The 72,089-nt window shown below is 42.5% G+C and overlaps 2 long non-coding RNA genes across 2 annotated transcripts; both read left to right on the top strand.

Moving 5' to 3' along the window:
• Positions 1-55,153: 55,153 nt before the first annotated feature.
• LOC140068720 (uncharacterized) lies at positions 55,154-55,720 on the top strand. The gene is made up of 3 exons (XR_011848527.1): positions 55,154-55,271; positions 55,354-55,430; positions 55,610-55,720. It is a non-coding gene; the product is annotated as an uncharacterized lncRNA (long non-coding RNA).
• A 3,110-nt stretch (positions 55,721-58,830) lies between these two features.
• LOC140068719 (uncharacterized) lies at positions 58,831-60,804 on the top strand. The gene is made up of 4 exons (XR_011848526.1): positions 58,831-58,951; positions 60,165-60,355; positions 60,438-60,514; positions 60,694-60,804. It is a non-coding gene; the product is annotated as an uncharacterized lncRNA (long non-coding RNA).
• The last annotated feature ends 11,285 nt before the right edge of the window (positions 60,805-72,089 follow it).

Genomic DNA, 72,089 nt, shown 5'->3' with positions numbered 1-72,089 from the left:
ATACATTTAAAAAAATTTAAAATTCATTTTGCCATGTTCTGGCACTAATAACTTTTTCTTACTTCAGTGTACATAGCTGTGGGTGGTGTCATTTTTTTGTGAATTTTGATGACATTTTTAATGCTTTCATTTTTAGGACTGTATGGGCTTTTAATCACTTTTTATAGAATTTTTTATATTTTTCAAAATTGCTAAAAAGTGGCATTTTCGACTTTTGGGACGTGATGATACCTAAGGTGTTTATGATTTTAACTGTTTATTTATATTTATATCAATTCTAGGGAAAGGGGGGTGATTTAAACTTTTACTTTTTTTACTATTTTTTACTATATTTTTTTTTTAATTTTTTTATTTTGCCATTATTTTAGATCATCCAGGGTAATTTAACCCTGCAGGGTCCGATTGCTAATACTATATACTGCAATACTACTGTATTGCAGTATATAGATATTTTACAATGATTTTTAATAGCCTGCCCTCTGGTGGCTATTAGAAATCATTGCACCTGGCAAGCCTACGAGTCTCAATGAGACTCTAGGCTGCCATAGCAACCGATCGCCGCCCTCTGATGACGTTCCAGGGGGCGGCGATCGGGCATCCAAGATGGTGGCGCCCATGTAAAGGTAAGTTAGGTGCCGCGGTCGAACCCTGTTAACCTGGCAGTGACAGGCGGGTGTTGGCTGTTTTATACAGCCATTACCCGCTGTGTATGGAGAGAGCTCAGCTGCATTTGCCACCCTAGGTTTATATTCGAGTCAATATTTATTCCAAGTTTTTTTGGGGTAAAATTAGGTACCATAGCTTATACTCGGGTTGGCTTATACTCGAGTATATATGGTAGGTGTTTTTGGATGGCATTTGCTTGCCTAATTTAAGTGATTTTATCTGTACCTTGAAAACCTGGTGACCCCTCTCTAACTAATACCTCTGTAGACACTTGTTAAATTTTAGAATTGTTTTTGTTGCTGATCTAGAATGAGTAAGGGCAGGATATTCATACCAACTCGCATTCAAATATTATCAAACCATATTCAAATATGGCAATATCTTTTTAAACATCTTTGGTTTTCCACAACAGTAGGATTTGCATTGTTCCACTTTCAAATTTCAGTTATACGTTGCATCTCCAGAATGTCTCATCTACTGCCAAGGAACTTGTCGCTAGATTGGACCTTCTACAGAACCTTTTTTGAGGACCAACATTGTAAATGTTTTGGACTTGAGCTTCCTGGCTGAACAGTTTGTACGGAAAGTATTCAGTGTCTTTCCCTTCTCAAATATCAACTATAAGTTGTATCTTCATAGTTTCTGAGCCAATCTCAGTCATTTCTGGAATTTGTTGCTGCATTGAACCTTCTCCATAACCTACTAAGATGAGCACTGAAATTGTGAAAGCTCTGGACTTCTACATCCTGGCTATTGATTTTGTGTCTTTGTTGATGACTTTTCCTGGATACATGTTCATTATAGTTGTTAATATTCTGGACTGGATGAAGAACAAGAGACTTGATATCAGTGATCAGCTCATCTGTGGACTTGGTCTATTAAGCCTTATACACAGAATCACACAAGTTAGCGTTGTATGCATTATACTGATATATGGACTCAATGAAATCACTTACTTTACATGGATTAGTATGCATCTTATGCATTATTCGATAAACCTCTGCACGTTGCTCTTCTCCACTTGGCTCTCCATTCACTTTTGCCTGAAAATTGTGAACATCAACCACAACCTCTACATCAATATTCAGAATTGGTTCCCCCAGATGTTCCCATGGATCCATTTCCTATCAGTCCTTACATCTTTACTTATAAGTGGTCCTGCTGCACAGGATGTGTCAGGAATAATCTCAAATTCTATTATTTTTTTGAATATAAGTTCATCACCTCTAAAAATATTTCTTTCTTCAAAATTGTATTATGTGTTTTCCGCCATTTTTTTTCTAATATTTGTCATTATGGTTCTGGTGACAATTGTATCTCTATACAGACACATCAAACTGATGCAGAATAATACCAATCATTTTAGAGCTGAGACTATAGAGGTTCCAGTTAATGCAGTGAAAACTCTCATATTTTTAATTTGTCTTAATCTTCTTCATTTTATATTACCCATTGTAACAATGTTTGTAAGAAATCATTTACAGTTGGTGGTTTTAATATTTGCAATTCTCCATAGTCTGGACTTACCGATTTTAATACGAGGAAGCACCAAGTTAAAGAAAAAGTTAAATGAATTGTGGCTTTATTTAATTTCTTTGGCTTCATAAGTTTATCAAAATATATGCTAATTACATGTTGCTTATGACTATACATAGATACACTATATGAGTGGAGGATACTGTTTGCTTCAAGTGTTTTTATTTATTTAATTTCATGCTGTGAAATTACTAATAAATATTATTATGCATTAGGATTTTTGGTTTATTTTCTGTATATTTTTATTATATTTTAACTATAATTAGAAATTTCCTGAATTCATTACCATCTTCCAAACTTTTTATATTGTCACGATTTATAGTTATGTCATGGTAATTGTTTGGGTAGTTTTTCCCAATGCTTCCAGTTTGTGTGCTGAAAAATATATCTTTATCTATAGTTTACTTAAAAACCTAATTGTCTCTTTTTATCTTTTTGATGTAGTCAGGAAATAATCTAAAATATCATGAGAATTCAGGCTGCAAAGAAGGGAATCAAATCAAGTTAAAGCTCATATCACATATCATGGCACAAAATCTTTGTTTTAGAAGCAGTGACTCCAAATACACCTACTACATGCTATATATATATTCAAAAAATTAAGCAGCACTCCAATTCCAAGCAGGTAAAAGTGAAGAAGAGTTTATTCCAGAACTGGCGATGTTTCGGTGTGTTACCACCTTGAGAGAGGCAGGTTATATACAGGAGAGGACACAAGCCATGTGAGGGGGTTGTATAAAGGAGAGGATACAAGCCATGTGAGGGGGTTATATACAGGAGAGGACACAAACCATGTGAGGGGTTATAAACAGGAGAGGATACAAGCCTTGTGAAGGGGTTATATACAGGAGAGGATACAAGCCATGTTAGGGGTTATATACAGGAGAGGACACAATCCATGTGTGGCGGGTATCTACAGGAGAGGATACAAGCCATGTGAGGGATTATATGCAGGAGAGGACCCAAGCCATGTGAGGGGCTTATATACAGGAGAAGACGCAAGCCATGTGAGGGGGTTATTTACAGGAGAGGACACAAGCCATGTGAGGGGGTTATTTACAGGAGAGGACACAAGCCATGTGAGGGGTTATATACAGGAGAGGATACAAGCCATGTAAGGGGTTTATATACCGGAGAGGATACAAGTCATGTGAGGGGGTTATATACAGGAGCGGACACGAGCCAAGTGAGGAGCTATATACAGGAGAGGATACAAGCCATGTGAGGGGTTATATACAGGAGAGGATGCAAGCAATGTGAGAAGCTATATACAGGTGATGATAAAAGCCATGTGATGTGTTATATACAGGAGAGGATACACGCCATGTGAGGGGTTATATACAGGAGATGATACAAGCCATGTGAGGGGTTATATACAGGAGAGGATACAAGCCAAGTGAGGGAGGTTATATACATGAGAGGACACAAGCCATGTGAGGAGCTATATACAGGAGAGGATACAAGCCATGTGAGGGGTTATATACATGAGAGGACACAAGCCATGTGAGAAGTTATATACTAAAGAGGACACAAGCCATGGGAGGAGCTATATACAGGAGAGGATACAAACCATGTAAGGGGTTATATACAGGAGAGGACACAAGCCATGTGAGGGGGTTATTTACAGGAGAGGACACAAGCCATGTGAGGGGTTATATACAGGAGAGGATACAAGCCATGTAAGGGGGTTATATACCGGAGAGGACACGAGCCAAGTGAGGAGCTATATACAGGAGAGGATGCAAGCAATGTGAGAAGCTATATACCGGAGATGATAAAAGCCATGTGATGTGTTATATACAGGAGAGGATACAAGCCATGTGAGGGGTTATATACAGGAGATGATACAAGCCATGTGAGGGGTTATATACAGGAGAGGATACAAGCCAAGTGAGGGAGGTTATATACAGGAGAGGACACAAGCCATGGGAGGAGCTATATACAGGAGAGGATACAAGCCGTGTGAGGGGTTATATACATGAGAGGACAAAAGCCATGTGAGAAGTTATATACAGGAGAGGATACAAGCCATGTGAGAGAGTTATATACAGGAGATGACACAAGCCATGTGAGAGGGTTATATGCAAGAGTGGACACAAGCCATGTGAGGGGGTTATATAGAGGACAGGACACAAGCCATGTGAGGGGGTTATATACAAGAGTGGACACAAGCCATGTGAGGGGGTTATATACAGGAGAGGGTACAAGCCATGTGAGGGGTTATATATAGGAGAGTACACAAGCCATTTGAGTGGTTATATACATGAGAGTACACAAGCCACGTGAGTGGTTATATACAGGAGAGGATACTAGCCGTGTGAGGGATTATATGCAGGAGAGGATACAAGCCATGTGAGGGGTTATATACAGGAGAGGATACAAGCCATGTGAGGGGTTATATACAGGAGAGGATACAAGCCATGTGAGGGGGTTATATACAGCAGAGGATACAAGCCATGTGAGGGGTTATATACAGGAGAGGATACAAGCCATGTGAGGGGTTATATACAGGAGGGGATACAAGCCATGTGAGGGGTTATATACAGGAGAGGATACAAGCCATGTGAGGGGGTTATATACAGGAGAGGTTACAAGCCATGTGGGGGGTTATATACAGAAGAGGATACAAGCCAAGTGAGGGGTTATATACAGGAGAGGACACAAGCCATGTGAGGGGGTTATATACAGCAGAGGACACAAGCCATGGGAGGGTTTATCTACAGGAGAGGACACAAGCCATGTGAGCGGTTATATACAGGAGGGGATACAAGCCATGTGATGAGTTATATACAGGAGAGGATACAAGCCATGTGAGGGGTTATATACAGGAGTGGACACTAGCTATGTGAGGGGGTTCTATACAGGAGAGGAAACAAGCCATGTGAGGGGGTTATATACAAGAGTGGACACAAGCCATGTGAGGGGGCTATATACAGGAGAGGACACAAGCCATGTGAGGGGGTTATATACAGGAGAGGACACAAGCCATGTGAGGGGGTTATATACAAGAGAGGACACAAGCCATGTGAGGGGGTTATATACAGGAGAGGATACAAGCCATGTGAGGGGTTATATATAGGAGAGTACACAAGCCACGTGAGTGTTTATATACATGAGAGGACACAAGCCACGTGAGGGGTTATATACAGGAGAGGACACTAGCCCTGTGAGGGATTATATGCAGGAGAGGATACAAGCCGTATGAGGGGGTTATATACAGGAGAGGATACAAGCCATGTGAGGGGTTATATACAGGAGAGGATACAAGCCATGTGAGGAGGTTATATACAGCAGAGGATACAAGCCATGTGAGGGGTTATATACAGGAGAGGATACAAGCCATGTGAGGGGTTATATACAGGAGAGGATACAAGCCCTGTGGGGGGTTATGTACAGAAGAGGATACAAGCCATGTGAGGGGTTATATACAGGCGAGGACACAAGCCATGTGAGGGGGTTATATACAGCAGAGGACACAAGCCATGTGAGGGGTTATATACAGGAGAGGATACAAGCCATGTGAGGGGTTATATACAGGAGTGGACACTAGCCATGTGAGGGGTTATATACAGGAGTGGACACTAGCCATGTGAGGGGGTTCTATACAGGAGAGGATGCAAGCCATGTGAGGTGGTTATATACAAGAGTGGACACAAGCCACGTGAGGGGATTATATACAGGAGAGGACACAAGCCATGTGTGGGGGTTATATACAGGAGAGGACACAAGCGATGTGAGGGGGTTATATACAAGAGTGGACACAAGCCATGTGAGGGGGTTATATACAGAACAGGTTACAAGCCATGTGAGGGGTTATATATAGGACAGTACACAAGCCATGTGAGGGGTTATATACATGAGAGGACACAAGCCATGTGAGGGGTTATATACAGAAGAGGATACAAGCCAAGTGAGGGGGTTTTATACAGGAGTGGACACTAGCCATGTGAGGGGTTATATGCAGGAGAGGATACAAGCCATGTGAGGGGTTATATACAGGAGGGGATACAAGCCATGTGAGGGGGTTCTATACAGGAGAGGATACAAGCCATGTGAGGGGTTATTTGCAGGAGAGGATAAAAGCCATGAAAGGGGATTCTATACAGGAGAGGATATAAGACATGTGAGGGGGTTATTTACAGGAGAGGACACAAGCCATGTGAGGGGTTATATACAGGAGAGGATACAAGCCATGTGAGGGGTTATATACTCAGTGGATACAAGCCATGTAAGGGTGTTGTATACAGGAGAGGACACTAGCCATGTGAGGGACTACATACTCAGAGGATACAAGCCATGTAAATGCAAAATGTATGAATTAAAAAAAAAACAGCCCAAACTTTCAATGCCCAGCAGGTTTATATGCAAAAACATGTTAAATAATTTCAATTTACTTGTTAAAACAGGGTCCAAGAAAAAAAATACTGCCCTGGACCAGGTGTAGATTTGCACTTAAAAAGTTGCAAAAATAAGCAAAAAAGTGTTACTTGGGTGATTAGTCGTATAGAACCTCTGGAAAATAAAGATACAAAAGCCACAAGGTGCAGAGCAAGGTGTACATGAAAAAAGTCCCAGTGAAAATTCACAAAAATGACAAAAGTCACAAAAATGAGACAATTAAACTAGCAGAAGTAAATATACATGTCCCCCATAGAGTTTCCAGATGGCCAGTAACTTGTGTTGGAGGATTAGGATGTGGGCAATGGACTAATGCAGGACATCTACCATAATGAGGATGAAGCCCAAGCTCCAACTGCTGCTGGTTTATACAATGTGGAGAATGATAAGAAGGGCGGCAGTAAAGGCTAGGTGGCAGGAGATCTGAGGAGTGATGTCAATGACCTAGACTTAACATAATTCAAAATCAATGGCCCAGTAGATATATAAAAACTGCTAAGACCCGTACCGGACGCCACCGGTGAAGGAACTGTTACTGGTCGGATGGTGCAGGGACACTACTCTCTCTTATGCTGAATATATAAAAACGGTGCAAACTTCCTCACTCCTGTGCAGTTTGCACGCTTTTGATAATACTACAACAGTTTTACATTTAGTTTTTTAATTGACTGTCCATTTATTGCCCCACTAAAGAACATTACAGGCATGAGACTTCTTTAATAGTGTAAATGGTAATTACCCTGTACAGCAGACAGGCCTGCCAGGAAGGGATGTGTTGGTGCCTGACGACTGCAGAGGGGCCGTGTAACTTCAAAGTTTGGCAGAACCCCTATTTGTTTAGGGAGTGTGAGCAGTGACACCTCTCCAATCCCACCTCCTGGGAGAAGAGTTCAAAGAAAGAAAAGACTTGTGTGTTTCTTTAATGCCAAAACAGACAAAGACATATTGGGGGTTGTTTATCATTGGTTTTCAGACTTTGGGGCATATTTATCTGGCCACACCAGTGGCGCAGAGGCCCTGAAATAATCGCAAATGCTAGCACTTGCAACTATTTTGCGATCTCCGCGAACTTCAGGCCAGTGAGGCATGAAGGGGGGGAGGGTGCAGCCAGCTGGGAGTGGGCCAGGTGGGGCATTACTGTCCCTACGCGGGCGCACTCCCTGCTGCTAGCGACTTTTAAGTTGCCAGACGCTATTATTTCTACGCCAGACCCTGCCTGGCTTAGAATAAATGCTGCGCAGCCTCCTGCCCCGATACATGAAGAGGCTTCAGCCTCTTGATGTATGCCGCTGTGAATGTGAGTGCCAGCGCATGATAAATGTCCCCCTGTGAGACTGTGAGATTTTTCCACTGCTAAAAAGTCTCACAGAACTATTTGCACCTCTTCATTAATCTGTTGGAAACATAGAAATGCTGCTAGTGAAAAGACAGATTCATGACTTGAAACCTTTGCAAAAAGTCATAAAAAGTCTCATAGTCTCTCCAGTCCCATGTTGGTCTATGTGCTGAAACTTTTTCTGCATTTTGAGACTTTTTTGGGACTTTTTGAAAAAAAAAAATCCCAGACAGAAAATAGACCATTATAATAACATTTATTAAACCACCCAAGTATGATTTGGGGCAAGAGGTAGTGAGGTACCCTGATGATTGGAAGCAATGGTACGGTTGTATCATCTTCCAATCAAAAGTTATGGGGTTTAAGAAAAAATCTGACACAGAAGGTACCTCTCTGAAGGGAGGAGGAACTGCAGAAATCCCTCTCTCAGTGACATTACAGTCAGGGGGTGGCAGTCAAATACCCACTGGGTTTAAATCAGTGAATCCAGAAGAAGGCCTTGGTTAGTCTTAAAATACTCTATCATCACTAGAAGGATGCCTGGAAATTCACCATGCTGTGTTCCCCAGCCAAAATATCTCTCTTCATCTCATAGTAAGGGCATTTTGCTTCTTTTATCCCATAACTGTTTGTATGTATATTGTTTTGTAACCTTTTTCTTTTCTTAATTGGACAGGTTTATGATTTTGAGTATATTGTACCTTTATGTATATTGAAGTGTTACATTGCATTGCATGTTCTGTGTGAATTACCAGTGTGCATTGCCGGTGTGGATGAGGTCTTCTTAGTATACATAATTTGTGCCTGGTGGCAGTGAGTTTGTCTGGGTGCTGAGTGCTTGGGAGTAAATTTAGAGTAAAGACACTATTTTGCATTAGTGGGCGGAGCTTAAGGGATAAACTCTGGGACTCCATAGAGTAAGGGAATTTTGTGATTGTACTTAAGAGTTTGGGTTCAACACAAAGCTTTTACGTTATCTGGCTCAATCAGCACTGCTCTGAAATATGTGGACACAGTTGCACTTTCAATAATAACCATGCACCAGAACTGTGGCAAAATTCTGTAATAAATATGGCAAAAATTTGGACTATTACAAATTTTCCCATTGCGTCCTCTACAGCACCGATAAGAAGTTCTGGGTTTTACCCATTACGTTTTTTACTGTAATAAGCATATCTTTGATTCTATGAATAGAGCTCAAGATAGAAAAATGAGCGAACATGTACACTGCCATTTAGTAAAAGACTGATGCCACGAACATGGTCTCTGCAATTTAGGAGTATACGTATTTAGAAAACAGTGGCACTGAAATTTAAAAAAACACGCATGCAGTGAATATGGACTTTGCAATTTAGGGATAAACTGTTACAGCAAGGGTGCTGATATTTCTCTAACTAATGAAGAATAGAGATGGTGGTCAAATTTTGGGTCCAACAGGTTTCTCCAAATTTAAAGGGCACCTACCACCCCAATTATACCTATAAAGGTAGAAGGGGTGGTAGGTGGATGGATGGGACAGGAGGATAGCCCTTTTTTGGGCTAATCCTCACGTCCTGGGCGTCTTTTACAAAACTTTATTACATCTATATGCAAATTTTTTTATGCGGCTACTGGGGCGTGGAGTAGCCGGACATTAGGCTACTAGTCGCGGCTACTCCACACCCCAGTAGCCGCGTTACTCCGCCTACCAGCTAATCTTCGGTGCGCAGCTCCTGGTAGCTGCGCGCCCTCGTCCAGGTCCCCTGCGTTCTGTGCAGGGGCCGGAACTATTGCGCATGCGCAGTAGCCGGGGTACTCGGACGAGGGCGCGCAGCTACCAGGAGCTACGCGCCGAAGATTTCCTGGTAGGCGGAGTAACGCGGCTACTGGGGCGTGGAGTAGCCGCGACTAGTAGCCTAATGTCCGGCTACTCCACGCCCCAGTAGCCGCATAAAAAAATTTGCATATAGATGTAATAAAGTTTTGTAAAAGACGCCCGGGATGTGAGGATTAGCCCAAAAAAGGGCTATCCTCACGTCCCATCCATCCACCTACCACCCCTTCTACCTTTATAGGTAGAATTGGGGTGGTAGGTTCCCTTTAATGACAAAATTTGGTTTAGACTGAATTTTGACCCATACATGGATCCCATTGAAGTCAAGGGAAACCCAGATTTTAACACCCAAAAATGGCTGTGAAATGTGAATGTGAAATTTCATAAATACGGAATTGAAATTTTTTTAAATTTGAAGTTTTAGGAATATGGAATTAAGAATATTAATTTTGATGTTCCATTAATGCAGAATCGATACATGTTTTTAATTTGAAGTTCCATCAATGCGGAATTGACATTTTTTTTAATATGAAGTTCCTGTAATGTGGAATTGAAACATTTGGGAACTTGAAGTTCCATTAATGCGGAATTCATTTTAGAAATGAGAAGTTCCTTTTATATGAAATGGAAATAGTTTTAAATTTCAAGTTCCAGAAATGCAGAATCGAAATATTTGAAGTTGATGTTCCAGGATGGGGAACTTTTAGAAACTGACAGAAGTTGTGTGGGCTACATTCTCTCATTAATGTTAGAATGTCCACATTGGCTGTAGAGAACGGGATCCTCCCATCAGTGAACATGCGCTCTGACAGCACAATTCCCTGAGGGCAGGACAACACCTGCAAGGCATAGAGCGCAGGCTATGGCCACAAGACCAATTTTCCCATCCAGAAAATGAACACGGAGAACTCATCCTTCAGTATCATAACACATATGTGTAGACAGATAATCCTTTACCATGTGAGTCACATTTTGCCTCCTTCTACTACAGGCCCCATCCGAAGAGAATGGTACATAAGGGTTGGTATTCTAGGCATGTTATCTTTTCAGAATTGATCCAGCATGGTGGCCACCCAGTATTCGGCACTGTTGTGTATCCGGACAACTCAGGTGTCAGTGGGCAGACACTGGAGCATTTGATGGCTCATGTGGCTCAGGCTGCCCTCCGCACTGCTCATAGGTGAACAGTAGCATGGTCTGAATGCTAAAAATGTAAACACATGCCATTCACCTCAAGCAGCAGGTCTGTATAGTACTCAAGGATCCTATGCACACAAAGTGGAACACATGCACATTAAATGTTACATGCTTCAACATGCCTCGGTCCAAAGTAATGGGCAAACTTTTTCTTTCTCTGCATAATTTGGGGAACTGAATGGATGACGTAGACAGACATGGTGACAATGTTGCTGCTGGCTGCTTCTATATACCTGGCAGGTGAAATAGCTTTTTTTTTGCTAGATTTGGTTCGTCCACGCAACTAGGACTGTCAGCTTTGTTACAGAGTTATGATACTCTGTCTGCGATTCTGCTATGGCTACAGGTATAGGCACTACTTCTGTCCCTCTATTATTGTATCCCTAAGTTGTGGCCAGTGATGGATAAGAGATGTCCCGACACGTGTTTCGCCGGGTCTCCCCGGCTTCTTCTAGGCCCTAGGACAGTGATGGCGAACCTTTTAGAGGTCGAGTGCCCAAACTGCAACCCAAAAGCTGCACATTTTTTGCAAAGTGCCAATACAGCAATTCAAGCATTAACTTATTACAATCTTCTTGCTCCGTGCTGTACCACAGCTTTCAATGGGCCAGAGGGCACCAATATCTTTGTCAGAACAAGAGGAAATTTGGATTGCCACTGGAGCTTCCGTGGACAGAACCCTAGAACAGAAAGATTCAGGGGTCGGACACAAGGAGCTCCAATGATAACATGACCCTGTCCACACCTCCTCTCTCTTCCTGCAGTCTTAAAATAATGCTAAGCATGGCAAGTCCTGGGACTGCAGGAGATTCCCTGTCTGACAAACTCTACCATGGGACAACAGCCTGAGTGCCCACTGAGAGGGCTCTTAGTGCCACCTCTGGCACCCGTGCCATAGGTTCGCCACCACTGCCCTAGGATACAAATCCTCGTTGGACATCGCGTGGGATCGCGACGGTACCCAGTAATAAATGTGCCCTATTGAGTCTAAATTACCCACAATCTTAATAATTATTTTTCTGTTAAGCTACAGCTCCAAGAGTTTTCTTTAAAAAACATATGATATACAGTACCCCTTATCTCCTGTAAAGGAGTAAAAATTGTAATTCTTATTTTCTGTTTTCGGGAAAAATCAAATAAAATATATAAAACTTAAATAAGTAAGTGGCCACAAGCTAGACTACAATAATGTTATTTTATGCTAAGTAAAATCACGTTCTTCCTGCCAACTTGCATTCAAATATTCCCAAAATATTCAAACATAGCAACATTTTTTAAAAAGATAAAAAAATAAGATTTGCATCTTTCCCTTCTCAGTTATCAATTATATGTTGCCTCTTCATAGTGTCTGAGCCAATCCGAGACAATTCTGCCAACGATTTTGTTGCTGCATTGTACCTCCTCCATAACCTACTAAGATGAGCTCTGAACTTGTGAAAGCTCTGGACTTCTACATCCTGGCTATCGATTGTGTGTCTTTGTTGATGACTTTTCCTGGATACATCTTTATACTGGTTGTGAATATTCTTGACTGGGTGAAGAACAAGAGACTTGATATCAGTGATCAGCTCATCTCTGGGCTTGGTCTATTAAGCCTTATAAACAGAGTCACTCAAATAAATTATAGATGCATTATACTGATATATGGACTCAATAAAATAATTTATGCTACATGGCTTAATATCAATCTTATGCATTATTCTATTAACATCTGCACGTTGCTCTTCTCCACTTGGCTCTCCATTCATTTTTGCCTGAAAATTGTAAACATCAACCACAACCTCTACATCAATATTCAGAATTGGTTCCCCAAGATGTTCCCATGGATCCACTTTCTATCGGTCCTTGCATCTTTACTTATAAGTGGTCCTATTGTACAGGATATGTCCGAACTGTTGTCAAATTCTACAAGTTTTAAGCATATAAGTTCTTTACCTCTAAACACATTACTTTCGTTTAAACTATATTATGCGTTTTCATTCTGTTTTTTTCTAATATTTTTCATTATGATTTTGGCCACAATTGTATCTCTGTACAGACACATCAAACATATGCAGGGTAATGCTAATACTTTTAGAACTGAGACTATTGAGGGTCCTGTTAATGCAGTGAAAGCTCTAATATTTTTAATCTGTCTCAATCTTCTACATTTTATTTTACCAATTATTACAACATTTAAAAGAAATATTTCGCAATGGATGGTTTTGTTATTTGCAATTCTCCATTTTCTTGACTTACCGATTTTAATACGAGGAAGCAGCAAGTTGAAGAAAAAGTTACATGAAATGTGGCGTCATTTCATTTCTCTGGTTTCGCAAGTTTAACTTATGACTATAATATAATTAGGATACATTATATATGTGTAGGATGCTGTTTTCTTCTATTGCTTTCCTTTATTTAATATCATGCTAGCAAATCACTAATAAAGATAATGGAAATGTATTTTGTCTTTTTGCTTGTTATGTCATAGTCATAATTTGGGTTCAGTAGTTGTGCTAACTGCTTCCAGCTGTGCTGCAAACCCATATCTTTATTCCATCTAACATTTAATTAACTGTCTTCAGAAAGTGGATTAGGTAGAAAAATAATCCGATCATATAAAAAGAAATGTATGGTCTTGTTTTTGCACTTCCAAAGGTGCACAAGAGTTTGAAACCACAAAAGGTTGGGCCCAATTGTGTTGGTAGTGGGGTCAATCTGTCAGAACATTGGCATATATGTGGACAAGGTCCTGAGACCTTTTGTTCTCTCGTTCCCCCACATACATCAGGGACACAACAGACCTTCTCAAACATATCAAGAGTCTTATTATAGAATAGAATTGCCTACTAGCAAGTACTAAGGTGGAGACACTCTAATCACTACCCCACGACAAGGAAATAGAGGTTGTGGCATTTTTCTTATCCTATAGGGGTACACAATTTTGGAAGCACAACCAATTAATCCTTGATTTGCTTCATTGAAATGTAACTTCTTTCTTTTTTAATGGCGACGTCTACCAGCAGTTCAGGGGCACTGTGATGGGGAGACTCAGTGCCCCCACAAATGCCAATTTGCTCCTGGGCTGGTGGGAGAACACTGTCCTGTTTGGGGACACTGATGATGTCTTTGTCATATTGAAATGTGATAGAAACTGCTTTGTTGACTTTGTTGAGATCCTCAATATTAATCCGATCGGGCTACGGTTTATAAATGAGATTGACCTGCATAAACTTCCCTTCCTAGACGTTCTAATGAGGCAAACACAAGGGGGGGGTCCCTAGAGACTAACATATTTCTCAAACCTACAGCTACAAATTCACTCCTGAGATGGGAGAGCCACCATCCATTTCCCCTTCGTAGAGGTATCCCCAAGGGGCAGTACCTGCGAGTGAGGAGAAATTGTAGTGGTAATGTAAAGTTTAGGAACCAAGCAAATGAACTTCGGAGGCATTTCATTGAAGAAGTTACCTAGATGGTGTACTCTGGACGGCCTTCCAGCTTGCCTCCAGCTACGATCAAACTGACTTATTTGAAATGGTCTAGACTTCTCACCACTTTTGACAATGGGGCCAAAAAAGCAAGAGAAATTTTGCAACCCCATTGGCATGTCCTATCAATGGACAATGACATTAAGGAAATGGTTTGTGCTAGACCATTAATCACCTTTAAGAAAGGACTATCTATCAGGGATAGAGTAGTGCACAGCCACTTCATTCCTCCAAGACCTGAGGGGTCCGTAAACCACAAGGCTGTTTCAGATGTGGCAACAACTTTGTGGCTTGTCCTTATAATAAAAATAAGTGAAGTGTCAGAAAAAAATGTTTGCAATTTCTGATTTTATCAACTGTTTTTAGTAGGAGTGATTTATAAGGCCACGTGTACTTGTGGCCTTGAATCTGTTGGGAAGATGTATAGGGAATTTCGCAGTTGTTGATCACCTTGGAGATATATGGCATGCAAGGGATATACCATTGGCAAGGCACATACATCAGGCACACGGTAGTGACTCCAAAGCACTGCGTTTCTTAGGCATTGATCTATTACCTTACCCCGAGAGGTTTGTGATTGTAATAAGAGGATCTTACAGTCTGAGGCTAAATGGATCTACAGACTGGGGACTGTGAGACTGGGTGGACTTAATGAACAGTTGCAGTATATTTGCTTCCTATAAGGGTATATGTCTATATCTGTTGTGGGATTACAGTTGAGGTCTTATCCATAAATGCCTCACTATACTCAATTCACTGTTGCCACCCATTTATTTTATACAGTCTCCTTTTTATCCGTGAGAATGCAGAAACATAACACACCCCTTCCCCTTAAAGGAGTAAGTCTTTTTGCTTTGGGAGGAGGCAGGAGGGTGGAATTTATTTCCCAACTACCCTTCCTCTGCTATAAGTTAGCCTATCTCACTTCTGGATTTGATACAAGCTCCACTGAGCATCTGTAATTAAGCCAGTATGCTCTAAATGTTTTTGCCGCAATTGGTGGTTGCCTAGTCATATGTCTACCTATGGACCTTTGGGTTTGAACCTTGGGGATACACAAGGCAATTAGCCAAAGAATGACCACTTTATGTAGGACCATACATTTCTTTTAATATGATCCTACATAGCCTATTTACAAGCTGTTTGTCTGAATAAGCTAGCCAATTTAAGCTAATCATAACTAATAGCTGTAAGAGAAAGAAATCAGCGTTATTAGTATCATGTAGCATCATGTTTCCATGTGATCCAGCACACGTGACCCATGGCTTTTATATCGGTGCACAATATGGAACTGGACACGGCTGTGTTAGCGGAACATGTGTGGGAATCGGATCGTGGATTAGGTAGTAAGGGGTGTGTGATGCCTCTGATTATATTTATTCTGGCAAGAAAGAGTGGTCTCTATAAGAACACATAGGGATCATAAGCTGGGCTTCCCGATGGGAAACCTGGCAGGTGACCTGTAACCTGGGTCCACCTATGTTTACACCAATGGGCTTATCTCTCAACTGTACTGTAGAACTTAGAACTTATAACACAGCCCTCCATCTCACCAAACAGGTCTATTTCCCCCATCTAATATCCTCTCTCTTTAACAGTCCTAAAAGGCTATTCGATACTCTTTGCTCCTTACTGACACCAATTTACAAACCTTGGGGCTGAAGATCTGGTCACCTACTTTAAAGATAAAATTGACTGAATTTGACAGGAAATCATATCCCAACCCACCAACTCCATTAATCCACTTCCCTTTGTTACTTCATCCGGTTCACTCTCTTTGAGCCAGTAACAGAGGAAGAAGTGTCAAGGGCCCTCTCCTCTGCTCGACCCACTACCTGCATTGTGACCCCAACCCCTCAGGTCTCGTACAGTTTCTCTCCCCTCTCGCTCACTTCATTTCACTATAATCTTCAACGTCTCTTTCTCCTGTGGTGTCTATCCCTCTTCCTTCAAGCATGCTGTTGTCACTCTATTAATAAAGAAAGCTTCCCTGGACCCATTCAGCGCAAGCTAAATACCGACCAGTCTCTAATCTTCCTTTCATCTCCGAACTCTTGGAAGGCATGGTCTATTCCTGACTAAACTGCTACCTCTTAGCTAATTCCCTCCTTGACCCCCTGACCCCTCTGGTTTCCGCTCTTGGCAGTGTTTGATACTGTGGACCACCAGCTCCTTCTCCTCAGGATGCTCCTCCATTGGCCTGAAAGACACTACACACTCTTGGTTTTCTTCCTATCTGTCTGACCACACCTTCAGAGTCTCCTTTTCTGGATCTTTCTCTTCTCCTCTTCCTCTCACTCAATCCTAGGTCCTCTTTTCTTTTCCCTCTATATTGTGCCCATTGGAAAAACCATCAGCAGATTTTCGGCATCATCTTTATACTGATAATACCCAGCTATATACTTCTTTACATAACATCACTCCTGCCTTACTGCAGAACACCAGTGGCCAGTGTCTTTCTGCCATCTCTAAAATTGAAACCTCTAAAACACTAATTGCCACTCTAATTCTCTCTCGTCTATACTACTGTAATTCCCTACTAATCCATTGTCAAGGTTCTGGGTCAGTGAACACCCTGCACCACCTTGGATGGTGCGAATCTAAGTGACACCCGTACTTCACCAGAGCCTGCGCAGCTGAGGTCGAGGTACAGGAGTGGCAGGCTATGTCGTAGTTGAGGAAAGGCAGGAGGTCATGACTTCCTTAAATCAAACTTTCAATGCAGGTCTCCTGGACTTCTCCAGAGATGCACCAATTCTCTGGAATGACCTTCCCCCGTCTATCATTCTAATACCTACCTTCCAATGCTTCACTTGTTCTCTTGAAACTCAATTAATAAGGCAGGCCTATCACACTCCACTGACTGCATGAAACTTTAACTCTTTATTGACCAATTCTGGGTAATCCCCTATCTGTTATTCAGAAAATGCTTCTCTGCAATCCCGCTGACTATCGACTTAGTATATAAGATTGCGGCTGATGTCCAGTTGAAGCAGCATTTTTTATTTATTAAATTCTTTTTATTCCATCCCCTTCTAAAAATGGCTGGACAAGCTCTCATACCTCTTTTGTCACCCCCTCATCCTCATAAACTGTAGGCTCTTGCAAGCAGGGCCCTCACTCCTATTGTTTCTCATTTTATTTGTATGTTCCACAGAATCTGTAAAGCACTGCAGAATTTGATGGTGCTATATATAAAAAGATTATTATTATTATTTTTTAATGTAAATTGTAGTATGGTACCAACACATCATTTTGATTGCTATATCTAATCTGAGCCATTCACAAATTCCTCTATATAGTTTAGTATAGCTGTTTCTGGTGCAGATACATTATTCACATATTGCTTATTAGCTTTTCTTCGTATCACATCTACGTTACCAAAGGTTATATCAAGCACAATCCATCATTGAGAATAGACTGTAGAGGAGAGAGTTTAGTAAGTGGAAGAGCCATTAGTAGAGAGTTATCTATCTCCTTCTGTTGAGAAAAGTACAGAGAAAGTGGATAACCAATGTAAAACTTAACTTTTAATATATATTGCGTAAAAAAATACGAGAATAGGTTCAAATTGGAGTATAAAAAATAGCCAGTGATCGTGAGAGTGATACCGTGCTTCTAAACACAGGCACTGGTGGGTCAGAGTAGTGCCTATATACCTAGGTACATGTGAATGTTCATATGATAAAGGTCACATAGTACAGTGGATATAGTTTATATGCTGGTTGGGTAGCATCTTTTGCATGTCAGTGCTGACATATGTACAGTGGTATAGACCAATAACGTGTACCAGGTAGGAAGACAAAAAGTGGGGGAAATAATAAAGGCACAATAACTCTGACAAAATGAGACAGGGAAATAGGGGAGGCACTCCTAGGCTATGGAGTGAGGGGTGCCCTAGAAAACCCTAATACCCGAGGTAATGAGGGGGAAAGTCCCTGTAAGACCCTTCAAACCTCGCCACGGAGCCGCAGTCCTAAACAGCTGCCACCCTGTCTGGAACCCAACCCTATTGTCGGTCCACTGACCCTAATATAGGGAAGGAGGGGAAGGGAGGTGTCCAGATAGTGGTCTCATGAAAATAGATGTACTTGTACAATACCTTGGTCTATCTTAGGGGGGCTGTGTCTCCCAAATAGTGGGTATTTACAAGGATAAGCAGGTAGAAAATAGATAACTAAAGGGTCACGTCTGATCAACAACCCTACATGTCATGTCAACGCCCCGGAAGAAGCCTTGCCGGCGAAACCCTGGGTCAGGCGGATAGAAAGCTAGCGTCCCGTTATGTGAATTTGTGATATGCGCATTTTTAATGGTTTTTTGTGAGTATGATGAATTGGAATAAATTTTAACCTTGTTGGAACGTACCACACCATCTGCCTGCATATTTTCTTCCAGTTACAATATAATAAAGGAGGAGAATGAGAGTGCGATGGTGCTAGTCTGAATGGTGACATACTTTCAGCAGGAGAAATTGAAGATTGGTGCTGTTCATCGAAGTTTTAAGATAAAATAAGAGGGAGAAGAAGAATCCTTGGAGCTCCGGTCATAGTGAAAATGTTTTTCTCTATTTTGTGGACTTTTTCAAAGACTGTGTGGACCGGTCTTATACCATGAGTAGCTCCTTAAGGGGCAAACTGTGCACCACGAACCACTGTGTTTTTATCCTACATGTCATGTTTCGCCTCTCCAATTGGGCTCATCAGGGGCACAGGAGACCTAGTGAGAAAGTCACATGAGGAAACATAAGGCATCTGTGATAGTAAGATGTAGAATACGCCCCCCCCCCATGGGACTAAAAAACCTGCATACTATGAAGGGAAGACATTCTTACCAGAAAAACCTGCGTCCAAGCCAGTGTAGATGTTTTAGCTGGGAGTAGCAGAATAAGTATTATGTCATCTGTATGTGGAAAAAGTACATCCATCACACTCAATGGTAAGTGATCATTAATGCCTTACATATGTAGTCAGCAGAGTGATCAATCTTACCTTAAGTGCAAACGGGGCAGTGGCGGAGATGCTACCCAACCAGCATATAAACTATATCCACTGTACTACAGGTATGTGACCTTTATCATATGAACATTCACATGTACCTAGGTATATAGGCACTACTCTGACCCACCAGTGCCTGTGTTTAGAAGCACGGTATCACTCTCACGATCACTGGCTATTTTTTATACTCCAATTTGAACCTATTCTCATATTTTTTACCCAATATATATTAAAAGTTAAGTTTTACATTGGTTATCCACTTTCTCTGTACTTTTCTCAACTGACCAAGTGGTTTTGGGAGGGGGTCCACACTACCCTCCTATTTGTGGACTTTTTTCTATCTCCTTCTGTTTAGTATTTTTGGCCTTTGAAATAGATTTTATTTTGTGCCTTATTTACAGGGCAGGGAGGAGGTGGGGAAAAAGAATTGAGGATTTATATTACTGCCCCCATTCCCTTTATTTCTATTGGCCAATCCCTTTAAAAAGAAGAAAGTGCTCTAGTGTTTTAAACAGTGCATGGTGTAAATAATGATAGCTATCTCTGTCTCTAAAATTTCCCTGCCTTGATTTGCATTTGCCTACAGCAGTATCATGTTTGATAGGAAGAGATCATACAGAGCCCAACGTTCATCAAACTATCTAATTATAGACAATATTTGCAAGAAGCAGCTCATTTGATATGTTTTTTGGGACATAATTTGCATTATCACCATATTCAAGTGCAATGTGCTATTTTTTATCTGTCTTGGACTTAAATAGTCTGCTGATTTAAAAACTGCAGTCCTTCTATAACTTCATTTTTTTCTCAACAGCTTACCTTAATATGACCACTCCAGGCTGGACCGAGTCTGGATCAAGAGAAGCACTTGTGCTCTCCTATTGGCTAAAAGCAAACCTCCCTCGATTGGGAAAGGGTGGGGAATGACATTGGGGACTACCAACAGGTCAACACATCTCTAGACAATTCACTTATGACTTTCCTAGCAATACACAAGCTCAAAATCAGGGTTTATTCACACATGTGTCCATTCAGTAAACTAGGCAAAATCTGTTCATTGAATTTTGTGTCAGTACTATATCTATAAATTTTTGCACTTCTGGCTGGCATCCGTTTTTTTTAAGTTTGAAAAAAATAAAAAACATGATGGTAGCAAATAAATTGCCAAACATCTGGTTCCCTGGGGTATACTGAGAGAAAAAAAAATGGTACGCACGAGGATGTCAATGTGCCATCCATTTTATTTCTTATTTTTGCAAACATATAGGCGTCTAATTAAAGCCCATAGGCTGCAAATGTGAAATAAATAGTGAATACTTAAACTTTTTTCCATTGGACCGCGAGTCAATGAAAAAATAAATGGACATGTGAATGAATGGGCAAATAGAATAAAGAGGATCAGTAAGTTGTCTGTTGAAATTGTGTATAGCATACGGAAGAGAAAAAGTGCATGCGTAAATAACCCTCTACAGCGAAAATTAGCTCTCTAAAATTAGCTTCTAAATTCTTGTTTGCAACATGAACATCAATGTTCATTTTCTTCAATGTTAACTTGATTACTTCCTGAGAAACCTTTGTGCAGTCAGTGATGAGCAAGAAGACCGAGTCCACCAAGAGCTAAAGCATAACTATGATCTTATAATCATTTTACCAAATTGTAATATATGATTTCCCCTTAAACACAAGCAGAATGATGCCAATATAGTGATCCTTCCCCATTTCTTTCCAAATTCACTGTATTTTCTGTTTTTCTCGCCAGCAGTGAAATGGGTGGAGACTAACCTCTTCCTCTATCTGCCCTGAAGCTGAGTCAAATTGAGGTTGTCCTCACTTCCAAAGATGTTTTTGTCTTTCATTATGTAATTTAGCAGCAAAGTCAGTGAGCTTCCTACATGTAAATACACAGAACACTGTATAGAGCACATACAGGATTTATATAGTGACCAGCCTGGCAGCTTTCATTATATGGATGAACATTCAGCATGTAAAAGATAGATGAAACCAAAAATGAAACAGTTACATGAAGTGTATAGTCTGTGCTGTGTGTGCACTAAGAGTTAATAGCTTCTCTGCATTGTACACACAATGCTGTGAATTGAAGTTCAGGAGTGGCAGAGGAGTATGTGACACAGTTTGAGGTGCGAAGGGAGACAAAAAAGGTTCTCTAAAATCACAGACTGGGATAGAGGTGATAAGAAACAGGGGAGATCTTGCACTTCACTATAACTTGTGGAAAACCTCTCTGTCCATAGAGCAACACATTCAGCTTTGCTACTTATCTCAGCTATACACAGAAATCACATTTGCATGACGCCCCCCCCCCCCCTCCTCTGGTTTGAGCAGGGAGCAGCTCCTCCCATTTTTTCATCCACATCTGTAAATAATTCTATAGATTGTAAGATACATCAGCAGAACCAGGAAGAAACAGAGCAAGACTAAACTGTGGAGGATACCATAGAAACTGATGCACATGCTTTATAAAGATAATGGAGACATAGTATGAGGCTAGATATAATATGCATACTTTATGATTGCTGACTATTGTTGGAGTATCAAGTGAGATTATCCACAGGTTGAACCCTCAAGGAAATGCTATAAGTGTAAATTGTTACTTTAATATGTATGTCTGTGGGTTCATATACCAAACACCAATGACCATCTTCAGGGTGTTGGTATAAATAGATGGACAGTTAGTCTTTGTGCCACCATAAACCCTGATGCAACTGAGGAGAAGAAATGCTTAGTGTTTGGTGTCCTTTTCCAAGCTCTTAGTCAGTGTAGGGATTGACAACTAGAAGTCCCTAACTATAGGGTTTGAAAAGCTTGTTAGGTAGGTGACAAGGATTATGGCTGTGTCTAGGGCCTGCACCCTCTTCTCTACCTTGGCATATCATTGGATTTACTATTAAGTAACCTAATTAAACATCACACAAGGCATCCTAAATTTGACTCATCTTCAGGAAGAAGTTAATCTCTGCCCACTGCTGAGGAAGATTTCGGACAATTAGCTTTAGAGCAGAAAATGCCATAACTTTGGAAAGAAAAGAGTAAACCTCACAACACAAGTAAATGAAAAGTCAGTTTTTGAATGAAGCTCTTTACTATTAAGGGAAAAGAAAAAACTAGAGATGAGCGAACATACTCGTCCAAGCTTGATGCTCGGTCGAGCATTAGCGTACTCGAAACTGCTCGTTGCTAAGACGAATACTTCGCCCGCTCGAGAAAATGGCAGCTCCCGCCGTTTTGCTTTTTGGCGGCCAGAAACAGAGCCAATCACAAGCCAGGAGACTCTGCACTCCACCCAGCATGACGTGGTACCCTTACACGTCGATAGCAGTGGTTGGCTGGCCAGATCAGGTGACCCTGGGATAGACTAGCCGCTGCCCGCGCTGCTCGGATCATTCTGTGTCTGGATGCCGCTAGGGAGAGAGCTGCTGCTGGTCAGGGAAAGCGTTAGGCTGTTCTATTAGCTTACTGTTAGGCAGGAGTGATTCTACAAGAACCCAACAGCCCTTCTTAGGGCTACAATAACGTTATACTTTTTTTTTTTTAATTTGCAGCTAGTACCATATTGTGAGGAATTTGCAGGGGGACTTGCTACCGTTGTGTTTAGCTCTTAGTGACACACATATCCACCTCAAACACCAAAGTGGGAAAATTTATTAGGGGTTTGATCTCAATTAGGCACAGTCTGCCATTTACTTTTTATTTTACGTTTATTTTTTTAATAACTCAGTGTCATCTCATCTTGCATAGTAGTGTGCTTTCATACTTGGCTAGATAATAGCCATAGGAGAATCCAAACGGCTTACTTACGCCTACAGTAGCGTTATATATATTTGATTTCTGGTTGATCTGCTGGTGGCTGTCCTTGCTGCAGTGCATCTACTAGCAAATTGTGAGCAATTTGTAGTGAGACTTGCGACCGCTGTGTTTTGCGCTTAGTGACGCACATATCCATCGCAAAGACCGAAGTGGGAAAATTTATTAGGGGTTGGATTTCAATTAGGCACAGTTTGCCATTTCCTTTTTTATTTTACGTTTATTTTTTTAATAACTCAGCGTCATCTCATCTGGCATAGCAGTGTGCTTTCATACTTGGCTAGAAAATAGCCATAGCAATAGGATAACATCGTTTGGTTTTAAAAACTAAAAAACAAAAAAAAAAACAAAAAACACAAAAAAAAGTTAAAAAAAAATTAAAGTTATAACTCTCATTTTCAAAATGTTTAACCCGAGGGCTAGGGGTAGAGGACGAGGGCGGGGACGTGGGCATCCAACTACTGCAGGGGTCAGAGGCCGTGGTCCTGGGCGGGGTGAGACACCACCTGCTTATGAGGGAGCAGGGGAACGCCGCAGAGCTACACTCCTTTGGTTCATGTCTAAGTTACTGGGACTCGTGGTAGAGCACTGTTGAGGCCAGAACAGTGCGAACAGGTGATGTTGTGGATTGCCGACAATGCTTCGAGCAATTTGTCCACCAGTCAGTCTTCCACGCAGTCCACCCATGTCACCGAAATCGGCACTCCTCGAGCTCCTGCACCTCAGCCTCCTCCCCCCCAGTCTTCCCCCTCCCAGGAAAATTTGGCATTTGAACCGGCATACTCTGAGGAACTGTTTTCTGGACCCTTCCCACAGTCACAAACCACTTGTCCGGTTGCTGCTGAGCAATTTTCCGATGCCCAGGTTTTCCACCAGTCGCAGTCTGTGGGTGATGATGACCTTCTTGACGTAGTGGAAGAAGTGTGTAAAGAGGTGTCCGACGATGAGGAGACACGGTTGTCAGACAGTGGTGAAGTTGTTGTCAGGGCAGGAAGTCCGAGGGGGGAGCAGACTGAGGGATCGGAGGATGATGAGGTGACAGACCCAAGCTGGGTTGATAGGCCGGGTGAACACAGTGCTTCTGAGACGGAGGAGAGTCCTCGACCAGAACAGGTTGGAAGAGGCAGTGGTGGGGCCAGACGGAGAGGCAGGGCCAGACCTGGTGCATCAGCGCCAAATGTGTCAACTAGTGAAGCTCCCGTGGCGAGGGCTTCTGCGGCGAGGGCTAGATTTTCAGAAGTCTGGAGGTTCTTTAAGGAAACACCGGATGACCGACGGACTGTGGTGTGCAACATTTGCCAAACCAGGATCAGCAGGGGTTCCACCAGTAATAGCTTAACTACCACCAGTATGCGCAGGCATATGAATGCTAAACACCCCACTCAGTGGCAACAAGCCCATTCACCTCCGGCCGTGCACACCACTGCTCCTTCCCCTGTGTCAGCTGATAGTCAGCCCCCTGCCCAGGACCCTGGCACAAAAACCCCATCGTCGCCTCCACGATCCTCCACAGCATCCACCAGCGTTCAGCTCTCCATACCCCAGACGCTGGAGCGGAAACGCAAATATAGTGCAACCCACCCGCACGCCCAAGCCCTTAATGTCCACATCTCCAGATTGCTCAGCCTGGAGATGCTGCCCTATAGGCTAGTAGAGACCGAGGCCTTTCGCAACCTCATGGCGGCGGCCGCCCCTCGGTGTTCGGTCCCCAGCCGCCACTACTTTTCCCGATGTGCCGTCCCAGCCCTGCACCAGCACGTGTCAGACAACATCATCCGTGCCCTGACCAACGCCGTTTCTGACAAGGTCCACCTGACCACGGACACGTGGACGAGTGCTGCCGGGCAGGGCCACTATATGACGGCACATTGGGTTAACTTGGTGGAGGCTGGGACCGAGTCTGACCCTGCGGCTGGTCATATACTGCCGACGCCAAGGATTGCGGGGCCTACCTCGGTCCAGGTGTTTCAGGCCTACTATGCCTCCTCCTCCTCCCACCCCTCCTCCACCTCCTCCTCCGAACTACCTTCCGTGGGCATGGCGCCATCAGTCGGTAGCTCTAGGCACAGCAGCAGTGCCGTCGCTAAGCGACAGCAGGCGGTGCTCAAACTGCTGAGCCTAGGCGATAAAAGGCACACCGCCCAAGAACTATTACAGGGCATTCCACATCAAACTTGTTAACTTTCTGGTGCACAAGCTGAAACAGTATTTCCCTTCTGACAGCGCTAGCGGCAGAGTGCGTAGTTCTGCGGGACAAGTAGCGAGGGAGAGTAGGCGAGCAGGCAGCTTGTCCAGCACTGGCAAGGGTACGCTTTACAAGGCTTTTGCCAGCTTTATGTCACCCCAGCAAGACACTGTCACCTGTCCCCAGTCTCGGCAGAGTAGGGCTGATCTTTACAGAAAGATGGTGAGGGAGTACGTAGCTGACCATACCATCGTCCTAAATGATCACACAGCTCCCTACAACTACTGGGTTTCAAAGCTGGACATGTGGCACGAACTGGCGCTGTACGCCTTGGAGGTTCTTGCCTGCTCTGCCGCTAGCGTCTTGTCCGAGCGGGTTTTCAGTGCAGCTGGTGGCATCATCACCGATAAGCGTACATGCCTGTCGACTGACAGCGCTGACAGGCTGACGCTTATTAAGATGAATAAAGCCTGGATTTCTCATAATTTGCAATCTCCACCAGGTGAAGGAAGCTCAACCTGAATAATTTATCCACTCCTCCTCATTTTCCTCCTTCTCCTCCTCTTTGTACAGTAAAGCAGAGGAAACTGGCTATTTTTTGACAGGGCCCACTGGCTCTAGCTATAGTACTTTATGCATTTAATTTTTCTGGAGGGCCACCGACCCGGTCCTCTGTTTTAAACAATTTTTGGGAGTGCCACATACAGGCACTCAATCTATTCCATTTTTCTGGAGGGCCACCTACCTGCTCCTCTGGTTTGAAAACTTTTTTGGACTGCCACATACAGGCACTCAATCTATTCCATTTTTCTGGAGGGCCACCTGCCTGCTCCTCTGGTCTGAAAACTTTTTTGGACTGCCACATACAGGCACTCAATCTATTCCATTTTTCTGGAGGGCCACCTACCTGCTCCTCTGGTTTGAAAACTTTTTTGGACTGCCACATACAGGCACTCAATCTATTCCATTTTTCTGGAGGGCCACCTACCTGCTCCTCTGGTTTGAAAACATTTTTGGACTGCCACATACAGGCACTCAATCTATTTCATTTTTCTGGAGGGCCACCTACCTGCTCCTCTGGTTTGAAAACTTTTTTGGACTGCCACATACAGGCACTCAATCTATTCCATTTTTCTGGAGGGCCACCTACCTGCTCCTCTGGTTTGAAAACTTTTTTGGACTGCCACATACAGGCACTCAATCTATTCCATTTTTCTGGAGGGCCACCTACCTGCTCCTCTGGTTTGAAAACTTTTTTGGACTGCCACATACAGGCACTATCCAAATTAAATTGTCTCCATAGCAGCCTCCACACGTTGTCTCCATTGCTACCTCCAAAAGTCGTCCATATAGCTGCCTCCATACATCGTCCTTTTATCAAACGAGGTGTGTCAGGCAGAAATTTGGGTTGTTTTCATGGATTCCACATCAAAGTTGTTAACTTTGTCGCCACCCAGCTGTGTTATCCACAAAATATACTGGCAAACTTTTATCATTTACCAATATTATTTCAGCGCTTCTTGCGCTTCTGTTTACATTCCCCTCACCCGCCATATCCTAAACTTATAAGAACGCTACTACACTTGATCTTATACAAAAGGTTCTTAGAAGTGCTGTTTGGGGAGTAGCCTAGAGACACGGGCTTGGATTTGCGAAAGCTCGCCTGGCAGCAGAGCGCCAGCTCCATGCCAAGATCCAACTAACATAGTTTTAACTGCATCACCTTTAATCTACTACTAGTTCACTGCCTCCATACATGGTCCCCTTATCAAACGAGCTTTGTCAGGCAGAATTTTGGGTTGTTTTCATGGCCTCCACAACAAACTTGTTAACTTTGTCGCCACCCTGCTGTGTTATCCACAAAATATACTGGCAAACTTTTATCATTTACCAATATTATTTCAGCGCTTCTTGCGCATCTGTTTACATTCCCCTCACCCGCCATATCCCAAACTTATAAGAACGCTACTACACTTAACTTGGTGCACGCTGGGACCGAGTCTGAACCTGGGGCTGGTGATATACTGCCGACGCAGAGGATTGCGGGGCCTACCTCGGTCCAGGTCTCAAAGGCCTACTATACCTCCTCCTCCTCCCACCCCTCCTCCTCCTCCTCTTCCTCCGAATTACCATCCGTGGCCATGGCGCCATCAGTCAGTAGCTCTAGGCACAGCAGCAGTGCCGTCGCTAAGCGACAGCAGGCGGTGCTCAAACTGCTGAGCCTAGCCGATAAAAGGCACACCGCCAAAGACCTATTACAGGGCATTCCACATCAAACTTGTTAACTTTCTCGCCACCCTGCTGTGTAATCCACAAAAGATACTGGCAAACTTTTATCATTTACCGATATTATTTCAGCGCTTCTTGCGCATCTGTTTACATTCCCCTCACCCGCCATATCCTAAACTTATAAGAACGCTATTACACTTGATCTTATACAAAAGGTTCTTAGAAGTGCTGTTTGGGGAGTAGCCTAGAGACAGGGGCTTGGATTGGCGAAAGCTCGCCTGCCAGCTCCATGCCAAGATCCAACTAACATAGTTTTAACTGCAGCACCTTTAATCTACTACTAGTTCACTTCCTCCATACATGGTCCCCTTATCAAACGAGCTGTGTCAGGCAGAATTTTGGGTTGTTTTCATGGCTTCCATGTTAACTTTGTCGCCACCCTGCTGTGTAATCCACAAAATATACTGGCAAACTTTTATCATGTACCGATATTATTTGAGCGCTTCTTGCTCACCTCCTTTGGTTCCTCTCTGCCACCCATTGGTTTGAAGCCTGAGTCCATTTAGGGTATGTCGCCATGCCACTCTCTAGCCTGCCGCTGCTGCCGCTGTCTCTGCATGATGTCCCCTATAGTGTCAGGGTCAATTATTGGATGTTTTAGATGCTATCTAGCTTCATTCTGTCACTCTGTCATGGCCATGCTGTTGCCCATAATTTTGGCATAATGGTGCGATTAAGCAGCCTCAGAGGCATCCATGCATGCTGCCCCTTATGTTTCCTGTCCATTTCCGTGGTGTTTCCATCCTTTTCTGAGGTTCCCAGGTGTTTGGCCAAGCTTCCCTGTGCAGAGCCTTGGTCCCCTTGAAAAATGCTCGAGTCTCCCATTGACTTCAATGGGGCTCGTTATTCGAGACGAGCACTCGAGCATCGGGAAAAGTTCGTCTCGAATAACGAGTACCAGAGCATTTTAGTGCTCGCTCATCTCTAGAAAAAACCTAATAATTGGTTGGGCAACTGCAATCAAACATTTTGGGTAATTATCAATGAGTTTTTTAATTGGATGAGGTGTCTCTGCACTCCTGGGTTAATTTTGAAGAGCCACCCACTCCTGGGAAAGTTCACCACCATTCCATTGTTTCTTAGTTTGTAAATAATGGATCTAATTGTGGTTATTTTAAGTGGCAAACTTTTAGAGATGGCTTTATAGCCTTTTTGAGACAGCTGCCCCTCCCCCAGTATTCACCACATGCTGCTGGCAAGGAGCCAGGAAATATGAATTAAAGAGGACCTGTCACCCCAAATTAGGCCCCACACCAAATGGGCCCCCCATAACCCTCTCCCTAGCCCCTTTCTCCCCAGCATTTTTTTAAAAATCTATGGTCAGAAACGTGATATAAACAGATCCTCATATCTGGTGGGCTGCAGTCGGCTTTATTCATAAGGGGGCCGGTCGACACTCCCCCAGCACGCCCCCTGTCACCTAGGACCAATAGGAGAAGCCGGCAGCATGTATTGCATAATCGCTGCTGGCTCTCCGCGATGCGGCCGCGCCGCCGCTGTTAGTGGAACAGGGGGGCTTATTCACATGGCCGGCCGCGCTGCACTGACAGTGGCTACGGGCGCGCCTGGCTTATTGACAGTGCTGGACGAATGCTAAATATATTCGGCTGGCACTGTCAATAAGCCCGGCCGGCCAAGTGAATAAGCCCCTCGCTGCTGTTAGTGGAACAGCGGCAACACAGCCACATCGCGGAAAGCCAGCAGCGATTACGCAATACATGCTGCCGGCTTCTCCTATTGGTCCTAGGTGACAGAGGGCGTGCTGGGGGAGTGTCGGCCTGCCCCCTTATGAATAAAGCCGACTGCAACCCACCAGATATGAGGATCCGACCTCTTATTTTGTAAGAGGTCAGATCTGTTTAAACCACATTTCTGACCACAGATTTAAAAAAAAAAAAAGCTGGGGAGAAAGGGGCTAGGGAGAGGGTTTGGGGGGCACATTTTGTGGGGGGCTATTTTGGGGTGACAGGTCCTCTTTAAACTTAAATAAACTACTAAAATGATTCTGAATGCTTTCAAGAACATTTCTAAAAATCAGCATAGCGTAGGCTATTAAAGGGAACCTGTCACCAGGAATGCAATTTTTAGCTGGTGACGGGTTCCATTTATTGCTTCATTATTTGAGAACATGTGTGGCAGGAATCAGGCCTAGGTAGGCTAGGGAAATTGAAGTCTGCTTCCCAAAGGTGTGAGAAAACAGTTAATTTACGTTTTATTACTTTTTCTCAAAGGGTCTTATAGGATTTGGTAATAACAACTTAATTTAAATATGTTTGATGATCTAAAACATTTAAAGGAAACCTACCACGCGGAATTTAATTTCATGCCTCTGCCCTAATCTGTAATTCAACAAACCTGGAACCTAACCAATTTGTAAAAAAAACTTTATTTTAGTAATACTTAAAGGGAACCTACCACCACGAATCTACCTATAAAAGTAGATCGGGTGGTAGGTGGATGTAAGGGACGTGAGGATAGCTCTTTTTAGAGCTAATCCTCACGTCCCCACTAACTTTTGGGAAACTTTATTGACCTAATATGTAAATTTACTTATGCGGCTACTGGGGCGTGGAGTAGCCGGCACGAGGCTACACAGCGCGGCTACTCCACGCCCCAGTAGCCACATTACTCCTCCTACCCTGTTGCGTGCGGCATCGTCCATCATGATGCAGTCCCAGCTCCGAGGCCAGAGCTACTGCGCATGCGCAGTAGCCGGCTTGTCGGACGAGGGCGCGCAGCTACGAGGAGCTGCACGCCGCACGCAACAGGGAAAGCATGCCTTAATAGTCTTCTATTTCTCTCATTATCCATGGATGCATGCTGTGATTTCATGTGATCAGATGCACACATGAGGTAGATTTAAATGTTACTGGGTAAAGGACCTTAGATGATATCACCTTGGTCAATGATGTAACAGAGCTTTCTCTCAACGTTCCAACAAGGCATCATGTAAAACATTTGACACAGTATTTCCTACTCCTAATAATAAGTAAACAAAGCTGTATCTGCCTGTAGTTGAATATTTGCAGATGGTCCCTAAGTTCCACACAGCAAAATGCCCTAGCAGTGAGACCTGTCAATAAGCAACAAGGAGGCAGGGCAATGCAAGGAAAATTGAATATGCAGTTTTTGTTTTTGGATGGGTTAATTTAAATGGCAGGTTCCCCTTTATGTTTTCTATTACCATATATACTCGTGTATAAGCCAAGTTTTTCAGCACAAAAAATGTGCTGAAACCCCCCCCCCCCTCGGCGTATACACGAGTCAATAACAAACAAAAAACTTCCATACACACCCTCCGGAGGCCCGATGGTCCGCGTGGCTCCCGATGTTCGGCGGCTCCTCTTCTGTCTTCCCCGCGGCTGGTCTTCTCTCTTCTCTGTGTTGTACCAGCCGGCAGATACGCGTCCACGTGATCTGCCGACTAGCGCGAAATATGACGCAGCGTGTCACTGCTGATGACGTCATCATCGCTGCGTGATATTGTGCGCCAGCCAGCAGATTGCGTGGACATGTATCTGCCGGCTGATACAACACAGAGAAGACCGGAGACCGGCCGCAGGGAACCGAGCATCAGGGAGCCGCCTGTAGGTGAGTATGGAAGTTTTTTTTTTTTAAGTGCTTGGGGAACGGGGCTGGCAGTATACTAAAGGCTGGCCGGCTGTATACCTTAAGGGGGCTGGCAGGCTGTATATCTTAAGGGGGCTGGCAGGCTGTATATCTTAAGGGGGCTGGCAGGCTGTATACCTCAAGGGGGCTGGCAGGCTGTATACTTCAGGGGGCTGGCAGGCTGTATACTTCAGGGGGGCTGGCTGGCTGTATACTTCAAGGGGGCTGGCAGGCTGTATACTTCAGGGGGGCTGGCTGTATACTTCAGGGGGGTGGAAGGCTGTATACTTCAGGGGGGCTGGCTGTATACTTCAGGGGGGCTGGCAGGCTGTATACTTCAGGGGGCTGGCTATGTACTGGGAGGCTGAGACCAATGCATTTTCCACCCTCGGCTTATACTCGAGTCAATATGTTATCCCAGTTTTTGGTGGTAAAATTAGGTGCCTCGGCTTATACTCGGGTTGGCTTATACTCGAGTATATACGGTAATTTAACTTTTAGTGAGAAGTTTATTTTGGTCTAAACAAATCTCCTTTTCCATAGACTGTCTTTACAAACTGCTAAATATACCATTTATATTTCATGATGTTGTGTACTCTTTTTTTTTATTTGAATGTAATAAGATTCTTTAATCGCTGCAATTTTAAGCACGATAAGATTTGCATCTTTTAGTTATCAGATTTCAATTCTATGTTGTGCTTTTATAATATCGGAGCCAGACTGAGAGTCCTCTTCAAAGGGATTTTTCACTGGATTTAAGTACCTATATAAGCTACTAATATGGGCTTAGATACCACAAACCTCCAGGACATCACCTTTCTAGTTACAAATTCATTTTTTTTGATGATTACTTTTCCTGGATACATTTTCATACTAGTTGTGAATATTCTGGACTGGAGGAAGAACAAGAGACTTGATATTAGTGATCAGCTCATCTCTGGACTTAGTCTATTTAGTTTACTCTACAGGATTTTGCAAATAGGCAACAAATGTGTTGAGGTAATATATGGGATCCGAACACTCACCGGTTTTACATGGTTATGCATTAATCTTGCGTTCTTTTCTCTAAATTTCTGTACTACGCTCTGCTCCACATGGCTCTCCATTCACTTCTGCCTGAAGATTGTGAACATCCAGCACCAACTCTACATCTACATCCAACGTACGTTCCCCAAGATGTTTCCATGGATCCTCCTTCCATCACTTCTTGTTTCTTTACTTATAAGTGGTCCTGCCGCACAGGATTTAGCAAAGCTTTACTCAAATTCTACTTTTTTATGGAATCCACGTTGTTCACCAGTAAAAATTATACTTTCTTTAAAATTATACTATTTCCTTTTTTCCTTTTGTTTTTTTCTATTCTTTATCTCACTTCTGGTCACCATTATATCTCTGTATAGACACATTCAACGGATGCAGAATCATTCTGTAAATCTAAGAAATGAGTCTGTGGAGGCCCATGTTTATGCAGTGAAGACTCTCGTATTGTTATTTTGTCTTAATCTCTTTCAGTTTATTATTCCAGTTTTAGTGATGCTAAAAAGACATCAGCCAATTTTTTCGCCAATAACGAATCTATTTCTTGTAATGTGGCATGTTTGTAACTTACCAATATTAATTCGAGGCAGCAGCAAGTTGCAGAAAAAGTTCTGGGAAATCTTTCGTCAATGTACTGCCATAGTCTCTTAAGTTTAGACCTATGTTTGTGGTTTGAAACTGTATCATATGGTTAAAAAAAAAATCTTAAAATGTTGTAGCATAACAGGTGTGATTACAAATGTCATATAGGCCATTTGGGATTATTTATTTTTAGTTATATTGTAATGAAACTTACTATTAGATAAAAACCCATAAGAAATGACTATAAAAGCTGTGAGACATCACAAAACAATGGGGCAGATTTACTTACCCGGCCCATTCGCGATTCAGCGGCGCGTTCTCTGCTCTGGATTTATCAAGGTAATTCCTCTGCCGTCCACCAGGTGGCGCTGCTGCGCTGAAAATCATCTGAACGCGCCGGAATGCACCGAGCTGGACCAGGTGAAGGTAAGCGCTTCCCGAGCGACACTTTTTCGGTTTTTAAATGCGGCGGTTTTTCCGAATACGTCGTGCCGGCGCCGATGCGCCACAATCCGATCGCATGCGCCACAATCCCGGGGCAATTCAGGTACAATCGGCGCAAATCGGAAATATTCGGTTAACACGTCGGGAAAATGCGAATCGGGCCCTTAGTAAATGACCCCCAATGAGCCAGTTTTTATCCACAGGAAGTAAATAATTAAGTTTTTTATAGAATCACACTACTACTATGAACAAGAATATAAGTTCTATAATACTGCCCCCTCTGTACAAGAGTATAACTATTTTAACACTGTCCCCTATGCACAAGACTATAATTACTATAATACTTCCCCCTATGTACAAGAAAATAACTATTATAATGTACAAGAATATAACACTTCCCCCATATACAAGAATATAATTACTATAATACTGTCCCCTATGTACAAGAATATAGCTACTATAATACTGCCCCCTATGTACAGGACTATAACTACTATAATACTGCCCCCTATGTACAGGAATACAACTACTATAATACTGCTCCCTACGTACAAGAATATAACTACAATAATACTGCCCCCTATGTACAAAAATATAACTACTATAATAGTGCCCCCTATGTACAGGAATATAACTACTATAATACTGCCCCCTATGTACAAGAATATAACTACTATAATACTGCCCCCTATGTACAAAAATATAACTACTATAATAGTGCCCATTATGTACAGGAATATAACTACTATAATACTGCCCCCTATGTACAAGAATATAACTACTATAATACTGCCTCCTATGTACAAGAATATAACTACTATAATACTGCCCCCTATGTACAGGAATATAACTACTATAATACTGCCCCCTATGTACAAGAATATAACCACTATAATACTGCCCCCTATATAAAGGAATATAACTACTATAATACTGCCCCCCTATGTACAAGAATATAACTACTATAATACTGCCCCCTATGTACAGGAATATAACTACTATAATACTGCCTCATAGAGGTGAGGTTGTGTGTGGTTTGTGCTGTGAGCCCTCTGGATGTCTGGAGCTAGCCCAAGGTGGGGAAGCTCCCAATGCACAGCCCAGGCTTTAAGGCCTAATCTGGTAAACAATACCCAGACATCTACAGCAAGGGATATTAATCCTAAAGATTGAAGGATGACCTGTGGTCAAAACCAAAGTATTGGCAAGTCCTAAAGCAAGAAACATCCAGAGTGAGCAAAGTCTACATCCCATGCCTTAGGTGGACAATCCTCCTCCACCCGGGCAGGCAGAAGAGGATATCACTGAAGAGGCAGACAATCCAGGAGGACCTGCAGAAGCGTGTGTGTGTCACCATTAAAGCGCACAAGGTCTACGGGCATGCAGACTGTGAAGGAGATGAAAGGCAGCGATGAAGGAAGACCCAAAGGTGCTATCAATGTTGTGTCTGCAAGACATCCAGGGATAAAAAGTGCCAATCAGGAGAAATAACAGCAGCCACTAAGCACAAGAAATCAAAGGATTCTGCACCAAAATCACAGGGTCCTACATGATCCAGTACAGTAATGAAGTCTGAACACCCAAGTCTGAACACCCGAGCAGCAAACTACAGCCCCTAGTGCCATTACCTGTGCTCCAGCTAGCCGGTCAGATCCCAGAACTAGTAAGAAGGATGGACGGGTTCAAAAAACATAAACTGCACCTGTAAAAGCATATTGACTGCACATACAAACTGAAGGCAGCAAATCCGGGGTAGCGGGCCCTGCTGGACAACAAGCTGGACTCATTTGCAAAACAACAGGCTGACATTGTGCAGGAGATGGACTCCACCATTGAACAACTGGGACCAGTGGGAGAGACTTACAGGCAGCAGCAGAGGTTTGAGAGAGACAAGGCCTTAACATCCACGTCTGAAACCCAACAATCCCATATAAGACACATACTGCAACCAACTACACTACCTTTTAAGGAGGGAGAGGTCTACAAGAAAAAGCATAAACCACCAAGTCCTGCAACAGGCCCCATTGAGGTACCACATATCAAAGCTGCCCCAGGGATGAAGATGGAATCTGGACTGAAGGTTAAGGGTCTTGGTTAGATTACACCTGCACCAGAAAATTACCCATCACCTCCCCAATTCCTTCTTTATCGACAGAGAGAAGGGTGTATGCTTTTATGCTGGTCAGCAAAGAATGTGTTTTAGGTGTGGCATATCAGGTCATGTGGCGATTACCTGCCCCACGGTGAAGTAAACCCTGTGTTGGGACCTCGGTCATGTGAGCGCCAACTTCCAGACCATAAAATGTAAGCTTTGTGGTCAGATCGGTCACCCTCATAGGAACTGTCCTGAAGCCTGGCACAATATCTGTAGGGACTTTCCTGATGAAGATCTAATGGAAGGGGCAAATGTACCACATGTAGATCAGGAGGAGAAGGCACAATTATCAGGGTCAGTGTGCGCAGTGCCAGAGACCGCAGACATAAGTGGTACTGCCCCAGACCACCTAGAGACAGATAGCAGAAAGGGGGACATGAAGGTAGTGGAACAGCCTATAGAGCAGTCAGTGCCCATCCCATCCTTTGCCCCAACACACACCACTGGGGAAAATAAAAGTGTTGTTAAAAAGAGAAAAAAAAACAAGAGCACCCGAAAACCTGAGGCCACCACCAGCATGCAGATCAGCTCCTTGCTCTACATGTACACAAGATAGCAATCTCCCTCTCTCTCCCCATCTGACTGCATTTTGCTATTTGCATCACTCCTCACCCCTCAGTCATATGAGACAGTGATCCTCTCTCATTCTTCATTCAGCTTTCTACACTGTCCCCAATGTGTAATTTTTGGACCTGATGAAGAGGATAGTGCGTCCTCAAAACACGTAGTATATAGCCTGCCAGAACCCTGTAGTACATAGCCTGCCAGCCCCTGTAGTGTATAGCCTGCCAGCCCCCTGTAGTATATGGCCTGCCAGTCCCTGTAGTCTGTAGCCTGCTAGCCCCTGTAGTATATAGCCTGCCAGCCCCTGTAGTGTGTAGCCTGCCAGCCCATGTAGTATATAGCCTGCCAGCCCCTGTGGTATATAGCCTGCCAGCCCCTGTAGTGTATAGCCTGCCAGCCCCCTGTAGTACATAGCCTGCCAGTCCCTGTAGTGTGTAGCCTGCCAGCCCCTGTAGTATCTAGCCTGCCAGCCCCTGTAGTGTATAGCCTGCCAGCCCCTGTAGTATATAGCCTGCCAGCACCTGTAGTATATAGCCTGCCAGCCCCCTGTAGTATATAGCCTGCCATCCCCCTAGTATATAGCCTGCAGCCCCTGCCCCCAATATAATGCCTGTAAGAAAAAAACAAATAGTGTACTCTCCTTCTGATGCCCCTCAGCAGGTCATTTTCTATACAGCGATGCTCCGACATTGGCTCCGTGACCTTGTGCGGTCCGTCACAGGCACGATGACGTCCACTGCTCGCTGACATCGTAGTGTCTGCCGTTACTGTTGCACATAGTAGAATGTCAGCGAGCGGCTGACAGCACGATCCAAGCCACGGACAGCGCGGGGACATGGAGCCAATGCCGGAGCATCGCTGTATAGAAGAGGCGTCGGAAGGTGAGCAGACTGTTTGTTTTTTCTCTTGCCTTGAGTATAAGCCAAGGTTAGCTTTTTCAGCACATTTTTTTCTACTGAAAAAATCGGCTTACACTTGAGTATATACGGTACTAATTGTCTATGGGGCAGTGCGTTTGTTAAAGCTGTTCTTTCTACACTTACCTCTTTCCCTATCTAACACCGTCAGTTATCCTTTGACGTTAACAGTGGTCACAGCATCCCATTCTAGAAGGAATCACCACTACTATGATATACACTTCTTCTCCTGATGGCAGACTTCCATTTTACATTAATCACCAGCATTGTGAATAGTATTAGAGCTATAAGGGCCAGACATGCTATGTATAAACAGCTAAAATATCTCAATGCTGATGTGTTTTTCTAGCAAGAGACAAGTTTAAACACACAAGAGACGGAGAGAGAGTGTCAGTCTGGTCCGTCCTTTTGGTCGCTGGCTCTGGAGCCTTATGCCGCAGTTTCTATCTTATTTAACACCCATGATGTCAATATCCATATATTCAGAGGTATCGATGGGACGGTGCCTGCTACTAGAGGTCACCATCCGAGATAGAAGACTCCGGCTCATTAGCATTTATGGCCCATAGACAGTGATTGAAAGGACTTAGATTTTTAATGAAGTGAAGGCTTATCTGTTCACATCTATTTCTGTCATCATGGCTGGGGACTTTATTGCCACCACTACCATCAGGGACTATAAGGTCCTCAATAATATTATTCAGCAGTGTGCTTGGATGTTTTTGTACAGGGTGATAGGAGTCCGAATTTCACTGTGCAGGACGCAGCAGTAGGTTAGATCTGGCTCTGGTGTGTCCTACTGAAGCCATTGGTATAAGAAGGGAAAAGCAGTCCTATATTCAGGTCACTTGGCCTTATACTTTTCATGGTTGCCAATAAGTATACTGAGGCAGATAGAGGACTATGGAGACTAAATTATAGTCTACTAGAAGATAGCTCAGTTAAAGAATATGTTTACTCTTTCTTCCAAAATGAACTTGACAGAGTGGATTTTTACAACAACTTGGCTGACCGGTGGGAGGACGTCAAGGAGGAGACCTGGTCCCTCTTACAGAAACTGTCAATTAAGAAAGGGAAAAGTATGTACAGCCAGTATCTGAGACTGTATAAAGAATTGTAGTCACTCTATTCAGATGGTGGTGATGACCAATAAAGGATTGACCAGCTACAATCTGACATAAGTCAGTATCAGTACAGTAGTTACTCCTACCTGGATGTTGAAAGTGATTATGGGACTCTAGATGTTCCTGATCATTTTGAGAATTCCCAGGAGCGTGTGGAGAAAAAACTGATCGCAGGTCTCACTCCCATGGTGTTCTAAAAAAGTCTCAGGAGGGTATCCTAGGAGTGGTGATATTGTACTATACTGACTTGTTTCAGAAGAAAGATTTATAAAGTGACCCAATTCTTGGAGGTAACTCCAAGCCCTGATACTAGAGAATCTGACTTTTCCACTTTGACAGCAGAAATAGTGGTGGAGGAGATTAAAGAGACTACTGATAATTTAAATCTGAAGAAGACACCAGTCCAGATGGTATAACCCTATATATATAGAATTGTATAAGAAGTTTGGACATCTCTTAGTTCCAATTTTCGTGGATGTTTACAGAAATTGTCTAGAGAAAATCCCCAATGCCTTCATCCATGAGGGTCTCATGGCTAATTCTGCTGTCTAAAAGTAAAGAGCCTAGGAGCCTAGCGACAACAAGAACTGGAGGCTAATTGCCCTCTTGAATGTTGAGATTTTGGGAAAAATTCTGTTTTATAGATCAGTCTGTATGTCCCCGAAACTGTTGGCAGGCTGTCAGTATGGCTTAGTAAAAGTACGGAACATCTCTGAAGCAGTCATCTCTATAAGGGAGATGTCTCAGAGATGAGGTGTGGGAGATATGTTGTGGGTCTGGACCAGGCTAGAGCCTTTGACCGAGTTGATCATGAGTATCTAAGGGGAACTTTATCAAAGTACGGTATTCCGTGACAATTTGTGGATTGGCTGAGGACTTTGTATGCAGAGGCTAATAGCTTTCCTCTGATCAGTGGTTGGCAGGGGCACACTTTAAGGGTAGAGACGGGGTGTGTTGCCCCTGGATGTTGTTGCTTACGCAGAATTGACGGTTGTGATATTTGAGCCTTGTTAGGTGGGTCTCTGGTCAACCTGGAGAAGAGTCAAGCTTTCTGGACATTGGATACTATTCCTGTCTTTGAATGTGGCCGATCGCATGTGTCCCTTAGGGGTGAAACAGAGGAGACAATGTTCCATTTTATCCCCGAGTGCTTGGGTGGATGTAATATCTGGCGTGACATATAAACCAAGCTTAGGGGTCCATACAGTACACGGAAATCCTCAACAGCGTGAAATCTTATGTAAGCAACATCAACTGGGAGACCACGCATATGGTAATTCAAGTCATCAATTATTACCATTGGCAAACCAGGAGTAGGGTATCCATACATGGTGAGGCCTTCCATCATAATAAATCCATAAGCCTCATCATTTCAGAACTCAGGTGGATCAGGTCATAAGAAGTCAAGAGAATATACAAGGAAGAGAATATACAAATATGGAAGAACATTTATCCAGACTGATCTACATTATAAATGTGATTGCATTGGTTTTCTTATGAACATGTATGATTTATACAGAATGACTTCTGATTTTGATTTATTTGATAAAAAAACTATTTCTGTATTTCTGTTTTTTTTTATATTAATAACAATTGCCCCAATGAACAAGAATATAGTTACTTTAACCCCTTAACGCATAAAGACATTCCTGAACGTCCTGATGCATAGAGGGGAGTACGAAGCTGGCTCACAGGCATGTTTTAGACTATCTATTACAATGTGCTATTTGCACATTGTAATAGATGATGTGCAAAATCCCTATATACTGCCATACTGTATTAAGGCAGTATATGGTAGGATCAAATAGCCAACCTATTGTTATAACCCCCTTTCCCTGGAAATCATATAAATATAAATTAACAGTAAAAATCATAAACACATTAGGCATCACCACGTCCAAAAATGCCCGATCTATCAAAATATAATAACGTTTTTTCAATGCTTTTAATCCTGTAACGGAAAATAGCACCCGAAGATGGCAATTATTCAATAAAAAGTGATCAAAAGGTCGCTTTGAAAACCACATACAAAAAATGACACCACATACAGCTCCATACACCAAAGTATGAAAAAGTTATTAGCGTCGGAAGACGGCAAAATTAAGAATTTTTTTTTTTACAGAAGGTTTACATTTTTGTAAATGTATGAAAACATTGGGGCAGATTTACTTACCCGGGTCCTGTCGCGATCCAGCGGCGCGTTCTCTGTGGAGGATTCGGGTCTTCCGTCGATTCACTAAGGTAGTGCGCCCGATGTCCACCAGGTTTCGCTGCTGCGCTGAAGTCCGCTGGAGTTCACTGAAGTTCACGATCCATTGCAGGGTGCAGGTAAATGCGTGTCAAGCGACACTTTTTTTTTAAAATACGGCGGTTTTTCCAAATCTGTTGGGTTTTCTTATGCCCCCCCCCCCTCCCAATTCCCGTCATGTGCATGCCGGCGCCGATGCGCCACAATCCGATCGCGTGCACCAAAAACCCGGGCCAATTCAGGGAAAATCGGCGCAAAACTGTAATATTCGGGTTACCCGATGGAAAAACACAATTCGGGCACTTAGTAAATGACCCCCATTATACCTATACAAACATTGTATCTCTGTGGTCATACTGATCCAAATTATAACATAAACATGACATTTGGGGCGCACAATGAAATACGTAAATTCCAAACCCACAAGAAAATGGCGCAAATGCAGTTTTTCATCATTTTCACTGCATTCAGATTTTTTTTTCCAGCTTCTCAGTACACGCATGGAATATTAAATACCATCACTATGAATTGCAATTTGTTATGCAAAAACAAGCCCTCACACAGCTCTTTACATGGGAATATAAAAAAGTTATAGATTTTTGAAGGTGGGGTGTGAAAAATGAAAACTAAAAAAAACAAAAAAGGGCCTGGGCCTTAAGGGATTAATACTGCCACTATGTAAAATATTTTAACTACTATAATACTGCCCCCTATGTACAACAATATAAGTACAGACAGTCCCTGGTTTAATCAAACAAAGAAGATATAGGAACCAAGGTTGCAGGTCGTAAAACACCTTAAAGATCTTCAAAATTTAAGGCATTATATATTTTGGTTGGGATATAGTTAAGAATATTTCAGTAATAAAAAAACAGCTATTTTCACTACTCTTGGACAGTAGGAGTATAGAAATGCAGGTAATTTCATCGTATGATATTACCATATGAGGACATAGATAAATGAATCAATGGTCCTGTATTATAGCAGCATACTATTATACAACATGCAGCTTGCCCTGTAAAGGGCAATTATTAATTATTTCTGACTAACCCTATCTCCAGTAGCATTCTTTCCCTAGCTGTCCTCTCCATAAGAAGATATAGATGTAATTAGTACTGTCATTTCAGGAATAAACAGATCTTGTCAAAATGGACATGACTGCATTTAAGAAACCCATTGGGGCTCATTTACTAAGGGTCTGTCGGGTGCACTTTTGCTGGGGTTCCCAACGATTTCCGTTTTGCGATGAATTGCCTTGGGAATTTGGCGCACGTGATCGGATTTTGGCGCATCGGCTTGCACGCCACAGAAATCTGGGGGGGCTGGTATGGTTGTCGGACAACCCTACGGATTCGGACAAACCGCAGAATTTAAAACGCGATTGAGTCACAAGATCAAGCACTCACATGCACCAGGAAGAAGCAGGTGAACTCCGGAGGACCTCAGAGCAGAAGTGGGCACATGATCTTCATGAATCGCCCAGGACCCGAATCCTCGTCGGACAAGGCACTGCTGGATCGTGACAGGACCGGGTAAGTAAATATGCCCCATAGATGCAGTTAAAAGTTTGCGGTAAATAGTACTAAGATTGGTATTTTTAGGTATCACTGTATGATGCTGGAAATGAAAGTAGTACAAACGCTTCTTTAAGATATTGCTGCATGATGATGGAACTACAAACTATACTGCAACAGCACCTTTCAGATTTTGTTGCATTTGCAAACTATAATGCAACAGCAGCTTTCACATTTTGATGGAACAGCAAACTTTAATGTGACAGCAACTATCAGATTTTAATGAAAATTAAAACTATACTGATATAGTGCCCCTAAGATATTGATGGGTGATGCAGGAACTGCGACTAATAACATGAGAGCACCTCTCAGATTTTGATGGGACCTCAAACTGTACAGCAACAACACCCTGCACATTTTGATGCAACTGTATACTATAAGGTGACAGTGCCTTTCAGATGTTGATGAAACTGCAAACTATAATGCAACAGCACCTTTTTGATTTTAATGGAATGGCAAACTATACAGCAACAGTGCCTTTAAGATTTTGATCTACAAACCATAATTTAAGATATTGCTGAATGCCAAATCATTCTGATACCCTGTTTCTGCATCACCACAGCTTATAAGAAGCTAAATACAGTTCTTCACAGTGCCCTAAAAAATATTTCAGATTTCCACATTTCCCTATTCACAGCAGCCTCCTGTCCCTACTGAAGTGCCCTGAAAAGGGCAATTATTGGTATTTCAGAAGTCCCTGCCTGGCTGATCCTATTAAAAGCAGCAACTTCTTCCTGGCTCTGTCTCATGTGTCTCATGGCATCTGGACCCTGCTGTTGGAGAGTCACATGTCCCAACTGGCCTATCACAGCCATGCCCACAGAGTACAAGCCTGTGGTTGCTGAGAGGCTGCAAGCTGATTGATAGGCTGCTCAGTAGTCAATCAATCAGCTTGGCACTTTTTCGCAAACACTATTTTGAAGCACAAACAGTAGAAACTGTATGGCTTCTAGGGTCATGTGTATCAAACCTGCCAAATTTGGTACGGACTTGAATTTTGCAGTTCATGCTTGCTCATCACCAAAGATATGGCAAAAACAAACAATATGTAGCATGTAACATGCAATTCACTAAGGAGTCTACCACACAGGCTAACAAAAATACATATAAAGACTAAGGTAGGGACCTTGAAAACAAGCAATGTAGAGGAAGCATAATTTGGAAAAACCTCCAAATTTTATTTATATTCAATAAAGTTTGCAAATAAAAAAAATGTAGATACTTAGAATCTTTAAATGAATAGTGAATAAGTAAATACTTCATTAAGTTCAATGGGATATTTGTCTTAATAGTAAAAGGAAATGCCCCAGTTATCAGTCATTTTTACATGATGACAGGTTCCAATAGCCTCTGGCAAGTTAATTTCAAATACTTCTTTGTGGTGCATAATTCCAGTTCTTTTTAATCCATTCTTTAACATTTCCTGACTCCCTGCAAGCAGTGTGGGGGCACGGAGGGCAGCTCAAATGGCACAGGTCATCTTCCCCTCAATTTCTCCTCCCCTCACGCTTATATAAGTTCACCACCACAAGCAATTTTTATCTCATATAGATTGTGAGCCCCATGGGTAGGGTCTTCTTTCCCTTGTCTCCTGATCACTGTAGTTTTGTATTTATTTTTGTCTTAATGTATGTAAACCCCTTACTAATTGTCCAGCGCCAGGTAATTAATGGTTCTCTATTAATAAATTAAAATAATAAAACATAATTATAACTTGACCTGCCCCTGCCCGGGACTCGACACACACTGCTGGCAGGGAGCCAGGTGATGTTAAAGGGACAAATAAAAAGTTGTTTAGGTTCACACATTTATTAACCCCTTAACGCTCTGCACCGTAGCTCTACGGCGCAGAGGTATAAGGAGTGTATGAAGAGGGCTCACGGGCTGAGTCCTCTTCATACAAGGGTGGGGGTTTTTGCATATTAAAGCAAACCCCCACCGCTAATAAGCACCGACCGCGGATATCAACCCTTTCATAGCCGCCGGCAAAGTCGCCGGCGGCGTTTAAAAGACGGCGGCGCGTGGGCGCCACCATCTTTGTTACGATCGCCGAGCCCCTGAACATCATCGGGGGGCGGCGTTTGGTTGCCATGGTAGCCTTGGGTCTTCGTTTGACACGAGGCTACATGACTTCTGCAGATTCGTTACAATGAGCCAGTGGCTCATTGTAATGAATGTGCTGCAAAAATGCCATATATTGCAATACTGTAGTATTGCAGTATATGGTAGGAGCGATCTGACCATCTAGGGTTAATGTACCCTAGATGTTCTAAGAAATAGTGGGGAAAAAAAAAAAAAAAAAAAGATTAAAAAATAAAAAAAATGTATAAAATATTAAAAATTCAAATCACCCCCTTTCCCTAGAACTGATATAAAACATAATAAACAGTAAAAATCACAAACATATTAGGTATCGCCGCGTCCCAAAATGTCCGATCTATCAAAATATAAAAACGGTTACGGCCGGCGGTGACCTCCGATGCGGGAAATGGCGGCCAAATGTCCAAAATGCGACTTTTACACCTTTTTACATAACATAAAAAATGAAATAAAAAATGATCAAAATGTTGCACAGACCTCAGAATGGTAGCAATGAAAACGTAGCTAGTATATACTTAGATCTGTATCCAAAAACTAAATTTTGTGAAGTTTATTCTGTAGCTGAATGCAACGTTTTGGTGTTAAAGTATGACTTTATCACCGAAGTGTTGCATCCAGCCATGGAGCCACAGAATCAACTTCACCAATTTTTCAGATTATTGTAAAAAGAAACTGTAGCAAAATGAAACCACATTTTCTTCAATCTTTTCTGCAACTTGGTGCTTCCTCGAATTAATATTGGTATGTCAAAAATATGGCACATGGCATAAATCAAAAGAAATCCATTCATCCACTGCGGCTCATTTTTCTTATAAATAATTATAATGGGTAAAATAAAATAAAGGAGATTGAGACAGAGTAGTGACAGAAGAGTCCTCACAGCATTGACATGAGCTTCCGCAGACTCAGCTCTTAATTTGGTGGCATTATTTTGCATTCGCCTAACATGCTTGTGTAGGGAGACAATGGTGACCAGAAGGGACATCAAAAATATTAAAAAACAAAAAGAAAAAAAGGCATAGAAAAATTTTAGGGAGAGAAATCTGTTTAATGGTGAATGGCTTGTTTTAATTTGGCCAGTGGAATTGAAGTCATGTTGGGACAGATCCCAGGCTGCAGGACCACTTATGAGTAAAGAAGTGAGGACAGATAGAAGGAGGATCCATGGGAAGATCTTAGGGAACATGCGCTGGATATAGATGTAGAAGTTTTGGTTAAGATTTACAATCTTCAAGCAAAAGTGAACGCCGAGCAACGAAGAGAAGAGCAAAGTGCAAAGGTCTATCGAACGGTATGTCAAATGAATGCACAACCACGCAAAACGGGTAATATCATGTAGCCCATACATCAGTGCAACGCATCTGATGCTAACTTGGTAGGTTCTTTGTAAAAGGCTAAATACACCAAGTCCAGAGATGATCTGATCACTGATATCAAGTCTCTTGTTCTTTATCCAATCCAGAATATTCACTGCTAGTATGCAGATGTATCCAGAAAAACTAAACAGCAAAGAAACACTCTCTACAGCCAGTATGCTGATATTCAAAGCTTTCAACACATTACTTTCCATGTTAGTAGATCACATAGAAAATTAAATTTAGTTGTAAAACCCTTTAAAAAAGTCTCACTAGTAGTGGCTCCGACAGTATGGAAGCACCATATATGTTTGAAATTCAATAATGTAAAGAGGCAAATGTTATTCATTAAAATCTGCCCTTTTAGTCTTTAGATGTGGTCATGTCTGGATGTTTTTTATATCATTTGAATACCATCTGCTAGCAGCACCACATAATGAAAACCAAGGTTTATTTGAAAGAGAACACAAAGCCAAATATGCAAATAACATGGAGGGTTTTGGCTGGCTGTTTGTAAAGACTGTCTACCTTAAAGTAGATTTGTTTAGATCATAATAAAGGGGTTGATTCGGGCTTAGGAAAATCTAGGCACCCGGCCTGCGGGAGCTGTAAAAACAAAAGTTATTTGTACCTCCCCTGTCGCTCCTGTTATCCCTCGCTGCCGCCTATCAGTGCCGTGCTGCTGTCTCTTTATATAGGAAGGGCACGCCCATCAGTTCAGCACCATGCACCTGGCATAGCATGAATCTAATGCTGTACTAGGGGACTGGTTGGGTGGCAGGGCACCTGACTCTGTAAGCAAACAGGGGCATAGCACTGACGGGCAGCGGCATGGGACAACGGGAATGGAGAGGGCATCTATTATTTTCCACAGTTTGGTTTGAACTAGTGATACTCTTATCGAATGACAATTGTGCTGTTTGGTGAGGGAATTTTAAAGAGGACCTGTCACCCTTAAAAACTGCACTAGGAGCTGCTTATTAAAGAAGCCTCCGATAATGCTATCTAACACTGCTGCGTTGTACACTACAAACACTGGACCACTCTTAAAGCGATCTGGGCGTATTCATGGGGGGGGGCAGTTTGAGGCGCTGCCTCTTCCCTGGAGCACCCTGCTTGCTCCCTGCTTGTGTCACGCAGCAGTCACTGCCCACAAACCCACCCCCTCATGAAAACGCAGGACCACTTTGAAAGCAGTCCGGCGTTTGTAGTATACAGCGCAGCAGTGTTAGTTAGCATTATCGGAGGTTTCCGAAAAAAATCTAACAGTGTAACACTGCTGCATCTGTTTTAGCACTAGGAGCTGCTTATACAACGGGTACTTTTCCAACATGATTTCATGGCAGGGAATACAGAACAATGACCTGTATGTGCTGGTATGGGTTGGGATATTGGACAGTACCATGCTTCATTACTCTTACTTAAGCAACATCCAGTCATAATAAAGTAAAAGCCTAAGGCAGGTGTTCATACGGGCTGTGAGTCATTAACCCATTATGTCTCACTTGTCTTCACAATTCCACAATTTTAAATCCTAAATCATTTAAGCGGTTGCCTAATTCCCTGAAAAAAGCCTCTCCTTGGTTCCCATAAACTCCTCCCAGGGTTCTGTGAACTCAAACTGTGATATGTAAAATTGTGGGACCAGAAAAACAAGACTCGGTTTTTAAAATGTTTAATGTTTTATTTTTTAAAAATCTAACTTTAAATCTAACTTTTAAACTTCACATAATAAATTACAGTCTGTAACATAGCTGTCTCCTCCATGGCATCTTCCTGGATTTCGGAGGTGGCTAGGCATTGATGGTTGTTGTCAACACTCAAAGATGGATAAGAAGTATCTTGTTCAGTAAGCCCCAGAACCTCCACCTTTTCATGTCACTTGTACCTGGTCTGGTGACTGTATTCACTGAGTACAACTATTGTAGGGGGCCTTAAACATATTGCCCACTAAAGAGCCTGGTGCACTTGCTCAGTGAATTTGTGGGATTTCCTGGACCATTCAAAGACTGTAAGCTCTTCTGAGCAGGGCCCTGACTACTGCCATTCCATATGACTATGTTTTACTCATTAATATCTTATTTTGTTTGTATTTAACCCCCATGAACTATAATAACTGTTGTTATTAAGACATTGTATTGACCACCACCACTTTTCGTTTTTATGGGATGTTTTTAATACTGATTGTTGATTGCCAGTTTTGTGCACAAATAGAAATAAAGATATACTGTTCAAATATTTACTTTTGATGTACTTAGAATTTTATTGTGGTTCTGTATACTTAAATTTGGTACAGATGCTTTGGCTAGTATAGGGACCTGATGTGAATATGTTGTAAGCGTTATCCTGATTGGTAATACCTGTGATTTATTTGGTTATAGATAACTCTTCAATAAGTATGGATTTCCGTAGTAGGGAATCGAATTGGCTATCAATGGTCACTCAAATTTTTAATTGCGACTCACAGGGTCCCACAACGGGGAATGATGAAACCAAAGATGCTAAGGCCTCCTTAAAAGAACTCTCCAAAAAACGTGTAAAGACTTGGTGGAACAAGGCAGCACTAGAACAATACTTGGCAAAGAATTTAATACCCAGAGGCTTAAGGGTACAGGTTTACCCATCCTTTACTCTGGATGATGAGGTCACTAGAAAAAGATGGGAGGAAGCATGTAATATATGCTCCCGTACCTTTATTGAGATCTTGATTGGTATTGAAAAAAAGAAATTGGAAAATATTGAGCTTGGGATGGCACCCATACAGGAAAAATTAAAATCTTTAATGTCTGCTGACCATCTGAGTAAATTTGAGCAAGACTTAAATGTTGAGTGCTCAAAATGGGAAAAGGATATCCAAACCACTAAAATGAGGAAATTCCAAAGGGATACAATGGATTTCCAAAGACAACAAGCGTACCGTTGGCAACGCTCAACAGCATCAAACTCAATAAGAAGGTCAGAATCTATGACTTCCGTCGACACCGTGGCTTCGGACTCTTCTTTTTCTGGAGCAGAAGGACCCCTTGATCGTAGGATGACACCACACCCGAATCGTGGTACTCCAATAAAACGGAAATACAACAACCAACAAGACACCTCTACTGGGAAGCTGAAGGTAATTAATCTTTCTGATATTACGTTAACGCCAGAGCAATTGTCATTACTATCATTAGGACTTAATTTTAGTCCTGTGGCTGCGTTTGACGATTTTACTGTGATCAAGGATGTTTATTTATTCGCCCGTAAATTGTTGTGGAAGAAACACTTCAGTGTGAATAGGGCTGATAATTCTTGTTCTATTACAGCCCCGGAAGACCTGGAAACACTCGAGATATTAGAATCGTTATTGAGGGAACAAGAACAACCAGGGGTGAGTAACCCAAACAAATTCCCAGATATTAGACCTAAGTCCACCACTTCCCCTCCCCTCTCAATGAGCCCGGAGATAGAAATGTTTGTGAGATTGACTACAGCTGACTTACGCAAATTATCACAAAATCGCAATTATGACAACTTAACCCGTGGTCAAAGACGAGCTCTACATGAGCTAAAAAATATGAAGGAGGTGGTATTCAAACCCGCTGACAAAGGGGGAAATGTGGTGGTATGGCCGATTAAAATGTACGAGGCAGAGGCCTTTAGGCAATTAAAACAATGTGAATGCTATCAACAACTTGCAGGGAATCCCACTGAAATATTCAAAAATGATCTGATACAGATTCTAGATGATGCATTTGATAGACGGATCATACCATTGAGAATCCGTAAAGGCTTAGAGGTGGAGTTTCCTATAATTCCAACCTTATACTTTTTACCAAAAGTACATAAGAATGCCCAAATACCACCAGGGCGCCCCATTGTGTCGGGTTGCGGCAGCTTATGCGAACCAAGCTGCCGATTTGTGGACTTCTACCTACGTCCTTGTGTAGAAGAATTACCCTCCTACATCCGGGACTCTACTGATGTCCTGAGACGATTGGAAAATGTGGTTTTGGAACCAGACATGTTCTTGGTATCCTGCGATGTTGAGGGTTTGTACACATGTATTGGGCATGATTTGGGGATCGCAGCAGTCGAGTTCTTCTTGGGGGTTCGCGATCTGGATACTGATCTTATTGCATTCATAGTGACACTGATGAGGTTCATATTGGACCACAATTACTTTCTTTTCAAAGAAAAATTCTATGTGCAGACGAGGGGGACAGCTATGGGGGCCACCTGTGCCCCCTCATATGCGAATCTCTTTTTAGGGCACTGGGAGAGGAATGAGGTCCAGGAGGCCATGGACAGGGCATCAGGGCAGGTCATCTCATGGATGCGGTTCATTGATGATGTCCTGTTCATATGGCAGGGTTCAAGGGCAGGACTAGATCAATTCTTGCTGAACCTCAATTCAAATAATCTGAATATCCGGCTGACAAACAACATTAGCCAAGAACGGATGGAATTTTTGGATATTCAGATTGTTGTTCAACCCGATGGCCATCTCAGCACTGCTATTTATCGTAAAGAGACGTCTGTTAATGCTTTGTTACATGCTAGATCATTCCATCCAGCTCATACAGTACGATCCATCCCAACAGGGCAGTTCTTAAGGGCACGACACATCTGCGATACATCAAGAAATTTTGAGGAGGAATCAAGGATCCTCAAGTCACGTTTTAAGCAAAGGGGGTACCGGGATTCGGATATTCAGAAAGGATATCTTCGAGCAAAATCAACAGACCGGGAGTCCTTGCTTATTCAGAACCCAAAACGTACACAAGAGAGCAAGGTAAGGATCATTACCTCGTATAATGCAAAATGGTGTGAAATGAAAACGGTCTTCAAACGATACTGGCCAATTCTATTATCAGATCCGGAAATTAAGAAGCATGTAGCGGATGTACCACAAGTAACTTCCAGACGAGCGGACACCATCGGAGATACTTTGGTAAGAAGCCATTATGTGACCCCAAAATCTAGTAGGTACATTTTCGGATCTAAGGGACCTGACTGGGGATGTTTCCCTTGTGGGCACTGCTCAGTATGTCCACATATTACGAAAAGAAAAACATTTCAAGATTCTGTAGGGCAGCAGAGTTTTAATATTGTTCATTTTGTCAACTGCAGTACCACTGGGGTTGTCTACATCATCTACTGTCCATGTGGGCTGCAATACGTTGGCATGACTACACGTCAATTGAAAACTCGTCTTCAAGAGCATATTGGAGACATCCGTTCAGCAGGTAAACTTTTACCCACAGACCTCGAAAAGATTGCCAAACTTAAACCTGTTCCAAAACATTTTTTTGAACATCACGAGAGTAGATGGCAAGACTTGAGGGCATTCGGTATAGATAAGATTGTTCTGAATGCCCGTGGGGGGGACATCTTCAAGAAACTTGAGAGAATCGAACTAAAATGGATAGTTAAGTTGAATACTACATTTCCAAATGGATTGAATGAAAAACTCTCCTTCTCCCCTTTTATATGACTTTGGCCCTCAGTCGTAAATTTTTAACTGCATGTACATACATCTGCAATAGTGGCTTAGTGTGTGGTAATTTTATATTCAGGTTGTACTTGGTTGACAACTGATTTTGGTTTTGGAGCCTTTTGCTTTTGGAGCCTTTTCTTAATTTTTAATATCTATACTTTTGTTTTCCCTAGGACCCTTATGGGAAAATTGGTCTCATGGGTTTGAATACTCATCTATTCGGATTTGACAAACATCCGCTAATTGAAGTCATCCCACGCATATTGGGTTTGCGTTGGTTCCTCATGGTGGTGTTCCATCCTATATGTCCTTTTGACATAACTTATTTCTGTGATCAAATGGGGGGACGTTCTCCTCCTGCTTGCATTATTTCTCTATTATTCAGCGTAATTACATTATATTTATAATAGGCACTATAACATTTATTCATTACACGTATGCACTTTAATGTATATATTTGGACTAATGTCAATTCATATATTAATTTTTATTGACAACACTTTTTCATTGACACGTATGCACTTTAATGTATATATTTGGACTAATGTTAGTTCATATATTAAAAAAATTTTTTTAGCACTTAATTTATTCTTTAATGCCACTTGTCTGATCTATTAGAAAGTCAGCATCGTCCTCACTAGTATTTCTTATTTCCATCCATGTCGTTCTGACAGGTCTTTAAATGCACTTCCATTATGGATTTATCAAAATAGAATGAGACACCTTTTTATTTCACTTACACATACCAGTTTCTATATCTACCTATTTTTTCACACATTTGTTAGTATAAATATAAAAATATTAATACCTTGTAAATACACTATATCATGTTATTCCACAATTTCCATGTACACACCTCATCATGTTACTTCACAATTTCCATGTATAAAGTTGGTTTTTAATCATGGATGATATAGTAAATGATTTATATAATATTGTACTGTTATATGTAATGTGCGGTCTCACTACGTTTTTTCACCTTTAGTGCACAGCACAATCACTTCACGTGTCACGGTTTATTTTTATTTTTATTAAAAAATTTTTTTGCACCTCTTATTTTCAGCACTGTCACCTTTATCACTTTTTTAATAAAGTATAATGAATTGTATTTATGGCACGATAATGCATGTATGAATTATAATGTAACACTATCATGACAATACTTCTGATGGGTATACATAGTTCCATGTTTTTAGCATTATAATGGTATATGACTCCACTGATCTTTTGCTCCGAATCTAGGGCTGCCCTCATTATCGCCCATATTATAGATGGCCGGCGGCAGCGCATTCACGCGGTGCGCATGCGCATCCTGGTGGCGGGTGCGGGACTCCGTACTATGATGACGCGCTAGTGTTGCGCGTCATTCGTCTTGCGGAAGTTCCGGCCCGGCCTCCGGATGTGTGTGTTAATGCCGCTGGGATGCGCACGAGTGGCTACCGGATCCATCCGTATACACCACAGGTCAGTAGGTGTAATCTATTGGCCATTTACAATTACGAGGGCGGTCTTACCTGTATATATCTGCCATGCACGGGCCACATCACAGCACACCCCCTTGAGGAAGCGACGGCGAAACGTGCGTCGGGGTGCTGTGGTGGTGGTCGGGGAGTCTCTCTACTGTGGTATGAATAGATAGTGTGGAATGCCTGGTTTAGGCTCTGAACTCTGGTTATACCGTGATATTTCTCCCTGTTTTACTTGTATGCCTAATATGGCTTAATAACGATCATTGTATTGACCACCACCACTTTTCGTTTTTATGGGATGTTTTTAATACTGATTGTTGATTGCCAGTTTTGTGCACAAATAGAAATAAAGATATACTGTTCAAATATTTACTTTTGATGTACTTAGAATTTTATTGTGGTTCTGTATACTTAAATTTGGTACAGATGCTTTGGCTAGTATAGGGACCTGATGTGAATATGTTGTAAGCGTTATCCTGATTGGTAATACTTGTGATTTATTTGGTTATAGATAACTCTTCAATAAGTATGGATTTCCGTAGTAGGGAATCGAATTGGCTATCAATGGTCACTCAAATTTTTAATTGCGACTCACAGGGTCCCACAACGGGGAATGATGAAACCAAAGATGCTAAGGCCTCCTTAAAAGAACTCTCCAAAAAACGTGTAAAGACTTGGTGGAACAAGGCAGCACTAGAACAATACTTGGCAAAGAATTTAATACCCACAGGCTTAAGGGTACAGGTTTACCCATCCTTTACTCTGGATGATGAGGTCACTAGAAAAAGATGGGAGGAAGCATGTAATATATGCTCCCGTACCTTTATTGAGATCTTGATTGGTATTGAAAAAAAGAAATTGGAAAATATTGAGCTTGGGATGGCACCCATACAGGAAAAATTAAAATCTTTAATGTCTGCTGACCATCTGAGTAAATTTGAGCAAGACTTAAATGTTGAGTGCTCAAAATGGGAAAAGGATATCCAAACCACTAAAATGAGGAAATTCCAAAGGGATACAATGGATTTCCAAAGACAACAAGCGTACCGTTGGCAACGCTCAACAGCATCAAACTCAATAAGAAGGTCAGAATCTATGACTTCCGTCGACACCGTGGCTTCGGACTCTTCTTTTTCTGGAGCAGAAGGACCCCTTGATCGTAGGATGACACCACACCCGAATCGTGGTACTCCAATAAAACGGAAATACAACAACCAACAAGACACCTCTACTGGGAAGCTGAAGGTAATTAATCTTTCTGATATTACGTTAACGCCAGAGCAATTGTCATTACTATCATTAGGACTTAATTTTAGTCCTGTGGCTGCGTTTGACGATTTTACTGTGATCAAGGATGTTTATTTATTCGCCCGTAAATTGTTGTGGAAGAAACACTTCAGTGTGAATAGGGCTGATAATTCTTGTTCTATTACAGCCCCGGAAGACCTGGAAACACTCGAGATATTAGAATCGTTATTGAGGGAACAAGAACAACCAGGGGTGAGTAACCCAAACAAATTCCCAGATATTAGACCTAAGTCCACCACTTCCCCTCCCCTCTCAATGAGCCCGGAGATAGAAATGTTTGTGAGATTGACTACAGCTGACTTACGCAAATTATCACAAAATCGCAATTATGACAACTTAACCCGTGGTCAAAGACGAGCTCTACATGAGCTAAAAAATATGAAGGAGGTGGTATTCAAACCCGCTGACAAAGGGGGAAATGTGGTGGTATGGCCGATTAAAATGTACGAGGCAGAGGCCTTTAGGCAATTAAAACAATGTGAATGCTATCAACAACTTGCAGGGAATCCCACTGAAATATTCAAAAATGATCTGATACAGATTCTAGATGATGCATTTGATAGACGGATCATACCATTGAGAATCCGTAAAGGCTTAGAGGTGGAGTTTCCTATAATTCCAACCTTATACTTTTTACCAAAAGTACATAAGAATGCCCAAATACCACCAGGGCGCCCCATTGTGTCGGGTTGCGGCAGCTTATGCGAACCAAGCTGCCGATTTGTGGACTTCTACCTACGTCCTTGTGTAGAAGAATTACCCTCCTACATCCGGGACTCTACTGATGTCCTGAGACGATTGGAAAATGTGGTTTTGGAACCAGACATGTTCTTGGTATCCTGCGATGTTGAGGGTTTGTACACATGTATTGGGCATGATTTGGGGATCGCAGCAGTCGAGTTCTTCTTGGGGGTTCGCGATCTGGATACTGATCTTATTGCATTCATAGTGACACTGATGAGGTTCATATTGGACCACAATTACTTTCTTTTCAAAGAAAAATTCTATGTGCAGACGAGGGGGACAGCTATGGGGGCCACCTGTGCCCCCTCATATGCGAATCTCTTTTTAGGGCACTGGGAGAGGAATGAGGTCCAGGAGGCCATGGACAGGGCATCAGGGCAGGTCATCTCATGGATGCGGTTCATTGATGATGTCCTGTTCATATGGCAGGGTTCAAGGGCAGGACTAGATCAATTCTTGCTGAACCTCAATTCAAATAATCTGAATATCCGGCTGACAAACAACATTAGCCAAGAACGGATGGAATTTTTGGATATTCAGATTGTTGTTCAACCCGATGGCCATCTCAGCACTGCTATTTATCGTAAAGAGACGTCTGTTAATGCTTTGTTACATGCTAGATCATTCCATCCAGCTCATACAGTACGATCCATCCCAACAGGGCAGTTCTTAAGGGCATGACGCATCTGCGATACATCAAGAAATTTTGAGGAGGAATCAAGGATCCTCAAGTCACGTTTTAAGCAAAGGGGGTACCGGGATTCGGATATTCAGAAAGGATATCTTCGAGCAAAATCAACAGACCGGGAGTCCTTGCTTATTCAGAACCCAAAACGTACACAAGAGAACAAGGTAAGGATCATTACCTCGTATAATGCAAAATGGTGTGAAATGAAAACGGTCTTCAAACGATACTGGCCAATTCTATTATCAGATCCGGAAATTAAGAAGCATGTAGCGGATGTACCACAAGTAACTTCCAGACGAGCGGACACCATCGGAGATACTTTGGTAAGAAGCCATTATGTGACCCCAAAATCTAGTAGGTACATTTTCGGATCTAAGGGACCTGACTGGGGATGTTTCCCTTGTGGGCACTGCTCAGTATGTCCACATATTACGAAAAGAAAAACATTTCAAGATTCTGTAGGGCAGCAGAGTTTTAATATTGTTCATTTTGTCAACTGCAGTACCACTGGGGTTGTCTACATCATCTACTGTCCATGTGGGCTGCAATACGTTGGCATGACTACACGTCAATTGAAAACTCGTCTTCAAGAGCATATTGGAGACATCCGTTCAGCAGGTAAACTTTTACCCACAGACCTCGAAAAGATTGCCAAACTTAAACCTGTTCCAAAACATTTTTTTGAACATCACGAGAGTAGATGGCAAGACTTGAGGGCATTCGGTATAGATAAGATTGTTCTGAATGCCCGTGGGGGGGACATCTTCAAGAAACTTGAGAGAATCGAACTAAAATGGATAGTTAAGTTGAATACTACATTTCCAAATGGATTGAATGAAAAACTCTCCTTCTCCCCTTTTATATGACTTTGGCCCTCAGTCGTAAATTTTTAACTGCATGTACATACATCTGCAATAGTGGCTTAGTGTGTGGTAATTTTATATTCAGGTTGTACTTGGTTGACAACTGATTTTGGTTTTGGAGCCTTTTGCTTTTGGAGCCTTTTCTTAATTTTTAATATCTATACTTTTGTTTTCCCTAGGACCCTTATGGGAAAATTGGTCTCATGGGTTTGAATACTCATCTATTCGGATTTGACAAACATCCGCTAATTGAAGTCATCCCACGCATATTGGGTTTGCGTTGGTTCCTCATGGTGGTGTTCCATCCTATATGTCCTTTTGACATAACTTATTTCTGTGATCAAATGGGGGGACGTTCTCCTCCTGCTTGCATTATTTCTCTATTATTCAGCGTAATTACATTATATTTATAATAGGCACTATAACATTTATTCATTACACGTATGCACTTTAATGTATATATTTGGACTAATGTCAATTCATATATTAATTTTTATTGACAACACTTTTTCATTGACACGTATGCACTTTAATGTATATATTTGGACTAATGTTAGTTCATATATTAAAAAAATTTTTTTAGCACTTAATTTATTCTTTAATGCCACTTGTCTGATCTATTAGAAAGTCAGCATCGTCCTCACTAGTATTTCTTATTTCCATCCATGTCGTTCTGACAGGTCTTTAAATGCACTTCCATTATGGATTTATCAAAATAGAATGAGACACCTTTTTATTTCACTTACACATACCAGTTTCTATATCTACCTATTTTTTCACACATTTGTTAGTATAAATATAAAAATATTAATACCTTGTAAATACACTATATCATGTTATTCCACAATTTCCATGTACACACCTCATCATGTTACTTCACAATTTCCATGTATAAAGTTGGTTTTTAATCATGGATGATATAGTAAATGATTTATATAATATTGTACTGTTATATGTAATGTGCGGTCTCACTACGTTTTTTCACCTTTAGTGCACAGCACAATCACTTCACGTGTCACGGTTTATTTTTATTTTTATTTTTATTAAAAAATTTTTTTGCACCTCTTATTTTCAGCACTGTCACCTTTATCACTTTTTTAATAAAGTATAATGAATTGTATTTATGGCACGATAATGCATGTATGAATTATAATGTAACACTGTCATGACAATACTTCTGATGGGTATACATAGTTCCATGTTTTTAGCATTATAATGGTATATGACTCCACTGATCTTTTGCTCCGAATCTAGGGCTGCCCTCATTATCGCCCATATTATAGATGGCCGGCGGCAGCGCATTCACGCGGTGCGCATGCGCATCCTGGTGGCGGGTGCGGGACTCCGTACTATGATGACGCGCTAGTGTTGCGCGTCATTCGTCTTGCGGAAGTTCCGGCCCGGCCTCCGGATGTGTGTGTTAATGCCGCTGGGATGCGCACGAGTGGCTACCGGATCCATCCGTATACACCACAGGTCAGTAGGTGTAATCTATTGGCCATTTACAATTACGAGGGCGGTCTTACCTGTATATATCTGCCATGCACGGGCCACATCACAGCACACCCCCTTGAGGAAGCGACGGCGAAACGTGCGTCGGGGTGCTGTGGTGGTGGTCGGGGAGTCTCTCTACTGTGGTATGAATAGATAGTGTGGAATGCCTGGTTTAGGCTCTGAACTCTGGTTATACCGTGATATTTCTCCCTGTTTTACTTGTATGCCTAATATGGCTTAATAACGATCATTGTATTGACCACCACCACTTTTCGTTTTTATGGGATGTTTTTAATACTGATTGTTGATTGCCAGTTTTGTGCACAAATAGAAATAAAGATATACTGTTCAAATATTTACTTTTGATGTACTTAGAATTTTATTGTGGTTCTGTATACTTAAATTTGGTACAGATGCTTTGGCTAGTATAGGGACCTGATGTGAATATGTTGTAAGCGTTATCCTGATTGGTAATACTTGTGATTTATTTGGTTATAGATAACTCTTCAATAAGTATGGATTTCCGTAGTAGGGAATCGAATTGGCTATCAATGGTCACTCAAATTTTTAATTGCGACTCACAGGGTCCCACAACGGGGAATGATGAAACCAAAGATGCTAAGGCCTCCTTAAAAGAACTCTCCAAAAAACGTGTAAAGACTTGGTGGAACAAGGCAGCACTAGAACAATACTTGGCAAAGAATTTAATACCCAGAGGCTTAAGGGTACAGGTTTACCCATCCTTTACTCTGGATGATGAGGTCACTAGAAAAAGATGGGAGGAAGCATGTAATATATGCTCCCGTACCTTTATTGAGATCTTGATTGGTATTGAAAAAAAGAAATTGGAAAATATTGAGCTTGGGATGGCACCCATACAGGAAAAATTAAAATCTTTAATGTCTGCTGACCATCTGAGTAAATTTGAGCAAGACTTAAATGTTGAGTGCTCAAAATGGGAAAAGGATATCCAAACCACTAAAATGAGGAAATTCCAAAGGGATACAATGGATTTCCAAAGACAACAAGCGTACCGTTGGCAACGCTCAACAGCATCAAACTCAATAAGAAGGTCAGAATCTATGACTTCCGTCGACACCGTGGCTTCGGACTCTTCTTTTTCTGGAGCAGAAGGACCCCTTGATCGTAGGATGACACCACACCCGAATCGTGGTACTCCAATAAAACGGAAATACAACAACCAACAAGACACCTCTACTGGGAAGCTGAAGGTAATTAATCTTTCTGATATTACGTTAACGCCAGAGCAATTGTCATTACTATCATTAGGACTTAATTTTAGTCCTGTGGCTGCGTTTGACGATTTTACTGTGATCAAGGATGTTTATTTATTCGCCCGTAAATTGTTGTGGAAGAAACACTTCAGTGTGAATAGGGCTGATAATTCTTGTTCTATTACAGCCCCGGAAGACCTGGAAACACTCGAGATATTAGAATCGTTATTGAGGGAACAAGAACAACCAGGGGTGAGTAACCCAAACAAATTCCCAGATATTAGACCTAAGTCCACCACTTCCCCTCCCCTCTCAATGAGCCCGGAGATAGAAATGTTTGTGAGATTGACTACAGCTGACTTACGCAAATTATCACAAAATCGCAATTATGACAACTTAACCCGTGGTCAAAGACGAGCTCTACATGAGCTAAAAAATATGAAGGAGGTGGTATTCAAACCCGCTGACAAAGGGGGAAATGTGGTGGTATGGCCGATTAAAATGTACGAGGCAGAGGCCTTTAGGCAATTAAAACAATGTGAATGCTATCAACAACTTGCAGGGAATCCCACTGAAATATTCAAAAATGATCTGATACAGATTCTAGATGATGCATTTGATAGACAGATCATACCATTGAGAATCCGTAAAGGCTTAGAGGTGGAGTTTCCTATAATTCCAACCTTATACTTTTTACCAAAAGTACATAAGAATGCCCAAATACCACCAGGGCGCCCCATTGTGTCGGGTTGCGGCAGCTTATGCGAACCAAGCTGCCGATTTGTGGACTTCTACCTACGTCCTTGTGTAGAAGAATTACCCTCCTACATCCGGGACTCTACTGATGTCCTGAGACGATTGGAAAATGTGGTTTTGGAACCAGACATGTTCTTGGTATCCTGCGATGTTGAGGGTTTGTACACATGTATTGGGCATGATTTGGGGATCGCAGCAGTCGAGTTCTTCTTGGGGGTTCGCGATCTGGATACTGATCTTATTGCATTCATAGTGACACTGATGAGGTTCATATTGGACCACAATTACTTTCTTTTCAAAGAAAAATTCTATGTGCAGACGAGGGGGACAGCTATGGGGGCCACCTGTGCCCCCTCATATGCGAATCTCTTTTTAGGGCACTGGGAGAGGAATGAGGTCCAGGAGGCCATGGACAGGGCATCAGGGCAGGTCATCTCATGGATGCGGTTCATTGATGATGTCCTGTTCATATGGCAGGGTTCAAGGGCAGGACTAGATCAATTCTTGCTGAACCTCAATTCAAATAATCTGAATATCCGGCTGACAAACAACATTAGCCAAGAACGGATGGAATTTTTGGATATTCAGATTGTTGTTCAACCCGATGGCCATCTCAGCACTGCTATTTATCGTAAAGAGACGTCTGTTAATGCTTTGTTACATGCTAGATCATTCCATCCAGCTCATACAGTACGATCCATCCCAACAGGGCAGTTCTTAAGGGCACGACGCATCTGCGATACATCAAGAAATTTTGAGGAGGAATCAAGGATCCTCAAGTCACGTTTTAAGCAAAGGGGGTACCGGGATTCGGATATTCAGAAAGGATATCTTCGAGCAAAATCAACAGACCGGGAGTCCTTGCTTATTCAGAACCCAAAACGTACACAAGAGAACAAGGTAAGGATCATTACCTCGTATAATGCAAAATGGTGTGAAATGAAAACGGTCTTCAAACGATACTGGCCAATTCTATTATCAGATCCGGAAATTAAGAAGCATGTAGCGGATGTACCACAAGTAACTTCCAGACGAGCGGACACCATCGGAGATACTTTGGTAAGAAGCCATTATGTGACCCCAAAATCTAGTAGGTACATTTTCGGATCTAAGGGACCTGACTGGGGATGTTTCCCTTGTGGGCACTGCTCAGTATGTCCACATATTACGAAAAGAAAAACATTTCAAGATTCTGTAGGGCAGCAGAGTTTTAATATTGTTCATTTTGTCAACTGCAGTACCACTGGGGTTGTCTACATCATCTACTGTCCATGTGGGCTGCAATACGTTGGCATGACTACACGTCAATTGAAAACTCGTCTTCAAGAGCATATTGGAGACATCCGTTCAGCAGGTAAACTTTTACCCACAGACCTCGAAAAGATTGCCAAACTTAAACCTGTTCCAAAACATTTTTTTGAACATCACGAGAGTAGATGGCAAGACTTGAGGGCATTCGGTATAGATAAGATTGTTCTGAATGCCCGTGGGGGGGACATCTTCAAGAAACTTGAGAGAATCGAACTAAAATGGATAGTTAAGTTGAATACTACATTTCCAAATGGATTGAATGAAAAACTCTCCTTCTCCCCTTTTATATGACTTTGGCCCTCAGTCGTAAATTTTTAACTGCATGTACATACATCTGCAATAGTGGCTTAGTGTGTGGTAATTTTATATTCAGGTTGTACTTGGTTGACAACTGATTTTGGTTTTGGAGCCTTTTGCTTTTGGAGCCTTTTCTTAATTTTTAATATCTATACTTTTGTTTTCCCTAGGACCCTTATGGGAAAATTGGTCTCATGGGTTTGAATACTCATCTATTCGGATTTGACAAACATCCGCTAATTGAAGTCATCCCACGCATATTGGGTTTGCGTTGGTTCCTCATGGTGGTGTTCCATCCTATATGTCCTTTTGACATAACTTATTTCTATGATCAAATGGGGGGACGTTCTCCTCCTGCTTGCATTATTTCTCTATTATTCAGCGTAATTACATTATATTTATAATAGGCACTATAACATTTATTCATTACACGTATGCACTTTAATGTATATATTTGGACTAATGTCAATTCATATATTAATTTTTATTGACAACACTTTTTCATTGACACGTATGCACTTTAATGTATATATTTGGACTAATGTTAGTTCATATATTAAAAAAAAATTTTTTTAGCACTTAATTTATTCTTTAATGCCACTTGTCTGATCTATTAGAAAGTCAGCATCGTCCTCACTAGTATTTCTTATTTCCATCCATGTCGTTCTGACAGGTCTTTAAATGCACTTCCATTATGGATTTATCAAAATAGAATGAGACACCTTTTTATTTCACTTACACATACCAGTTTCTATATCTACCTATTTTTTCACACATTTGTTAGTATAAATATAAAAATATTAATACCTTGTAAATACACTATATCATGTTATTCCACAATTTCCATGTACACACCTCATCATGTTACTTCACAATTTCCATGTATAAAGTTGGTTTTTAATCATGGATGATATAGTAAATGATTTATATAATATTGTACTGTTATATGTAATGTGCGGTCTCACTACGTTTTTTCACCTTTAGTGCACAGCACAATCACTTCACGTGTCACGGTTTATTTTTATTTTTATTTTTATTAAAAAATTTTTTTGCACCTCTTATTTTCAGCACTGTCACCTTTATCACTTTTTTAATAAAGTATAATGAATTGTATTTATGGCACGATAATGCATGTATGAATTATAATGTAACACTGTCATGACAATACTTCTGATGGGTATACATAGTTCCATGTTTTTAGCATTATAATGGTATATGACTCCACTGATCTATTGCTCCGAATCTAGGGCTGCCCTCATTATCGCCCATATTATAGATGGCCGGCGGCAGCGCATTCACGCGGTGCGCATGCGCATCCTGGTGGCGGGTGCGGGACTCCGTACTATGATGACGCGCTAGTGTTGCGCGTCATTCGTCTTGCGGAAGTTCCGGCCCGGCCTCCGGATGTGTGTGTTAATGCCGCTGGGATGCGCACGAGTGGCTACCGGATCCATCCGTATACACCACAGGTCAGTAGGTGTAATCTATTGGCCATTTACAATTACGAGGGCGGTCTTACCTGTATATATCTGCCATGCACGGGCCACATCACAGCACACCCCCTTGAGGAAGCGACGGCGAAACGTGCGTCGGGGTGCTGTGGTGGTGGTCGGGGAGTCTCTCTACTGTGGTATGAATAGATAGTGTGGAATGCCTGGTTTAGGCTCTGAACTCTGGTTATACCGTGATATTTCTCCCTGTTTTACTTGTATGCCTAATATGGCTTAATAACGATCATTGTATTGACCACCACCACTTTTCGTTTTTATGGGATGTTTTTAATACTGATTGTTGATTGCCAGTTTTGTGCACAAATAGAAATAAAGATATACTGTTCAAATATTTACTTTTGATGTACTTAGAATTTTATTGTGGTTCTGTATACATAAATTTGGTACAGTTATTAAGACCCAACCTAGGATCATTGAACTGAAATCAGTATGTCAGTTTAATTCAGTGGTTCTTATTTGGTCTGGTAAATCCAGCAAGTGCATGGAACAAGTTTGCTGGGCCAAACTGATTCTGGACAATAGTTTTTAACAGGGGTGTAACTACCGAAGCTACTATAGGGCCCACAGTATCAGGGGACCTTGACATCGAAACCGATCCATTAATGAATGGAGGATGTGCACTATTATAAACATAATGGGGCTCTTTTACTAAGGGTCTGCATATCGCATTTTCGTTGAGTTTCCCGTCAATTTCTGTTTTGCGCCGAATTGCACGCAACAAAAATGGGGGGGGGGGTGGCTGCCGGACAACCCGACTGATTCAGACAACGCGCAAGATTTAACATTTAGAATTGTGTTGCACTTACAAGCACTGGGAAGAAGAAGGTGAACTCTGGTGGACCTCGGTGCGGAAGTGATGGATGCAGGAACTCGGGCGCACGATCTTAGTGAATTGCGGCAGACCTGAATCCTCGTCGGACAACACACTGCGACAGGACAGGGTAAGTAAATCTGACCCATTATGCTGCATATTGTACACAGTACACAGCATGAATCAGCAGCTCAGATAAGAAATGTCGGTGGAGAGGGAGGGGATAACAGGACACTACTCCCCCCATGTGGTCAGCAACTACCGGGACATACCTGTGTAAATGTACATAAATATCTGTGCATAATTGTATAAATGTGTGTAAGAGTGTATAAATGTGTAGTTTTATAAATTTTCATAAAAGCATACAACTTTGAGTAGGGGGGCCCCATTCAAAAGTCTGCTATGGGGCCCTGCATCTCCTAGTTACACGCCTGGTCTTTAGTACAAGCTTCTGCGAAAAAAGTAGTAAAACAAAGCCAAATTTTATACATTCTTTTCTTCAACTTGCTGCTTCCCTGAATTAAAATCGATGGACAGAGAATATGCCAAATTGCAAACAACAAAATATTCTTATAAATCCATATAATCTCGTGTCCCTTTAGTGTAATTAAAATCAGTATCGCTAAGTAAAAGAGATTGATAAAGAGGAGGGCTACAAGAGTCTTCACCGCATGAACATGAGCTGCAACAGTCTCAGATTTAAAATTGATAGAACTCTTTTGCATTTGTTGAATGTGTTTGTACAGAGAAACAATTGTGACCAGAAGCGAAATAAAAAATATGAGAAAACAAAAATAAGAACAAGCGAAATACAGTATTAAGGGAATAGATGCTTTTATGGGTAAATATTTTGGAATTGATGAAATATGAGTGGAATTTGAGTATGGTCTTGACATGTTCTCTGCAGCAGGACCACTTATCATCAGAGGAACAAGGACTGATGGGAGTAGGATCCATGGGAACATCTTGGGGAACCTACGTTGGATGTAGATGTAAAGGTTTTGGTAGAGGTTAACAATCTTGAGGCAGAAGTGAATGGCGAGATAGGTGGAAAAGAGCAAAATACATAGGTTTAGAAAGTCTTGAATAAAATAAATGTAGAACAAAGGAAAACTGCTAAGTCCATCAACACCATTTATTAGTATAATGGGTAGCATAGTGTACCGGAAGCTCACTTGAAAGAGTCTGTGCATAAGGCTTAATAAACCAATTCCAGAAATGAGTTGATCGCTGATATCAAGTCTTTTGCTCTTTATCCAGTCTACAATATTCACAACTAATATAAAAATGTATCCAGGGAGAGCAATGGACAAAGAAATCCAATCTGTAACACACAGAATTACATTCCATGCTCGGTTAGGCATCTCTGCTTCCATAAGGAGAAGAACACGATTGGGCATCGGTAGTTTAGATAAGGAGCAAATCTCTGGCATCTGTTATTTTAGAGACAGGTACAAAGTGTAATTTGATATTGGAAAAATTCAAATATTGTACCAGTAGAATAAATCAGTCGCCATTGTTTTTGCAAATGTAGTTTATTTTTTAAAATTTTTGGATGGAAATTAAAACACATATGCTCATATTTCTGGAAAATAAGCTTCGACATCAATCCTCCCAGACACATGGCAGCCAAATATATTCTGCACTTGGAAATTCAAACATGGAGGAGGAGTCCTCAAAACACACAAATTCTTATCCAGTCTGACAGCCTTAACCCTTATTTTTGTTTATAGGGTTTTTGGAGGTTAAATTTACAAAACCTGGTGAAAAAAACTTTTTTGTAATGTATAGCATATATTCTTTAATTTTAGAATGAAATCAAAATGACCATAAATAAATTTTATTTTATATATTATGGGGAACATTTATTAAGAACAGGGGGCGCCAGATTTGTGATTTCTGGTGCACATTCTTCATTAATCTGGCGCCCTCCAAACTGCTCTGAGAGAGTGCACCAATTTTTTTTTTGCATCTTTGCATGATGAATTAGCGCATGGTCACTCGGAGCACCAGAACGCCCCCTTCAGTGCAGAAATTTGTGCAAAGCAGTTGCGTGCGACACAGTTTTGGCGCAGGTACTTCTTAAATCCCTGTGCAAGCAGTTTTCACATAAAATAATGTACAAAGTCCTCCAGTAAATGTGCCCCAATAAGTATTGCAGAGATTGGGGCAGAATTACTTACCCGGTCCATTCGCGATCCAGCGGCGCGTTCTCTGCGGTGGATTCGGGTCTTCCGGCGATTCACTAAGGCAGTTCCTCCGACGTCCTGCGCTGAAGTCCGATCCTATACTTGGAGAAGGTAAGCGCGTGTCCCGCAACACTTTTTTTTTTTTTGGGATACATTGCAATGATTCAGTGGGTCAACTTTGGAAACTTGAAAAAGTGTCAGCTGAAAACTATGACACATGCGCCCCCATGTCTTTCTTTATTACTTATTACTTCTTACTGATGCCAAAATGACCGATGCTTGGACTCACCTTCTAGATTCTGTTTGTTAGATTTTCTGTTTAATCATTATAAAGGAAGACTTGATGTAAGTGAACATATTTGTGGATTTTGAAGCCTTAGTTACAAAATCAAGTTAATTTACTGAGATTTCTGTATGCACAGATCTAATATATAAATAAGATGATATCTGTCAATGTTTTTATGTGTGATAAAGGCTCAGTTTCTGAGTCGAAATGTGTTGTCATTAGAGATGAGCGAGCACTAAAATGCTCGGGTACTCGTTATTCGAGACAAACTTTTCCCGATGCTCGAGTGCTCGTCTCGAATAACGAGCCCCATTGAAGTCAATGGGAGACTCGAGCATTTTTCAAGGGGACCAAGGCTCTGCACAGGGAAGCTTGGCCAAACACCTGGGAACCTCAAAAGGATGGAAACACCACGAAAATGGACAGGAAACAGCAGGGGCAGCATGCATGGATGCCTCTGAGGCTGCTTAATCGCACCATTATGCCAAAATTATGGGCAACAGCACGGCCATGACAGAGTGACCGAATGAGGCTAGATAGCATCTAAAACATACAATAATTGACCCTGACACTATATAGGATGGCATGCAGAGGCAGCGGCAGCAGTGGCAGGCTAGAGAGTGTCATGGCAACATACCCTAAATGGACTCAGGTTTCACCAAAGGAGGTGAGCAAGAAGCGCTGAAATGATTTCCTATGTAAACAAAAGGTTGACGGTATATTTAGTCGATAACACAGCATGGTGGCGACATAGTGACCAAGTTCCATAACGTATCTGGTGAAACACCCGAAAAATGAGCCTGACACAGCTCGTTTGATAAAGGGACGACATGTGGAGGCAGCCATGGAGACGACTTCCATGATTAAGAGTGACTACTGGGGCATCCATATTGCTTCTATGATTGAAACTTCAGGTCTCCAGCATGGTGACAGATGGGCCGAGTTCCACTATGTATCTGGCGAAACACCTGAAAATTCTGCCTGACACAGCTCGTTTGATAAGGGGACCATGTATGGAGGCAGTGAACTAGTAGTAGATTAAAGGTGCTGCAGTTAAAACTATGTTAGTTGGATCTTGGGATGGAGCTTGCGCTCCGCTGCCAGGCGAGCTTTCGCCAATCCAAGCCCCTGTCTCTCGGCTCCTCCCCAAACAGCACCTCTAAGAACCTTTTGTATAAGATCAAGTGTAGTAGTGTTCTTATAAGTTTGGGTTATGGCGGGTGAGGGGAATGTAAACAGATGCGCAAGAAGCGCTGAAATAATATTGGTAAATGATAAAAGTTTGCCAGTATATTTTGTGGATTACACAGCAGGGTGGCGACAAAGTTAACAAGTTTGATGTGAAAGCCATGAAAACAACCCAAAATTCTGCCTGACACAGCTCGTTTGATAAGGGGACCATGTATGGAGGCAGTGAACTAGTAGTAGATTAAAGGTGCTGCAGTTAAAACTATGTTAGTTGGATCTTGGGATGGAGCTGGCGCTCCGCTGCCAGGCGAGCTTTCGCCAATCCAAGCCCCTGTCTCTCGGCTACTCCCCAAACAGCACCTCTAAGAACCTTTTGTATAAGATCAAGTGTAGTAGTGTTGTTATAAGTTTGGGTTATGGCGGGTGAGGGGAATGTAAACAGATGCGCAAGAAGCACTGAAATAATATTGGTAAATGATAAAAGTTTGCCAGTATATTTTGTGGATTACACAGCAGGGTGGCGACAAAGTTAACAAGTTTGATGTGGAAGCCATGAAAACAACCCAAAATTCTGCCTGACACAGCTCGTTTGATAAGGGGACCATGTATGGAGGCCGCTATATGGACGACTTTTGGAGGCAGCTATGGCGATGACGTGTGGAGGTAGCAATGGAGACAACATGTGGAGGCAGCTAAAAAGACGACATGTGGAGGCTGCTATGGAGACAATTTAATTTGGATAGTGCCTGTATGTGGCAGTCCAAAAAAGTTTTCAAACCAGAGGAGCAGGTAGGTGGTCCTCCAGAAAAAATAAATATATTGAGTGCCTGTATGTGGCACTCCCAAAAATTGTTTAAAACAGAGGACCGGGTAGGTGGCCCTCCAGAAAAATTAAATACATAGAGTACTATAGCTAGAGCCAGTTGGCTCTGCCAAAAAGTAGCCAGTTTCCTCTGCTTTAGTGTACAAAGAGGAGGAGAAGGAGGACAATGAGGAGGAGGAGTGCATACATTATTCAGGTTGAGCTTCTTTCACCTGGTGGAGAATGGAAATTCTGAAAAATCCAGGCTTGATAAGCGTCGGCCTGTCAGCGCTGTCAGTTGACAGGCGTGTACGCTTATCGGTGATGATGCCACCAGCTGCACTGAAAACTTGCTCGGACAACACACTAGAGGCAGGGCAGGCAAGAACCTCCAAGGCGTACAGTGCCAGTTCGTGCCACATGTCCAGCTTTGAAACCCAGTAGTTGTAGGGAGCTGTGTGATCATTTAGGACGATGGTATGGTCAGCTACGTACTCTCTCACCATCTTTCTGTAAATATCAGCCCTACTCTGCCAAGACTGGGGACAGGTGATAGTGTCTTGCTGGGGTGACATAAAACTGGCAAAGGCCTTGTAAAGCGTACCCCTGCCAGTGCTGGACAAGCTGCCTGCTCGCCTACTCTCCCTCTGCCGCTAGCGCTGTCAGAAGGGAAATACTGAGTCCCAACGCGCAAGAATTCACTCCCCTCACTGGCCTGACTCTCCATTTCCTCCTCCTCCAACTCCTCTTCTTCTGCCCATACACGCTGAACAGTGAAGGACTGAACAATGGTCCCCTCTTCTGTCTCGCCAACATTCTCCTCCTCTTCCTCCTCATCCTCCTCCACCTCCTCCGATATGCGCTGAGAAACAGACCTGAGGGTGTTTTGGCTATCAACAAGGGAATCTTCTTCCCCCGTCTCTTGTGACGAGCGCAAAGCTTCCGACTTAATGCTGACCAGAGAGTTTTTCAACAGGCCAAGCAGCGGGATGGTGAGGCTGATGATGGCGGTATCGCCACTGACCATCTGTGTTGACTCCTCAAAGTTACTCAGCACCTGACAGATATCAGACATCCACGTCCACTCCTCATTGTAGACTTGAGGAAGCTGACTGACCTGACTACCAGTTCTGGTGAAAGTTGACATCTGGCAGTCTACAATCGCTCTGCGCTGCTGGTAAACTCTGGATAACATGGTTAATGTTGAATTCCACCTCGTGGGCAAGTCGCACAACAGTCGGTGAGCGGGCAGTTGGAGGCGGCGCTGCGCTGCCCTGAGAGTGGAAGCATCTGTGCTGGACTTCCTGAAATGCGCACAGATGCGGCGCACCTTCGTGAGCAAATCAGACAGATTGGGGTATGTCTTAAGGAAACGCTGAACTATCAGATTTAACACATGGGCAAGGCATGAGAGCCGCCACCAGGTTACGACCATTGTCACACACAACCATGCCTGGCTTCAGGTGCAGCAGTGCCAGCCACAGATCAATCTGCGCCGTGTTGCCCTGTAATAGCTCTTGGGTGGTGTGCCTTTTATCGCCTAGGCTCAGCAGTTTGAGCACCGCCTGCTGTCGCTTAGCGACGGCACTGCTGCTGTGCCTAGAGCTACCGACTGATGGCGCCATGCCCATGGATGGTAATTCGGAGGAGGAGGTGGAGGAGGGGTGGGAGGAGGAGGAGGCATAGTAGGCCTTTGAGACCTGGACCGAGGTAGGCCCCGCAATCCTCGGCGTCGGCAGTATATGACCAGCCCCAGGGTCAGACTCGGACCCAGTCTGCACCAAGTTAACCCAATGTGCCGTCAGCGATATATAGTGGCCCTGCCCGGCAGCACTCGTCCACGTGTCCGTGGTCAGGTGGACCTTGTCAGAAACGGCATTGGTCAGGGCATGGATAATGTTGTCTGACACGTGCTTGTGCAGGGCTGGGACGGCACATCGGGAAAAGTAGTGGCGGCTTGGGACCGAATACCGAGGGGCGGCCGCCGCCATGAGGTTTCGAAAGGCCTCGGTCTCTACCAGCCTATAGGGCAGCATCTCCAGGCTAAGCAGTTTGGAGATGTGGACGTTGAGGGCTTGGGCGTGTGGGTGGGTTGCACTATACTTCCTTTTGCGCTTCAGCGTCTGGGTTATGGAGAGCTGAACGCTGGTGGATGCTGTGGAGGATCGTGGAGGCGAAGATGGGGTTTTCGCACGGGAGGTGTTTGGGCCGGGGTCCTGGGCAGGGGGCTGACTAGCAGATGACACAGGGGAAGGAGCAGTGGTGTGCCCGGCCGGAGGTGATTGGGCTTGGTGCCATTGAGTGGGGTGTTTAGCATTCATATGCCTGCGCATACTGGTGGTAGTTAAGCTAGTAGTGGTGGAACCCTAGCTGATCCTGGTTTGGCACAGGTTGCACAGCACAGTCCGTCGGTCATGCGGTGTTTCTTTAAAGAACCTCCAGACTTCTGAAAATCTAGCCCTCGCCATGGGAGCTTGACTACGGGAAACATTTGGCGCTGGTGCACCAGCTCTAGCCCTGCCTCTCCGTCTGGCCCCACCACTGCCTCTTCCAACCTGTTCTGCTATAGGACTCGCATCCGTCTCAGAAGCACTGTGTTCACCCGGCCTATCAACCCAGCTTGGGTCTGTTACCTCATCATCCTCCGATCCCTTAGTCTGCTCCCCACTCGGACTTCCTGCCCTGACAACAACTTCACCACTGTCTGACAACCGTGTCTCCTCATTGTCCGACACCTCTTTACACACTTCTTCCTCTACGTCAATAATGTCATCATCACCCACAGACTGCGACTGGTGGAAAACCTGGGCATCGGAAAATAGCTCAGCAGCAACCGGACAAGTGGTTTGTGACTGTGGGAAGGGTCCAGAAAACAGTTCCTCAGAGTATGCCGGTTCAAATGCCAAATTTTGCTGGGAGGGGGCAGACTGGGGGGAAGGAGGCTGAGGTGGAGGAGCGGGAGGAGTGCTGATTTCAGTGACATGGGTGAACTGCGTGGAAGACTGACTGGTGGACAAATGGCTAGAAGCATTGTCCGCAATCCACGACATCACCTGTTCGCACTGTTCTGGCCTCAACAGTGCTCTACCACGAGTCCCAGTAACTTGAGACATGATGAACCTAGAGTGTAGCTCTGCGGCGTTCCCCTACTCCCTCATCAGCAGGTGGTGTCTCACCCCGCCCAGGACCATGGCCTCTGACGCGTGCAGTAGTTGGATGCCCACGTCCACGCCCTCGTCCTCTACCCCTAGCCCTCAGGTTAAACATTTTCCAAATTAAAGTGTAAAATTTCAATTTTTTTTTTTTTTTTTTAAACAAAACGATGCTATCCTATTCCTATGGCTAGTTTCTAACCTACACTGACAGCACACAACTGGATTTTGTGCTGTGCCTGATGACTTTGAGTTATAAAAAGAAATAAACGTAAAAAAAAAATAAATCAGCAGACTCTGCCTAATTCAAATCAAACCCCTAATAAATTGTCCCACTTCGGCGTTTGAGGTGGATATGTGTGTCACTAAGAGCTAAACACAACGGTCGCAAGTCTCCCTGCAAATTACTCACAATATGGTACTAGCTGCACTACTAATGCCAGCAAGCCCAGCCACAAGCAAACCAAAAAAAGGAAAATATAACGCTATTGTAGGCCTAAATAAGCCGTTGGGGTTCTCCTATGGCTATTTTCTAGCCCACACTGAAAGCACACTGCTTTGCCAGATTACTATGAGTTATAAAAAGAAATAAACGTAAAAAAAAATAAATCAGCAGACTCTGCCTAATTCAGATCAAACCCCTAATAAATTGTCCCACTTCGGCGTTTGAGGTGGATATGTGTGTCACTAAGAGCTAAACACAACGGCCGCAAGTCTCCCTGCAAATTACTCACAATATGGTACTAGCTGCACTACTAATGGCAGCAAGCCCAGCCACAAGCAAACCAAAAAAAAGGAAAATATAACGCTATTGTAGGCCTAAATAAGCCGTTGGGGTTCTCCTATGGCTATTTTCTAGCCCACACTGAAAGCACACTGCTTTGCCAGATTACTTTGTTATAAAAAGAAATAAACGTAAAAAAAAAAAAAAATCAGCAGACTCTGCCTAATTCAAATCAAACCCCTAATAAATTGTCCCACTTCGGTGTTTGAGGTGGATATGTGTGTCACTAAGAGCTATATATAGTCACAAATGGAGTTTTTTTCACTTGGAACACATTGTGACTGGGTTTGAATTTAACATAGC

The sequence above is a fragment of the Engystomops pustulosus genome, chromosome 7 (genome assembly GCF_040894005.1).
Source record: "Engystomops pustulosus chromosome 7, aEngPut4.maternal, whole genome shotgun sequence".
Taxonomy (NCBI): domain Eukaryota; kingdom Metazoa; phylum Chordata; class Amphibia; order Anura; family Leptodactylidae; genus Engystomops; species Engystomops pustulosus.
This window is presented reverse-complemented; position numbering and strand designations above follow the sequence as displayed.